Source organism: Rattus norvegicus, chromosome 10 (assembly GCF_036323735.1).
Source record: "Rattus norvegicus strain BN/NHsdMcwi chromosome 10, GRCr8, whole genome shotgun sequence".
NCBI lineage: Eukaryota > Metazoa > Chordata > Mammalia > Rodentia > Muridae > Rattus > Rattus norvegicus.
The window spans coordinates 31,667,834-31,739,922 of NC_086028.1; the positions used below are offsets into that span (position 1 = coordinate 31,667,834).

At 42.5% G+C, this 72,089-nt stretch overlaps 1 protein-coding gene and 1 pseudogene across 2 annotated transcripts; one reads left to right on the forward strand and one right to left on the reverse strand.

The window, feature by feature from the left end:
- Positions 1–8,144: 8,144 nt before the first annotated feature.
- Surf6-ps2 (surfeit 6, pseudogene 2) lies at positions 8,145–10,020 on the reverse strand (annotated as a pseudogene).
- A 9,140-nt stretch (positions 10,021–19,160) lies between these two features.
- Positions 19,161–55,262, forward strand: Timd4 (T-cell immunoglobulin and mucin domain containing 4). 2 transcript variants are annotated; one of them, XM_039087154.2, is made up of 10 exons: positions 19,161–19,234; positions 23,645–23,986; positions 25,701–25,994; positions 28,181–28,264; positions 28,579–28,632; positions 46,413–46,468; positions 49,364–49,454; positions 52,275–52,314; positions 53,202–53,221; positions 54,167–55,262. In XM_039087154.2, exons 1-10 carry the CDS (start codon positions 19,177–19,179, stop codon positions 54,232–54,234), a joined length of 1,107 nt encoding a protein of 368 aa, XP_038943082.1. In that variant the 5' UTR covers positions 19,161–19,176; the 3' UTR covers positions 54,235–55,262. The 2 variants fall into 2 exon arrangements, with proteins under 2 accessions (XP_038943082.1, XP_038943083.1); XM_039087155.2 differs by having other exon boundaries at positions 53,202–55,262.
- The last annotated feature ends 16,827 nt before the right edge of the window (positions 55,263–72,089 follow it).

A 72,089-nucleotide genomic window follows, 5' to 3' on the forward strand; every position in this document is an offset into this window, starting at 1 on the left:
CATCTGCATGTACACACATACATCTTAGATAAACAGACATACAAAGATTTTAAATGAAGAATTGTGGGATGGTGTCATCACGCAGGTGAAGGCAGGTACAAGATAGAGCGAGGCCTGTCAATGGATGAGAAGGAAAGATGGGTGGGAGAAAAGTTTTAGAGAGAAGGGAGGAGACTGAAGCGAAGGGGAGAAGCAGCAGAGAGAGGCAGTCGAGAAAGCATGGAGTCGAATGTTAATACTCCTCTTTGCACATTTACAGGTTGTTATGAATATTCTTAAGGGATGGATGTGTACAGGGATTTGTATGTCTAGGTGGGCAATTATATCTTATTAATTGGATTAGAGGTTATTGTGTTTTGTGTTCTTTCATGTAGTGATTTAAGTTTAAGAGTGTGTGTGGCAGCTAGAGACACTAAGCTGCCACGGAATTGGAATGTGTATTTCTGGCATGGTGGCAACCTGCCTTAGGAACTAGATGGGTAGAGAGATTGTTACCAGGCTCAGAGAGAAGCCATCAGCCGTGGGATATGGGATAGAGCAAAGCGGGTGAGAGGCTTTGCTGACTGAGATGAAGATGACTACCAGATATCTTGAGGTACTACAGTGCCAGACCTAGTGCAGGATAAAAGACAACATTTACTTTTTGTTTTATAATTTTACAACAACAGGGAAGAATTAGGGCTGCAGACACAGTAGGACAGTTAGAGAGCTGGTTGTTCTTCCAGAGGACCTGGGGTCCATTCCCAGTATTTACCATAGTGGCTCACAACTGTCTGTAACTCCAGTCCCAAGTCATCTAACACCATCTGCTCTCTGCCAGCACCAGAAGCTCAAATGGTGCACAGAAATACATGAAGGAAAAATATCTACACACATACAATGAAATAAAGTTAAAGTTAAAAAAAATAATCTAGGGCTGGAGAGATGGTTCAGTGGTTAAGAGCACTGACTGCTCTTCCAGAGGTTCTGAGTTCAATTCCCAGCAACCACATGGTGGCTCACAACCATCTGTAATGGGATGTGATGCCCTCTTCTGGAGTGTCTGAAGACAGCTATAGCGTGCTCATACACATAAAATAAATAAATAAATCCTTAAAAACCATAATAATCTAACTGATCTTTTCAGGCCAGAGACTAAAGGGCATCGAAATGATAATATACTTATCTAGATTTTGTCATTTTAATTTTGGTTGACTATTAAGAGTTTACTAAATTTGATTCCATTTTTCTGCATTATTGAAAAAAGCAAGTGTAGATATTTTTTAGGGACTAGGACACGTATTAAGGTGAAAATTCTTTTTAAAGTGTTTTGTTATGCATCTCTAAAATATTAGAACATATATAACCACTGCCCTTGTATTTCACAGAAAGTAGTCATAAAATGATAATATTCTTCTGTGTTTGGTGCTGGAGATGGAACTCATGACTTTGTGCATGTCCACCGAGCCACACCTCTTTTGATAATTCTTTAATGTAAGTTATTATTATTGCGAGTGTGTGTGTGTGTGTGTGTGTTTATGTGTGACTGTAGACACATGCATTACATGGTAAACATGTGAAAGTAAAAGAGCAACTCTTAGGAGTTGGTCTGGCGATTGAACTCAGGTAAAATTCTAGTGCATCTGCCCATGATGCTATCTCACTAGCCCACAAACAGTTCCTTATTGAAATTTCCTGTGTTCCTTCCCCTCTCCATTTTCCCATCAGACGTCTTTTCACAATTCATTCCTTGACGCAAACAAGGCCTACAGATTGCATTGGGGTGTTCTTTTAAAATGTTTTTTCTTCTTTTTTTTTTAAAGATTTATTTATTTATTATATGAGTACGCTGTAGCTGTCTTCAGACACACCAGAAGAGGACATCAGAGCCCATTACACATGGTTGTGAGCCACCATGTGGTTGCTGGGAATTGAACTCAGGACCTCTGGAAGAGCATTCAGTGCTCTTAACCACTGAGCCATCTCTCCAGCCCCATGTTTCTTCTTATTTATAACAATGACACCCCCACTTTTCCATGCCACTAGCTTTTTGAAGAAACAAGATAAGTTCCTTAAAATGCCTCCCACTGTGGAGTTTTTGGACGGTTTCATTTCCTATAAACTGGAAGTTAGAACTGAATGCTTGATATGATTCTCTTTTAATAATTAGGTGGAGAGTTCTTCACAAATGGTATTATTCAAGTACAACTTCTAATAGTAGAAAAATTGCAGGGAAATCTATCTAGTTGAGCATACTTATTTAAATAAAACATCACACACCAGTAGAGTGTGCAACCAATCAAAAAGACACTCAAGTGTTCAGTAGGGGGAAAAAAAGGTTTAAATTAAAACTCTAGGAATATCAAAAATAGTTGTGGTATAGGAAATGAAAAATATCTGATTAAAAGCAGATGTGTTGACAGGTGTGTCTGCTCACACATGCTACCCCTGCATTTGAAGGGTGGAAGCATGAGGGTCAGGAGATCAAGACCACCCTGGACTGTGCAGTAAATACAAGGCTAGCCTTGTGTTTTCCTCTCCACTAAAACACTAGTCTTTCTTGATCAAGAGGCTACCATACTCCAGTATGACCTCAGCCCATCTAATTAGGTCTGCAATAATCCCACTGCCAAATAAGGTCACATTCTGAGGTCTTAAGGGTAGGGATTGCAGCCTGGTTTTTGAGGTTCACAATCTAATTCAGTTTTAAACTCTACATCTTTGAACACACTAAATATAATGATTGTAGCCTTAGAATCCAGACCAGGCAGGAAGCCTACAGAGCACTTTGTCAGTGAGCTTTTAGTTGACAGACTGCCAGGCCCAAGGACTGCTTACCTGGGGAGTGAGTACTGATACAGAGTAATACCTGCTCTGTACATAGCATTTAGGCTATCTCAAAGCAGGAATCGGTGACTACAAATTCTATTCCTCTCTTATTGCCTGCTAAGAAATTAGTTCCAGACTCACACTGGGGGGAAACACCCTTTTCTGAGAACTGTACTAAGAGATCCCCCAATTCCTGCCTCTTGGGCTCGCATCTGTTTGTCTGTGATGTTAATGGCCCTCTTAATAGATTCGATACCCTCAGCTATGCATCTTAGTGTTTCCCTTGAAGCCATATTCTAGAACTTTCAGTCATTGGTTGCCTAATGGAGGTATTATGTGCAATTGTGACAGTCAGGGGTGATGTCTCACGTGCACTATTGGAACTGAGATCTTGACCTGTGGTCGTCTCTTCTCAGTAGAAATGGAGGAAGGAGAGCAGAGTGATGAACGCTCATTACTTTATGATAATGCTCACAGAGCAAGGGTGGAAGCCATTTGAGAAAGCCACTTACCAGACATCATCAGTGAGGTTGGCCCATGCTTTCAAGGCTTTTAGGTTCTTGCAAACCTTCAGAGTATGCTTGCTAAGAAGGAGGGCTTGGTGACCCATATTTGTTCTCCTTAACCCTCAGGAGGCTGGGGCCAGAGGATTGTTGCAAGTGGGAGGCCAGCATGGCCTACGTAGTAAATTTCAGACCAGCTATGCTATATATAGAAGAAAGACAGAAGCACAAAAACTCCTCCAAACAACAAAACTAACAAAAGTGTGTCGAGTCATACAGTCAGAGATAGTGCAAACCAATGCTCCCTCTCGTTAGAATTAGAAATAGTTGGGGTGGGAAAGATGGCACAGTGGTTAGAGCACTGACTGCTCTTTCAGAGGTCCTGAGTTCAAATCCCAGAGACCACATAGTTACTCAAACTATCTACAGTGGGATCTGACTGCCACTTCTAGCCTGCAGGCGTACACGCAGACAGAGAGAGCACTCATACACATAAAATACATAAACAAATAAATCTTTCGAATTAGAAATAGCACATGAAGCTGGGCAGTAGTGGCACACACTTTTAATCCCAAAACTTGGGAGGCAGAGGCAAGCAGATCTCTGAGTTTGAGGTCAATCCAGTCTATAGAGCATGTCCAGCACATCCAGGGCTATGCAGAGAAACCTGTTTCAGAAGACAAAAAAAAAAAAAAAAAAAAAAAAAAAAAAGCAGGGCTGCTTGCTGCTCCACCCAGCACGGGTCAGATTCAGGAAGCCCCCGGCATTCAGATTTTCTATCTTATGACAGACACACTGGGCCGTCACCCTAGATACAGTCCAGACTATGTCATGTGGCCACCCTCCCCCAGTCTGTGGTGAGGAGGATCCGAAGCCAGCTGGGCAACAGATGGGAAAGGAACCTGGCCTCTGGCACCTTGCCATTTCTCAGGCTTCCTTCTTATGCAGCCGCCATACCTTTACCACTTCTTATTTCTCAAGCACTTCCCCCTTCAGTCTTCTGAAAATCCCACAGGAGCTTTGAACTGTAACACTTTGTACCTTCCGAGTCAGAAGGAGGGTCAGGCCCTGTTGCTTTGTAGCAAAAATCCTCAGGCACAGTGTTCACAATCCCAGTGTTCACTTTATCCAAAATGTCCTTGGTCATGTGAAGGGTAAATCTGAGGGATTTCTAAATATTTGATGGCCGTGTCGCCAGGGCTAAAACTTAAAAAAAAAAAAACCCAAAAATTTCTCTTCCCCTTTTCTATTTTTCAAGGAAATATTTAGCAGAAAAGGGTATAAAAGTAATTTAGAAGATGCATATTCTTCAAGCCTAGAATATGATGCCATATTTAGCATAGCCAAAAGAAGTTAAAGGGACAGGGAATTATTCCAAAGGAGTTCTGGTGTAGCCTGTGTTTTGCACTGGCATGGAATATTGTAGTTAAATATAATACATATTTTCATGGGCAATCCTCTCCTATCCCAGTATTAAGAAAAGGGGTGTTGGTGTGTGTGTGTGTGTGTGTGTGTGTGTGTGTGTGTGTGTGTGTGTGCATCCTTAAAACTTAAATTTCATCTATTTATGTATTCACTTATTTAATTTTTTGACACAGAGTCCTCTGTAGTCCAGACCCACCTTACATTTATCACATAGCTGACGATGACCTTGAACTTTTGATCCCCTTGCCCCCACCTCCAGAGCACTGAGATTACAGATGTGTGCCACTTTGCCTAGCTAATGCAGTGGCTTAAATCATGGCTTGGGAGATAGAGATGTGGCTCCCAGGTTAAGAGCCCTAACTATTCTTACGGAGGACCTGGATTTGTTTCTCAGAACACAGGGATATTCACAACAACCCTTTGTAAATCCATTCCTAGGGGGACCTGATCCTCTCTTCTGTAGCCCCCCAGTACTGCACCCATATAGTTAGTTCAACTACTTGTCTGCAGGGAAAATACTCACACACATAAAGATAAGTAATTCTTTTATTTAAAAAAAAATCCAAGGTTTTGATGCATGGCAGGCCATTAAGCCAGATCCCAAGTTCTAGAATTTTGTGTGAATATATAATAGTATAGTAGTTTTTCCTGTCTGGGTTTTTCATCTGACATGGTATTTTAAAAATATAATTATTTTGACTGACCTATACTATGTGCATATATTAACATGTGTACACGTGTGAAATATTGCTGTGGCATATAACCAGAATTTTGTTTTATTTTGTCACTGAGTGACATATTGTCCTATGGATACTTGTGTCATTTCCAGTTAGGGACTCGCTTTGAATAATGTTGCTATGATCATGAGATAGAGGTCCTAAGTGTCCTGCTTTCATTTCTCTCAAGGAAATACCAAAAAGTACCATTGCTGAGCACTGGGCTATGGTGGGTGTTTTGTGCCAGACTAAGGCACTATTCCTATTTTAAGGATAAACTGGGGCATGAGGAAAATGTGATGATCTACTCAAACTGTCCTACTAATAACCTCTGGACATGCCAAGATTGGGACACAGATCTCCAATGCTCACTTCCCTTTTGGGCTGTCATTTTTCTCTCTTTTAAAACTTTTGTTTCATGCAGGAATGTAAGTGAGTTGTTGCCTCAGGTTGTTTAAGACAGTGTCTTGCTGTGTTGCCCAGAATGGACAACAATGCTCAAGTCATCTTTCGGCCTCAGCTTTCTCACTGGCGGGGCTGCCGGTACATGCTACAGATGTGGATAACTTTACATGGAATGTCCACGCAGGCCTGTGTCTGCGCATACCTGTTCTTCTTACATAAATGGATTAAGATTGTACATAAAGATTGTATCTTGGGGGCTGGGGATTTAGCTCAGTGGTAGAGCGCTTGCCTAGGAAGCACAAGGCCCTGGGTTCGGTCCCCAGCTCCGAAAAAAAGAACCACAAAAAAAAAAAAGATTGTATCTTGGTTGTCATATTTAGCTACAAAGTTCATATTAATAGATGTGCAAGTACAGTGTGTGTATGTGGTTATGAGTGTGTGTGTGTGTGTGTGTGTGTGTGTGTGTGTGTTGCTGTGGATCAATTCAGGCTCGCTTGCTTGTAAGTCAAGTGCTTTGCCATTGAGTTTCATCACAAACATACAACATCCTTTCGAATGGTTGCTGAACCTTTATTTGAAACCTCTGTGACTTCTTCATATTAATGTGCATGCATTTAGGCTGCTTTCTACTTTTTGAAATCAGGATTGTATAGTGTGTGTGTGTGTGTGTGTGTGTGTGTGTGTGTATGTATTTGTATTTTCAGCTATTATAAATATACTGTTTTACATTTTGAGGAAATCACTTGATCTTAAGATTTGCCAATCTTCAGAAACATAAGCAGAGTTTATTGCATTCCCTAGAGATGCTGTTGAAAGCTGTGGACATGCTGTATTGATGGGGGAATGGAACTCATTTAAGTAAGGAGCCATGCCCATTATGCAAGATGTTCAATCGAAAGTTTTAAATTTCACCTCAAACTCAAATGTGTTTTACTTGAACGTGGAAATCCCCTGCCCACCCCCGCCCGGCTTTGTTACAAAGGAGCAAGTGCAAATGACAATTTGGCAGTGAATGGTCCGACGAAGTGAACATCCCTTAGCAACGTGGCCCTGGGGTTTCACTTCTCTTCTCCTTCTAATTGAGAAAACACTTAACATGCACAGAACCTGTTGCAAAAAAGCTTCAGTGTTAGAGTCGGACCTGGAATTATGACCAGAGCCAGTTTAGTATCCTAAAATTCAGTCATGAGCCTGTCTGGTACTGTGATGAAAGAGCTGTGCGCAACCAACTCAGAGCTGGAAACACCCATTTTGCCAAATAACTTCTGATGCTCGCATCAATGGTTGGTTGTCCTTATCTCTTTGGCAGACAGATCTGTGGCAAGGCAGAACATCACAGAGCGGAGTGCAGTGTGGAGGAGAGATACTTACAGTGATTCCCTAGGAAGCAACAGAGTCAGGAAGGGGCCAGAAGGTAATATTCCGTCCAAGAACATGGCCTCAATTATGTAACTTCCTTCTGTGAGGCCCATCTCCTCAAATCTCCACCACCTCCCAGTAGTGCCATAGGCTGACCACCCTGGTCATTGTCACTTTGCCATTGAGAGATATCTCAGATCCAAATCATAACACCCTTTCGGGACTCTTAAATCATGGATGTGCTTGGTGTCTCTTTGTCTGTGGAAATGATAGGAGAGGAATATCATGAGTGGACATCAACCCATGCTTTCGTACTTTTCTATCTCTGCATTTTCCATTTCCATGAAGAATATTTCAGGAAGCTAAGATATCCATCAGGGTAGCCTATCCGTTGTGTAGAAGCAGGAGGAGAACATGCTCTTTAGATCTTTCTCTAATCTCAATTTTCATTTTGCTCTGAACATTCAGTTCCCCAATTCTAAGTCTGTGTGTTTTTGAAAAGGGTTGCTCTCTAGTTCATTCTGAGTTTAAAGCAACTGACAGGGATTTTCACCTGTGAATTGTTCTCTTTGAGATTTAAAATCTCTCAGCTCAAGGAATGGCTTGTCTGTTGTTTCTCATGTAATCTGGTAAATATTTCTCTGTTTTAAAACTTTTTTTTTTAACTTGAGGAAAGGGTTTACTTCATGTTACATTTCCAGGTAACAGTACATCACCAAGGGAAGCCAGGGCAGGAACCTAGACGCAGGAACTGAAGCAAAAGCTACTTAATGGCTTGTCCCCAACAGCTGGCTTGGCCTACTTTCTTTTTTTTTTTTTTTTTTTTTTTTTTCGGAGCTGGGGACTTGGCCTACTTTCTTAAACAACCCAGGACCGTCCGGGGGTGGCACTAGCCACAATGAATCACAATGAACCAGGTCCTACCATATCATTCACCAGGTTTTTTGTTTTTTAAAAAAAAGCACCACAGGCCAATCTAGCGGGGTTCTCAGTTGAGGCACTCTCTTCTCAGACAACTCCAGTTTGTATTAAACTGACATAAAACTAGGCGACATGTAAGTCGCAGCCATTGACTGGCTCACAGGTGAGCAAGCACATCCTGTGACTCAGGAAGGACTCTAGATTTTTGAGCTGGATGCTGGCCTTCAACACAGCTCTCAAGCTCTGGCCCAGAGACATATCTGACTGGATCAGATTCTCCCAAAACTCTTGGGCCCTCTTCTCTGTTCCCAAGACTAGTGGATACAGAACGAGTAGTCAAAACCTTTTGTTCTCATGGCCACTGGATATACCAGGTGGGCAGGGAGGAGTGAGTGGGGTACCTCACCCCAACCTCTATCCCAACTCTGGAGCATTCAGAACACAGACATACACAGACATACAGACACAGTGACACACCCCTCACAAGACACGGGCACAGATCTCCTTCATCCCTCTCAGGAACGGGAAACACGGTCTTCCTTAAGGATGCTGCTGAAACGTCCTGGCACGCAGTCAGATCTCACTTCGGTTGTGGGGTGCAAGAACTGTCAACCTCACAGGAGACCCAGTCTGTCACCACATACCACCTCAACCCTCAAGGATGGAGATGGATGGAAACCAGGTAGGAAGGTGCCCAGCCAGGAACCTGGCAGGTGCAAGCTCTCAGGAGAGGCCTGCACGCTCCAGGTCCTGGGGCAGCACCCGGCCCTTCTTGCGGGCCTTCTGTAGCCGTCGCTCGGCCCGAGCTGCCTTCTTCTTGCGCAGGTTCTGGCGTCGCTTGTCCTGTGGCTGCTGCATCTTCTCCACCACATGCTCCGAACGCTTCTCCCACTTGCGCTGCCGCTGTGCCCGGCGCTTCTCTTTGCGCTTCAGGGCCTCCTGCAGCAGGCGCTCATCGACCCTGATCTTCACACCCTCTGCCTTGTACAGCAAGTTGGTCCACGTCATCTTGGCCTCCAGCTCCTGGGCCTTGCCTGCATCCTAATCGCGAAGCTCCTCCACCCGGCCCTGCCGGGCATGCAGACGGTCCAGCAGCTGCCTATAGTTCCTGCCTGTCAGAGGGGTCAAGTTCCCCTTCACCTGCTGCCGCTTCTCCTTCTTGCGCTGCCTTGCTGGCTGGCTCCTCTCCAGCTACCTCCGCCTTATTAAGGATCAGCCCTGATTCCTGCAGATCCTTGCAGGCCATTTTGGGGGGCGCCTTGACTGGTTCCTCCTTTTTCTCAGCCTCTGCAACCTGCTGCTTTGCTCGGAGCTCCCTCCGCTTCCTCTTCTTCCGTTCCCTCTCCTGCTTTCTCTGCTGTCTTTTTTTCTAGAGTGGCAGCAGACAGCTCCTTGGTGCCACCCTGGCCCCGGGCCATCTGGATCTTCTCATGCAGCCGCTGTCTCAGGAAATCCAGTGCAAAGACAGAATCCGGCGCTGTGCCTCGGCTATCTTCAGGGGACCCCAGGGAGCCGGAGCTCCCTTGTTTGGATAGCCCTGGTTTCTTGGCACTAGAAGAGGTGGGAGACTTCTTGCCCAGGGGTTTAGTCTTGTGCTCCATAGTTTTCTGCTCCTGCTTCCGAGACTTATTTTGTGTTTTCTTCCTTTTCTTTTTTGGGGGTCCAGCAGCTTCTGAGCCTTTTGTTCTGACAGCCCACTGGCTCCTCTGCCGCTCAGGGCCAGGCTGCGCGCAGATCTTCTTGGCCAAGTCCTGCAGACAGGCATCCTTAGCCAGGAGAGAAGCCATGTTAGCAACCAGGGCTGGAGCTACAATCAGAGGGTCCCGCGGCCGAGCCCCGCCGGAAGCACGGCGTACGCAGGTACCACGGGCGGAGCGGCGTGACCCCGCCGGAAGTACCTCGTGCCTTAAAACTTTTTTAGTTCATTTTTTTTTCCTGTTTCAGAGGAAGAAATATCCTACTTCCTTTGTAAATACATCCTTCCCATTTTTCTTTTTATTACAAAGGACAAAATAGTTTTGAAATAGAAGTGTTAGGGCTAGAGAGATAGCTTGGTGGTTAAGAGTGCTTGTTCTTTCAGACAACCTGGATTTGGTTCCCAGCAACCGGATTGTGGCTCACAACCATCTGTAAAACTACTTCAAGAAGAGCTAATGCCCTCTTCTGGCCTCTGACTGCACTGCACACACATGCTCCACAGACCTACATGCAGGCAAAACACTTATACACATTAAATAAAAATAAAACTTTAAAATATTAAAAATATAAGTGTTGTGTTCACTTTATGAACATTGAAGTTTGGAAGAAAGCATTAAAATGTTACAGGGAGTGTTAATCCTACTAGGTGAGAATAAGACCACTATCACAATTTTGAGCCAAATTTGAAGCAAGCTTTAATTAAATACTGGTCAAGATGATGGATTCTTGCAGGTCTATTCCAGGGTTCTCAGACATGTGTCATGTTTTGCAGACATGTACAAAAGCAAACCCATAAGGCTACATATCTCTCATCGGGTCCTATCTGAGGAAACATACATCCTGATGTATTTCCTGCCTATGTACCTCCTGTCTGTATAAGGGCAAGCACATCTGGTTCAGTTGGATCAAACAAACTTGTCTAGGAAGGCAGAAACATGTGGCTTGTTATTTCCCACAAACAATACCCTCTGTCATTTCAGGAAATATCTATCCTTGGACAAAGGGCTTACCAGTTAGAGGCAATTTTGTTGTATGGATTGCTTAGGCACAGTAATTACAACTTAGCATATATTGGGCTCTCATAGGAGCTAACCAGAGATGGCCACTTAGAAATAGTGTATAGCCAACTGACAATCTTTGTTGGGAACATGCCCAAGTGTTCAGGAGTTCTCAGTGTAGCCCAAAGGCAGAGACCTTGTCCAGGCATCTCACTTTGCAGCTTTAGGGTTTCAGGAGGGGAGTAGGCATTTTTTTTTTCTTATTAAGGAAAAAAATTTAATTGGGGCTGACTTATAGTTGCTTTTTTTTTCCTTTTCTTTCAGAGCTGGGGACCGAACCCAGAGCCTTGTGCCTACTACCACTCGGGAGTAGGCATTTTGAAGCAAGCAGCAGGAGCCAAGATAAGAAGTTAACTGAACAGGGTTCCACACAAATGGGCAGTTTTAACAAAAACTAAGATAAGTGAGCTAGGATACCCTGACCTATCTTTCCTAGAATAGATTTGGGTTAGTTTTTCTTGGGACTATCCATCAAGGTGATCAAATTCAAAGTTATATCTGTACTGGCCTCAGCAAGAATGAAAGGTGGAGGAACATTTCCAAAATCTTGCCCAGTCATATTAAAATCTGTGATACTGGCAAAAGAACAAAACATCTGATGTGGCAAGGAGCATAGAGCTCTCAAATTCATGGTTATCTACCTGTCTGACATTCTACATCAAGTAATGGTAAAGAAAGATAGCTCTTTTAGTGGAAAACTAGATAGGAAAAAAACTGAAGTTAGATATGAACCTTAGGTCACAGACAGAAGCAAACAAGAGTGATTAAAAACCAATTTAAAGGGGTTGGGGATTTAGCTCAGTGGTAGAGCGCTTGCCTAGGAAGCGCAAGGCCCTGGGTTCGGTCCCCAGCTCCGAAAAAAAAAAACCCATATAAAAGTAAAGCTATGACATTTGTAGGAAAAAGGCAATATTATAATAATTTTAGAGTGAGAAAGAGTCTCTTAAACAATGCATCCAAAAAATGAGGCATAAGAATAAATCTTGAACTTAAAAAATAATTGCTATGCCAGGAGTCAAACCCAGAGCATTACTCTTGTTGGTCAAGTATTTCCCTACTGAATTACATCCTCAGATCTTCATGGGTTTTAATGTGATAGTATTACAGATTTTAGTTCAATAAAATGTTCAGCGGAAGAAATTGGAAAAGGAATAATGGAGGTGCAGAAATGACTTCTGTCTAGAGAAGATATTATCTATGTATCATCTACATCTGTCCATTGAGCACCTATCAATCATCTAGTTATGTTTCCTCTCTCAGTGAGGAAGAAGAGGAGGAAGACAACGTGTCACTTACTTTTCTTGTAGCTGTGACTACATACCTGACAAGAAGCAACTCAAGAGAAAAATGGTTTATTTGGCTTGTGATTTGGGGGTATAGACTACCAATGGTGGTAAGATCCTTTCTCAGCTGTGATGCCAAGAATGTAAGACTGCTTGCTAAAGTCTGAGTGGGTTATAAAACACAGAGAAGGTAATTCTGGCACTCAACTGTGTTTCTCCTTTTGCAGTTCTGGATTCCATGCAGAAGGATGACACCACTCAAATCCAGAGTAGATCTTCCTTCCTCAGTTAATGAGATTGAAAAATGCTCTCAAGGACACACTCAGAGGTGTACATCCTAGGTTTTTCCAAATCCAGTCACGTTGACAATGAAGATGAATTATCATAAGTAATAACCTGTTGCGTGTAGTTTTAAGCTCTACCCAACCTTTAGCTCTGGGAGGTGACTGTGTTACCCCACCCAGCTTCTCTTGAATCCCCAGCAAAAGATATACACACAGTTTGTTTCTTTTCTTCTTTTGTTTCTTGGCACAATTGCTGGGTGCTACTATCCCTCACCTAGAAAATCATGCCCTTATCAGTTTCTTATCTCAGCCTTTCCCACCTGCTCTAAAATTCAGTTGCTAACTCTGCTAACCACCCATCTGTAGGAGTGGCCTGTGTGGTCACTCTATTTTGAGATCTCATATGGTTGCCTGCTTCTTCTCTCCTCCCTTGTGTCTCTTTTTCCTCTGGGGACCTAGAAGTCCTGCCTGTACCTACCACCCAGCAATTGGCCCATGGCTTTCTTTACTGACAGATCAAGAGCCATTTGGGAAATAGGACCTTAACATCAGAACTTCCCCTTATAATAACCAATAGAAAATTAGGCCCAGATGTGAGAATTCACTGAAGGAGAAACAAGTAGTAAATAGTTGTGGAAAGGTGAGCATGTGACTTCTGAGCAAAGGAATTCAAAGAGATCAACACTGAGGAAGCATATCATATCAATACTCATGGCAGATGTTACAATAAGGGGTAATACCATCAGCACTCTCACCCACATACGATAGGAATGAAACTCTCAGAATGTTCTTGGGGGAGGCTTGGGGATACTTACTAAATTGGTGTGCAAGTTGCTTATGATTTAATCATCCCCTCTCTGGATACATACTTCTAACAAACTCCTTCCCCAGCTCCTTGATGGACACCTATGAGGTTGTTCAATGTCAATGAAAAGTTTATGTTCACCAAACTTTCTTGTTAGTAGGGAATTGTAGGTGACATAAAGATCCATCATTAATCATGTGAGCACGTGTTTCAAGGAATGTTCCCCACATGGTATGGTATAAAGCAATGCAAAGCCACAAGGGAAGACAATTCCTGTGGCAATACAACTAGGTCATGAGTAGAAAAAGAAAACAGAAATATTGCATTCTCTTAAAATACAGCATGAAAAGCTGTACTATGCAACTTTCAAAGACACTTACATATGCAATGACATTTGTCCAAAACATTAAAGTTCAAATATGCTTTGGGATGATTGGGGAAACACAAAGATGCTTAAGAGACTCGTGATGGCATTAGTTATCTTACCAACTCAACTCTGCACTTGTAAAGAAAAAAATACAGATATTTCCTTACATGAAGAAAATCTAGTCATTCTTCAAACACATAATGAGCATTGCTGTGGTGGACACACAGGCTATCCCTCAAGTCCATATAAAACAAAACAAAACAAAACAAAACAAAATAAAAACCAACTTTTGATATTTTGTGCATGTGTGTCCTTTTCTCGACTTTATTTCTGAATTCTTTCTTTAAATGTTCTTTAATTAAATCATCTTTTGAGTGTTTTATATCCCATGTCTTATTTTTAGATGTCCTCGAGATTTTGAGCAAATAAACTATCCTAATCATTTCTCAGTCTAGAATAATTGCCAATTGCTTTTCTCTTTCTTAATTAATGCATTTTCATGGGATGCATGCCTTGCTATGTAGCATGATGTACTGTTCTGTGTCAGGGGCTGAGGGTGTAGAGTAGTTCCGGCACAGTTCCTGCACTCAGGAGAGCATACTCTATTTAGAAAAAAATACAATAAAAGCAGATAATCATTTCAATGATTCTTTATATTTATTATACTTAAGTTGTTACTTCCACACTGCCACACTGTGCTATGTTTTCAACACATAATGTTATATAATATTTGTGGGATGCCCAAAAGAGAACTGAAAAATTCATGAAACACACAGACAGACAGATAGACACAGACAGACACACCCCCACAACCTACCATTAACCTAACTATCACTAATCTACATAAAATCAAATCGAATGTAGTTGCCAAAGGACTACAGTTTCATTTCCATCTGAGGTGTGTCACTATGCTGTAACCTGGAAGAAGTATTTGACTATAATGTATGTACCAAGTAGGAAACTGAATGCCGGACCTTTTCATTCTTACAACTACTCTTCCACTTCCAATTTCTTGAAGTAATGTAGTGTCAGAGTTTGGTTTCTGAGATTTCAGCATTTTCTGTAAACCTTCAAATAGAAACTCTTCAATTCGGGGAGGAAAATAGCTGCAACATTGACTTTTTGAACTATGCAGAACTTGGACCCACCCAGGCTCTGTTTCTCTTTTTCAGCTCTTGGCTCCTGCTCTCTGAAGTTGGTGTCTAAGCCACATGACTCAGCGCAGTTGCCTCCCATCTTGGTTTCCTTTGGTTATAGGTTTCCTAGGCAGGGACTGGGCCTTGTACCATGCCAAAGTAAGCTAGTTTACAATTGACTCGTGCAATGGACCATGAGTAACTTGGGTGGTGTGATAAGAGTCACAAAAACATCGGATAGTCAAATGGAGCAGGTAACTACAGTCAGACTGCTCAAACATGGGGCAGCAGAAGGGTTGGACACTCTTTGCTTCTTTTCATAGAATCAGGGGAGAAAGGATGGTAGGTGAAATTATGAGTGGCCTCTTCCTTCTTTCCGGAAGCACCAAAAGAGAGAGAGACTGCAGGGGAAGTGAGGCCAGATACACAAGGCAGCAGTGTGTGGAAGGTTTGGGATCTGATGCAAAGGCATTTCTTGGTTGAAAAATCCAAATGTCAGAAAATCTAACACAAGTTGGCTTAAGCTCTAAAGAGAATTTATTGGCTCATTGAAGTCCTTATTACAGGAGCCTAAATGAAATCATAGACACAGACCATGTATGCTTTAATCTACTGGGTTTTCTGCTTGATCAGTTCTCCACCCGACAGGTTTTGCTTACCAGAGGCCCAATGACAAAATGTGTGTCTTAGACTCACATCCTCAGAGATCAAAGATCAAGGAGAAAATAAAAAGGATCCAAACCCCTCAGAAAACCCCCAAATTTTCTCATAATTGAGTATTCAGTTTGGGCTACTTGTCCTCCATTGAGACAATCACCATGACTACAATGCACTTGAGCCATGTTTATGAAAATAAGGAAGGCCTTGTTCTCTAGACCAATCTTAGGATATGGAGGAAGAAGGTGCTAAGGGCAGGAAGCACATAGCACAGCCATGAACTGTCAATAATAATAGTGCACTTTAATACAAACTGGCCATGAAATTTTAGGATGCAAATTTCTCAAAGCCTGTCCATCGGACATTCCAGACATCAAATTGCTACTAAAATCAATCTCTCTCTCTCTCTCTCTCTCTCTCTCTCTCTCTCTCTCTCTCTCTCGGTGTGCACGTGCGTGCGCGCGCGCGTGTGTGTGCATGTGTGCGTGCGTACGTGTGTGTGTGTGTGTGTGTGTGTGTGTGTGTGTGTGTGTGTGTGGAGTAGACATGCCATGCCATGAATGTGTAAGTCAACGGATAACTTGCTGAAGATGTTGTTCTTCCTCCACCATGTGCACTCTGGGATTGAACTCAGATCGTCGGGCTTGGCAGCAAACACTCTTGCTCTCTGGCCAACTTATCTGCTTACGTATATAAACATATTAAATAAAGGAATATGTAAAATAAACTTTTCTTAAACTGTGTAAACTACACTAGGTCAGTTTTAGATTTACATAAAACTCACAGTGATAGCAAAAGAGTCCTTGAATACCCACATTCAGCCCTCCCTTTTTGTTGATTTTTTTTTAGTTAGCATACATGTGTGTTTCATTATGGGCTTTTCATATGTGTATTACCCTCCCCTCTCTCATCATTATTCTTCCTCTGTCCAAATAGTCCCCTTTCTTTCAAGTTGTATACATACATTTAAATGTATATTTCAACATATGTATTGAAATATATATTTAACAATATATTTATATATTAGGCAGAATAGATATTCTATATAAAATATGTCTCAAAATAGATATTTAAATCTATATTCCATATATGAGAGGAAAGGAGACATTTGTTGTTCTTTTTGAAAGAAATGTGGCACAATAGTTGTATAGACTTGTTTTTTAAACATTATTTATTTTGTGTGTATAGGTATTTTGCTTGCATGTGTGTCTGCACACCGTGTGTATGTAGTGGTCACAGAGGCCAGAAGAGGGGAATCAGGTCTCCTGGGACTGGAGTTACAGATGGCTGTGAGCTGAATGGTATGGGTACTGGGAATCCAACTCAGATCCTCTGGAAGAGCAGACAGTGCTCTTAAACACCAAGCCCTCTCTCCAGCCCCACTTTTCTTTTTCTTACCCATTGCCCTCACTTGACTCCTTTAAATATCTCTTCATTTTCCTACACAATCCCCATTTTTTTTTTTAGTCAACAGCCGTATACACACACACACACACACACACACACACACACACACACACACACACACACGGATTCTGTGTATTAGAGGAAATATGCAATTTATGCTACAGCTGCTCCCTCCAGGTTTAATATGACTATTGCTTTCATGGTTGTTGTGAGGACCTACAAAAGACCTTGCAGTCATGGCAAAGATATGGAACAGCACAGTGGTAGCCATGTGGGGCCAAAATGGCTGCGAAGCTATCTTCCTCTCAAGGAGGAGGTGAGTAGGGAATGTCACAAGACCCTCACCTGAGGTCCCACTTCTTCCTGTGTGCCCTTGTGGGATGCTGAGGAGAAAAAGGTATAGCTTTAGAGTTCTTACCCATGCTGGTGGGGTTTTTGGGTGATACAACTGCCCACACATCAGACCTATTATCTGGTAAGTATCCCTTATCCCTGCTGGCCCAGGCAACCCCTATAAATTCATTAGTTCACCAAGTTAGACTTGGATGGAGTGATTTCTTTGGTAAGAAGTCACTGTACTCTTTGGGGTAATAAAAGTTTGTTGATGTGTCACCAGTAAAAGTGACAACACAGAGCAGGATCTGACTGCCTGTTCTGCCTTATTTCAGATAACATGATGATCTCCCATTCCATCTATTCTCCTTCAGAGGGTGTATTTCACTTTCCTTTATAGGAAAAAAAAATAAAGCTCTATTGTGCATGAAAGCCACATTTCCTCAGTCCATTCATCTGCTGATGACTGACTGGCTCGTTCCCTATTGTTTTTGTAAGAATAGGTCAGTGCCACTTAGAAAGTGTTTAATTGGGCTTACAGTTTTCGAGGATTAGAGTTTATGGTGGTAGCGGGATGGTTGAGAGCTTTCCTCTTGATCTGCAAACATGAGGCAGAGAGAACATACTGGGAATAGCCAGAGTCTTTGGAACCACAAAACCCACCCCTAGTGGCACAACCTCCTCCAACAAAGCCACAGCCCCTAATCCTTCCCTAACAGCTCCACCAACTGAGCACAAAGCATTCAAACCCATGAGTGTAGGGGCCGTTCTGATTCAGACCACCACACTCACCATGAGTGTTGTAAATAGTGTTGTAATGAACATGGTCATGCAAACCAGAAATACAAAGGGGTGGTTATTATTAACATCATACATTAGGTTATTTATTTATATAGGTATAAATTTATAATATATTTATATATATTTATTATAGCTAATAAATCAATAATGAAAGATCACAATGGATCAAAGTCAAAACTTTATTTAGATTTCTCTTACTAGATTTTTGTTTTCAATTAATGGTCTTTTAAATTTTTTTTTATTTTATGAACATTTGCTTGCGTGCATCCCTGGTACCCAAAGAAGCCAAAAGAGAGTGTTGGTCCCCTAGAGTTAAATTTACAGACAGTTCTGGGATGCCATGTGGCTGCTGAGAACAGAACCTGAGTTCTCTGCAAGAGCAGCAAGTGCTCTTAGTCACTGAGTCCTCTATCAACCTGGTAGTTTTTCCCTGTTTCAGGATTCTACACTGTGTTTGGTCCTAGTTTCAATCTGGTTGGTGAAGATTGGCCTGGTTTCTCCTCTTCCTTATTTGTATAGAGTCGGTTGTCATTGTATTTATAGACTCCTGAAGAACTAGAGAATGATTCTATTCCAGTATTTGGTTTCCAACTTATCCTTTGTGCTTTCTCCCTAGGGTAGTGATGGCTGGGTCTGCTGGTAGGCAGGCCTGTTTTGGAGCCATCATGATAAGCTTCCACTCCTGAGGCTCCTCTCTTTTGTTCTAATAAACTGATGGTGTGGGTAGAGCTTCTTTCGTGATTGATCGCACCTGCTTTCTGTTCTCCAGTGTGAAGGCAAGAAGTTGAGGGCTTCATGGTGAGTACCCAGAATGGTAGTAAAGGCCAGCCTGGTCTATATAATGAGTTTCAGTTTAACTTTGCTTTGGCCACCATGTGGAGAAGCACTGGCTTCTTCACAGTTTACACACAGAGTGTCTGTTCATGTGTATTCATGTATACACAGGGGCTCAGGCACACCCAGGACGACAGACAGAGAATCACATTGGCACACACACTGCCACACTACACAGTTTCACTCATGCACTGGCCACCATGAGAAAAGCGCTCAGCACATTTGATCACACATCCCAAACTGAGGGAGGTCATTCAGGATGAAGGAACGGGAAGATTGTGAGGCAGAAAGGGAAGTGAAAGTCCAGTGTCCCACCCTGTCAGCAGGAATTGTGATATAAGGCATGAGTTTTGACAGACACACAGATCCTGTCAAAATGTCCAAGGGGCTTCTCCTCCTCTGGCTGGTGATGGAACTCTGGTTGCTTTGTCTGAGTAAGTGTTCTAGATGCTTCCATTCTGTACCCTGGGGAGGGTAGATTTTAGGGAAAGGAGGTTCCACTTAAGCCTATCTCCTACTCAACTTGCATTTTTATAGGATCTCTTCCTCACTTTGTTATGAAGGGATTTTTTAAGAGACTGATTTGGGTATTCAGGGATGAAGTAAATGGTTTAATTAACTGCTATTTCTAACCTAATCAAAGACATAGAAACAGGGTATTAAATGAATGGGTGTAAACAATTTCATCTGCAGGCAGCACAAAGCAGAGGCAGGGGGATTTTGTTCTGCTAAGAGCTCTTGTTTTGACTCCTATTGTTCTCTTTGTTTTCAGGAGATTTTATTTGCTTTTTATTTTGTTTTGCTAGGGAAGGGGCTTCAAAATGATTTCTTCTTCTCCTTTTTTTCTGTTGCTGGTTTTTGTTTTTGTTTTGTTTTATTTATTCTGAGACAGGGCCTCTCTGTTATGAAGCTCTGGCTGTTCTGGAACTTACTGTGCAGACCAGGCTGGCCTTGAAACCATGAAGACCCACCTGCCTTTGCCTCCTAAGTGTTGGGAGTAAAGGAATGCCTCACTATGTCCAGCCCTCATTTTTGTTTCTTTGAGGCAAGATCTTACTGTGTAGTGCAGGCTACTTGGAAGTCAACAATCCTCCTGCTTCAGCCTTCTGACAGTTGTTATTACAGGTGTGTGTCATGTGCCCAGCTAAGGGGAGGTTTCTCTTCGAAACATTGATACAGATGAGTCACTTGAATGGACATCCCGAGGCACACACAGCAACCACTCTGCTCCGTGCTGTCGCTCTCCTGGTCACCAATGCTGACACTGTCAGTATGTCCTTCTGCCTCTCCCTCTTTCTCTCATCCTTGAATAGAGGTCAACTCAGGTCTCTGGTAAACTTGAGTTTCTCCTATTCTAGTTTGCAGGCTGCTTTAGGGCTTTCTCCTGATCTCTGAGGTTCCTGTGTCAGAGAGCTTGTTGCCATACAGGGTGCTAACTTCACTGCCTCTGTCCACAGATATTCTGTACGTTACCTTCTAGAAGGTGGGCAAGGACTACTTCATAGATACTCCAGAAGCCATCGATGGAACAAAAGCAGCCGGCCTTGTTCTCAAATCAACTCTCTGAAATTTACCTGTGCGCTTGCTGTCTGTCTGTCTGTTGTCTGTCTGTCTGTGTATCTGTGTGTCTTTCTTTCTTAATATTTATTTATATTTATTTGAGATGGTGTCTATGACTAGCAAGGTAACCCAGATTGGACTTCAACTTGATACTCTTCTCCTGCCTTGCTGCTCTGAGTACTGGAATAACAATGCCTGTTCCAAGTTTTGCCGTTGTTACTGTTACATCCTGAAACTACAACGAAAAAGAAATTGCTGGAGCTTGTGTCCTCATGTCTCATCTGTGGCAGGACAGGGGTTGAATGGGCTTCTCCAACCTTGCTTAAAGGAGTTAGCACCTGGTGAAATGACCTCTCTGTTCACTTATTTGACTGTTGTTTGGCTGTGACATAGAGCCTTGCTAGGTAGTGGGGACTACCTCAAGTTTGCAGGCCTCCTGGCTTTGCCTACTAAGTATAGGGACTATAGGTGTGCACCACTATGCCTGGCTTATTTATTTATTTTTAATGCATCTGTGCTTAAATGGTCAGCTTAGAAGAGAGTAGCTGCCCAGTTTCCGAGGATCAAAAGTAGATGTGTGAGAAGAGACGGTCATGGCATCGTCACTCCACAAAACTGAGGCTTGGCTGAAAGGTCATCAACTGGAGAAGGAACAGGCAGGCAGTGACAGAGAAGTGGCACTCCCACTGGGTCACTGCAGTTGAGAAATTCACCTGGTAGCTGTGATTTCTTTTCTTCCCAGTATTTTGTAGCTGAAGGAATCATTTCTCCTTCTGTTTCTGCATCTCATGGGTATGGTTCCTCCTTCCGAAACGTTTAGGTATCCAGTGAAGTTAATTTCATGGTGCTTCTTGGCATAGGAACTGTGGAACTCCTTTTGTGGCAAATACTGTCCTCTCTGCCTTGTGATAATGAAGACTGTGGCTTGCCCCTAAGAAGCCCACAACACACACTGGCCTCTAGAGTGACGTCTACATTGTCACCCTAACAGGGACTTTTCTACCACACCAAGCTTCTTGCTTCCTTTTTTATAGTAGTTTTTGATTAGGTGAGTAATACTGAAACTTTTGGGTGAAAAGATTAAAAACATTATGAACCTTAAAAATCTCTTTCCCCTCTATGCCCAGTTCCAATCCTGTCCTTTCATCATGGAGGCTTGGGTTACCTGAGATTTCGGTTCCGTCAATAGATGCTTTCTACGCATCTGTTACACCAGAGTCTGTGAGAAGGGGCAATGCTTTCGTTTATTCACTTCACAGAAGAGACACCATCAGAACAACAATGCACATTTCAAACTTCCTGAATCATTGTTAACTACATCTCATCACAAAAATGAAGTGCATTCGTGAGATAGTAAAGCTAACTAAACTAAAATTGACTGCTTGGTTCTGTGATCATAGTGCAAATCCTCATACTGTACCCTATAAATTCACACACACACACACACACACACACACACATACACATACACACACACACACACACACACACACCACACTACACCACACACACACGTCTGGTACCATCTTCTACCTGCCATACCACTGGACACACATGTAGAGTGCTCATGCAAACAGGTAAAATACTCAGATATGAAATAAAGACAAATATTTATGTACTTGACTTCTCAAGACAGGGTTTCTCTGTATAGCCCTGGCTGTCCTAGAACAGACCAGGCTGGCCTCAAATGCATAGAGATCTGCCTGTGTCTGCCTCCTAAGTATTGTTTTTAAAGGTGTACACCACCACTGCTGGGCAAATAAATCTGTTTTTTTTTTAAGAGAGTAAGTTGGATAGAGACTGTAACTACACGCATAAAACCTACACACGCATACGCCAGACAAAACCCTAGCATAAATGGTTGAACCGCTCCTAAAGTCCCACCCCTAGGAAAGAGGTTGTTAGCAATTCAACTGATGGCTGCTAGGAGAGGGACACTCGGTTCTTTCAGGGCTGCGGCCCTGAGAGGCTGCCCATGTGCTAGTAGATGGCTGTAATGGCCCTACATGCATGCACATACTGGCAACACTAAGTGGACATATATTTTTAAACAAGAGAGCACATAAAAGGTGCAAGGCTATGAGCAATGGGGGAGAAACTGGAAGAGAAAGAATGGAAGATAGATCTCATCAAATATTTATTATATGCACGGTGAAATTATTAAACAATCTTGAAAAGAAATGAGTAAGTTAAAGTGAACAAGCTGGCTCAGTGGGTAAAAATACATGCTCTGGAGCAGTGGTTCTCAATCTCCCTAACGCTATGACCCTTTAATATAGTCTCTCATGTTGTGGTAACACCCAACCATAATCATTTCATTGCTACTTCATAACTGTAATTTTGCTACCGTTATGAAGCATAATGTAAACATCTTTATTTTCTTCCTGTCTGTTGGGAGTCACAACCTGCAGGTAGAGAGCCACTACGCTGAAGCCTGAAGACCCCAGTACAGACACGAAGGTGAAAGGAACAAGCCAATTCACTAATGTCCCCTGACCATCATCCACTCACTGTAACATGTATACATCACACACACACACACACACACACACACACACACACACACACACACACACACACACACACACTATTAAAATTTTAAAGGAGAGTCAAGAAGAGCAAATCCACAAACTCCTCCTAACTTTGTGTTACCTAAGTGATCACATGATCCAGAGCGAGCAGTTCCCATCTCTGTTTCTGGATAGAGAGTAGGACAATGGAGTCGACTACCACAGCTGTCTTTCCTGTCAGATGTCTGGCTGGGCTGGACAACCCATTTGAGACATTCAAATTAGCAGTACACAATATCTACTCAGTGAGATGTTGTTGTCGATGTTGTTGTTGTTGATGATGATGGTGGTGGTGGTGGTGGTGGTGGTATGTGTGTGTGTGTGTGTGTGTGTGTGTGTGTATGTGTGTGTGTATGTGTGTGTGTGTATGTGTGTGTAGCACAGGTTTTGGGTGGCTTTAGTGAAACATGTGACCTAGATCACAGGGTCTGGCCTCTATTTGGGAGCTGATTTACAGAATGGTACTCAATATTGGAGTGTTTAAATTGGCAAAAAGATCTTACTATGGAGAGACATTTAGAAGTTTTGGACCACCTCTAATTTGGGATGGAGGCTTGGAGACTTAGGAGTTCAACAGCACAGGCAAGCATTTGTGCTAAAGGAGCTAGGAATGTTCCCTCGTCTTCCTGTACTCTCCCTCTATGTGTACACAAATGGTGGAGCATATTTGAAGAATTTTTGTCTGTGTAACAGCGTTCTCACTTTCTCCCGTAGCACCAGCTGCCTCTGAGGATACAATAATAGGGTTTTTGGGCCAGTCGGTGACTTTACCTTGTCAGTACTCATCCTGGTCCCAGAGCCGCAACAGCATGTGCTGGGGCAGAGGTTCATGTCCCGGTTCGAAGTGCAATGGAGAGCTTCTTCGTACAGACGGAACAAGGACCATCTCCAGGAAGTCAGGAAAATACACACTTTGGGGGAGTATCCGGTTAGGTGATGTGTCCTTGACCATCTCAAACACCAATCAAGATGACAGTGGGGTGTACTGCTGCCGTATAGAGGTGCCTGGCTGGTTCAATGATGTCAAGAAGACAGTGCGCCTGGAGCTGAGGAGAGGTGAGGAAAGAGCGGGGCTCAATGGTTAGAAAGAGGTAACATCCATTCAGTGGGTTCTGGTGATGAAGCCATGCTTATTCGAGTAACGGGTGGAAAGGCTGCCTCTCAAATGGTGAGGCACCTAGTGTAGTTAGGGAAACCCGCATATTAATTATAGCCAGAACAGCCACAGAAATGAAGGAGGGATTCCAGCTAACAAATGAAGAGCAAGACTGAAGATGGAAGGGACTATTTATCTGGGGGCTTTACCCCGCTTTGCAGAAATTTGGCTCCGTGCTTTTGGGCCTCTCGATTTTTATGTGAGCCATAATGATTTCTCTCCCTCCCTCCCTCCCTCCCTCCCTCCCTCCCTCCCTCCCTCCCTCCCTCCCTCCCTCCCTCCCTCCCTCATTTCCTTCCTTCTTTCTTCTCTTTCTCTTTTTCTTTCTCTCTTTCTTTCTCCCTCTCCCTCCCTCTCTCTCCTCTCCTTCCCTCACTCCTTTCCCTCTTTCCTTCCTTTTTTTGCATATTATTTGATTTCCAAATACTAAGAAAAAATTAACTGTGCAGACTGAATACAAGCAAACATTTTTTGATTCCTGGCAGAGGGAGGAGGCATGGCACTGGGTACCACCTCAGGTATCTCTCACACCCCTTTTCCCCCCATTTCTATCCAGTGTTTTGGATAAAATTTGGGGTGTGAAGGGACTCCTAAAGACTGGGGCTGCAAGAACAGAACACATGGAGCTTATGGCTGAAGTATGTGACCAATAGGCACATACACATGTCTAGCCAGAGATTTTTAGATTGGATTGGGCTTTGCCTCTGCATCAGGATCTCCTGTGGGATTCTTGAGTCCTGGGCTGACACAGTGATGCCTTGGAAGGCTCAGTCTGGATGGCTGTGTCCTTAGGCTGCCAGGATGGCCCTCAAGTGTTCCAGAGTTGGAACTAGATGCTTTTAATTAGTGAGCCCCATGCACATTCACACACATTACTCTCACAGCGACTCTGTGATATCAAAGAAGAGGAACGAGAAGTTGGACTAAGTTAACTTCAGTAAACTTTTCTTTCCTGCAGGCGTTCCTTGTGGTCCTGACAGTTTGGCAGGAGAGCCAGACATTAAACAAACAAAGAAATGCGTGGTTACAAAAATATAATAGATGCCGTGGTGAAATCTAGAATTGGGGCAACTTGTTACTGCACAGAAGAGAGCTCCCTTTAGCTGCAATCTGAGACTTAAGTGAGGGCTAGCCTACTGAAGAGGACCAGCAGTAGGAGTACGGATGAGGTCCAGCAAGTGCAGAATTTATTGCAGCTGGAAGGTCATGGCGCAGTGTAAGAAATACAGAAAGAACAATTGACTGACAAAAGGGAGAACGTTCTCTTCCAGCAGTGCATGATTGGAAAGACAGAGGGGCAGATGAGCAGGGGTAGGTTTTTTGTTTGTTTGTTTGTTTTATCTGCTAAACAAGGAGATGGCAGTTGAGTTTTAAGCAGCGTCTGGGCATAATTAGCTTTGTGATTTTTTTTAAGATTTCTGTAGCCAGATTCTGACAAATAGACCAGAAAGGACAGAAATGAAGGCAAGAAACCCAGGTGGAGTAAGCAGTTCAGGTCAATGGGCCAAGAGGGGCCAACAGAAAAAATGGAAAGGAAATGATCTCGGATTTCTTTGTGGTGCTTCCTATCCCTCATATCTACTCGGTGACAGATGCATCTTCTGTTGGTTACAGCCACAACAACCAAAAGACCTACAACAACCACCCGGCTAACCACCCGGCCAACCACCCAGCCAACCACCCGGCCAACCACCACCCCTTACTTGACCACTACCCCAGAGCCGCTTCCGACAACAGTCATGACCACACCTGATCCCACAACCACGGCCCAGCCCCAGACGCTGGCTACCACTGCAGTGGGTACAGCAGTAACCATGTACCCCTCAACAATGCCTGGCTCCTTCTCACAAAAAACCACAAGTTTTTCAACCACAGAGATCTTCACAAAAGGGTCTGCCATCACTGCAGGTGAGGATTGTCCATTCTTTCCCTTCTGGTCAGACATGGTGTGGTTTCCTTGAAACAGGATTCTTCTACAGTGGGCAACCCAGTGACCTGCACGTGCACTCATGTGTGTGCATTTCTTTTCCTTTATGTTTTTGAAAAGTCAGCATTTTGGGTTCTCTACTTGACCTCTCAGGAGTCTTGCAGAATCTGTGTGGTGAAGGTTATTCTAGGTTAAACTCTAGTCAGCGTTGGACCTATTCTCTCAGGAACTTACTATTCTCTGAGTGTTTGAGATTTGTTGAAGTGAAATGGCTAATTAGTGCCCTAAAATTTGTAACAGGAGGGGTTTCATGATTCCCACTTCTTTCCAACTCATGGTTGCTGAGGAAAGACGTTCTTTAGTAGTGCAGCCACTTGTAAGCTGCCCATGCTGCTGTCAATAGCACATCACCTATGCTCCTGTAAGCAACTCTAACTGACTCAGTGGGGCACTCATGCACACACGTAAACACACGTACACACACAGACAGACATACACACACATACACACACAGACATATATACACACACACAGAGACATAAACACACATACACAACACACACTCAAACACACGAGCATGCATATATACACACAAGCACAATCCACATACAGGTACAGACACACACATATGTGCACACATACTTACACAAACACAAACATATACAGGTACACACATGCATACATGTGTACATGCATACACATACTTACACAGACACAGAAATATACACATATACACACATGTGCACACACAGACACAGACATATGTATACATACAAAACACATACACAGAAACAGAGAGAGACAAAGAGATTGAGAAGAGGAAGGGATCAGCAAGGTTGGGAAAGACATAAGCCAAGATAATGGGATGAATATAATGAAAATGCATTATATGCATCAAAATGTAATAAACCTATTATGTATAATTAATATATGGTAATAAAACATTTTAAAGGAATGTAATATATTCCTTGGCAGTAGTTCCATTGTATCCCTGTTTCTTAACATTATTTCTTTCTATTTTGTTCTGAATTTTCCCTGTTTCTGAATCTTGTAATATTAGGTGACCAACTTGGGGCTTGCGGGCTTGTTATAGCTCCCACCATACATGCATCTGATTATTAAGTAAGATTATCTGAAAGTCATTGTGAGGTAGTTTGACTGCTTTTCCAGGCAATCCAAATGCCTTGAAAATGTCTAGATAATTGAATCAGCCTTCTAAAATTGAATTGGTTAATTCTGTAATACTCTGAATAGTCATCAAAGTTCTCGAGTTCTTAATTAATCACATTTTGTGGGTTTTTTGTTGTTCCTTTGGGTTTTTAAAACAATCATCCTCTGTGGTGTGTGTGTGTGTGTGTGTGTGTGTGTGTGTGTGTGTGTGTGTGTGTGTGTGCATGTATACAGAGACCAGAGGTTGAGGTCCAATTCAGTGCCTTTCTCAGTCACTATGCACCTTTCTGACACAGGGTCTGAGCCTGGGGCTCACAGTTCCGGCTGGAATGGAATCAGCTGGAATGGAATCCCTAGGAAGCACGCTCTGGGATCTGCCTGTCTCTGCCTCCTCTGTTGGAGTTACAGGCACATGATATCATAACCATCTTCTTCCATGGATGTCGGGGGTCCAACCTCAGGTCCTCACGCTTGAATGGCAAGCATGTTATACTGCCTAAATGATCTCCCCAGCCTTAAGTAGTCATCTTAAACCAAGAGTATGCTTGGTTATTGTTTTTTGTTTTTGAGATGGGGTTTCTCTGTAGCCCTGGCTGTCCTGGAACTTGCTCTGTGGACAAGGTTGGCCTCAAACTCAGAGAGCTGCGTGTCTCCGCCTTCCCAGTGTATCACCACTGCCTGGCTACAATTTATTGTCTGTCTGTCTTTCTTTCTTTCCTTCCTTCTTTTATTCTCTCTCTCCCTCCCTCTCTCTCTTTCCTTTATCTATCTATCTATCTATCTATCTATCTATCTATCTATCTATCTATCTATCTATCTATCTTTGTTTTTTAAATTCTAAAAATAATCTTTAATTATTGAGGAAAAACCAGAAATGTATCAATTGGAACAAAGATGTTGATAAAACTAGCCCTGACTCTCACCACCCACTGCCCTGTTGATACTGCGATTGTTACTTTTTAGTAGCTTATTACTTTAGTAGCTTTTTTTTTTTCAGAATCGGAAACTCTTTCTGCATTCAACAACTCTCAAAGAAGCGGGATGACCATATCTACAGACACAGCCTTAGTCAGACCCACAGGTATACAGAACTTACTACCCGCGTCTTTCCTTCCACCTTGGGCTAGGGCGATGCAAACACAGAATAAAAGTGATCCAGAGATGAGCCCAGTCCTATGTGCCATGGTGTCCTCCTGGTGCCCATTAATATCACGACAGTGTATGTTATTGGTTCCCTCCTATGGCTTGGAGGGAGGAGAGTGAAGGGAGAGGGAGGAGGGAGAGCACCCTCTTTAATTCACGGAGTTTAGGGGCAGCATGTGGCATCTCTGGTATATTTACCATTACACTTCTGGCTAGAATTGAGGATGACTTTGTTCTCTCTTGTCTTCCAAGGGTCCAAGGCTTGGATTCTCTCATCAACTTCACAGCTGATGACACAGAAAACAAGTAAGGTTGAGACCTGTCAGCCGTGAGGTCAGGGAGTTCTCTCTGCTGCTCGAGTGCTTTGCCTCTGGGCTGGGGAACAGCCTGATGTCTGTCAGTGGGTCTTGGAATCGGCTATTTTGGTTCCACTGTGGCTGCCTCCCACATCCTCCAGCTTGTTGGGAGGAAAGTGAAACATCCTCGCCTTCTGCCTTCCGATTCTCTCTGAGGCCCCTCTCTTGAGGCCTCTCCTTTCCCTCTGCAGCTTCTCACTCAGAGCAAGGGATCGTAGTTAAAGAAAATCACCTTCCATTTTTCAACCTGTTATTTACTTATTTTAAATCATGCAGAACGTATGCCAATGTGCTTTGGTAAAGGAGACACAAAAGAATGGGAAATAAAATTTTCTTATATATATTTTTTCCTAAGTTCCAGCCACGTTTCCTGACCCAATGCAAGTTAGATCTTTGTAGTTACTAATTGGAACATTCTAGATGATTTTGTAATATTGCCTTATGGAAGCGTATATGAGCCTTTTCCCTCCCATTGAGAGTAATCTTATAAAATTCATCTTCAGTATTGATGCTGTAAACTTTAGGGTCTTTGAGATGTGCAGTCTCCTTTTTTGTAACCGGCACAAACCCCACTATCTGAGCTCTCTTCGTTGTTTTCATTATTTCTGTTTCCCGTAAAGCCCTGCTATGTGACCATCCAGTAAACAGAGGTCTAACTTGGGACAAAAGCTGTCCATTCTTATACTCTGTACATTTATGTAAAAATTTATTTATTTGCTATTACAGTGTGTGAATAGTGACCTTTGTGTTGTGATATGCACATGAGGGTCAGAAGGCAACTTTGTGGGGTCGTTTCTCTTCTTCCACCGTTATCTGGGTTCTGGGTGGGTGAACTCACCCACTGAGTCATCCCATTGGCCCATGTGCGGCATTTAACAGGGATTTGTTTACATGTATATACACATGTCTGTGTGAGTGAATGCTATGTGTGTGGGGGTGCTCATGGAGGTATTGAATCCCTTGGAGCTTTAGGGTGTTGTGGGCTCTGGCAACTGAATTTGAGTCCTCTGGGAGACCAGAACATGCTTGCAATTGCTGAACCCTACGAGCTACATTTTTGAAGAGGACCCTCATAAGGCTTCTCCATTGCTGTGAGCATGTGCTGGTTGTTTGATTCATCAGATTCCATCATGGACGCCTTCTCTAACACAGAGCCTCACCAGTTCTGTGATCTGTAAGTCAGATAGCAGTATTTCAGCTTCTTCTTGCCCTGAAGCCTGCAAACAGTGGCCAGGCCTGACAAAACGCCTTACTATTTCTCATCTATTCTTGTTGCTTGTGTATATCTTTAAAAGAAAAAAAATATTGAGTGATACCACACGAAGCTTTTGCATTCGGTTTTATTCACTTTGTTTTTACATCAGGCCACCTCCTTTCTCATGCTGTGAGGAGATCTGCCTTGTCGGGTTAAGCCGCTGCATGTGATTTCATTGCCCGTTGATTGGTGTTTCTGTTGCCCCAATGTTCTCGTATTATAGACGGCATAACTGCACACTTCTTCCTTCAGTCTGTGTGCTTCCTTAAGTAGCTGTACAAGTGTTTCTTTAGGAGAGTTGGTAATGGAGTACAGATGTTATGTTGAAAAATGTGCACTATTAAATTTAATAACTATTACCAAACTGTCCTCAGGAAAGGCTGGGCCAACTTGTTTGTCTGCCCACAGATTATCAGCTTCTCCTTATCCTCCCTGCACTCGATCCCATTTGTTCCCTTTGTTCTTTCAGTCTCTCAAGAACATGTCATCTTGTTCCTCTCCTGTTCTGATTACCAGAGAAGGGAGCATCTTTCTTTGTGATTATTAGAGAAAATGTCTATCTTCTAACCGTGTGGGGGAGGTAATGTGGCATCACTCTCAGAGGCTCAGAAGATAGGATTGAAGGGGACAGACAGGACTGAATAGAGGAGAGATGATGGGTCTTAATATAGGACTATAAATGAAGAGGGGGTGTGTGCAGGTCTGATGTTGAAACCTTTGACTTGTGCCAACTCATGAAGGGGATGGTGAGAAATCGGAATTAGTTCACAACTTGGGGGAGAGTGGCTTTTAAGAATCATCGTTCTTTGTTCATGCAGTAAAGGTGGCTGCTGTTTTCTAGTGAGAGAGGAAGGAAGGAGAAAATTGATAGAGGAAGAGAAGAGTGTTCACAAAACTATTACCTTTTATTCTCTTTGAATCTTAAACTAGTTTATATTGAATTCCTTAGAATTGGATTACCTGATGTTTTCCTTGCTAAGCTATCCCTGATATTTATCAGTTCATTTCTCTGTGGCCAAGTCCAAACAGACAGAATTCCTGCTGCCCTGTTGGTGGGCTATAGTACAAAAGAGGACCATGTTGTAACAAAAATCTGTCTCTATATCACATGTCATTATGGAAGAAACTGGGATTCATTTAGCATATATTAGGTCAAATAAGGAATTTTCATAGACCACTTCATTTAAGATCTGTTTAGTAGATAGAGTCTTGTTTTACCTAAATGTCCTGGGGTCACACAGCTCTCAGGTACCAAGTCCTGGGAGTCTACCTCTGATAGCTAGGTCTTAGCTATTAAACCTTGTTCTATGGTTTGAACGTCAAGTGTTTGGGGCTCTCCAAAAGCTCATGTGTTAGGGAACTGGATCTTCAGCTAGTGATGCTGACTATTTTATTTGTGTGTGTGTGTGTGTGTGTGTGTGTGTGTGTGTGTGTGTGTGTAGACATGACACTTGTATATGGGTTCCCACAGAGGCCACAAAAAGGCATCAGTTGCCCAGGGGCTAGAGTTACAAGGAGTTGTAAGCTGTTCCACTTGAGTTCTGGGAGTTGGACTCCCGTCCTCTGGAAGAGCAGGAAGTAGTCTTAACAGCAAGGCCCTAGTGTTGCTATTTTGGAAGGTTCTGGAATATTAGGGAGATGAAAAGTAGCTAGAAGAAGTAAATCACAGGAATAGGTCTTTGGGAATATACAGCCTCTCACCCCTTTTATTTGTCTGCTTACTGTCTGCAAGAGATGAGTAGCTTCATCTACCAAATACAACTCTTAAAAACTTCTGCAATGCTCCAAGTGGTTAGGAATTATAATTCAATTATAAATACAATGAAAGTAACAACAAAAATGCTGAAGAAGGTTGTACATAGGTTTCCTTTCCTTTTCAGTGCAGACATTGTAGGAGTCTCCAACCCCAATCCTTTGTGCTTCATAGCAGAAACATGTGACACACTTATTAGTTTCCCTCCTGATTATGGGTTCCTCAATCCCTTGTCCTAGTGTTCCTTGAAACCTTCTGCATAGCCTCTGTCTTAGTTAGGGTTTTCCTGCTGTCAACAGATACTATGACCAAGGCAATTTTGATAGACAACATTTAATTGGGGCTGGCTTACAGGTTCAGAGGTTCAGTCCATCATCATCAAGGTGGGAGCATGGCAGCATCTAGCAGGCATGGTGCAGGAGGAGCTGAGAGGTCTGCATCTTTATCTGAAAGCTGCTAGCAGAATACTGGCTTCTAGGCAGCTAGGAGTAGGGTCTTAAAGCCCACACCCACAGTGACGCACCTACTTCAACTAGGCTACACCCTCTAATAGTGCCAGTCCCTGGGCCGAGCATAGATAAACCATCATAGCCTCCAGTAGGGGTTGTTTATAAGGGTTCTTTGGGAGCTTAATGTCCCATGGTTATACCACCATTTTGTAATGATTTCATTTTTTAAAAGATTTATTCATTTATTATATATAAGTACACTGTAGCTGTCTTCAGACATCTTTACAGATGCAGGGCATCAGATCTCTTTACAGATGGTTGTGAGCCACCATGTGGTTGCTGGGATTTGAACTCAGGACCTCTGGAAGAGCAGTCAGTGCTTTTAACTGCTGAGGCATCTCTCCAGCCCCCATAATTTAATTTTTAATAATTTCAAGTGAATTACTTTTCTTTGACCTTTAGTAAATCCCTCAAAGTATAAAATGTAGATGATAGTGGTGCTTCGATCAGAACAGTAGTGCTGTTGAGCAAGAAAATGCACGAGACAGAAACCTAGTCTATAATTATTTACTGGTAAATGATAGTCATCATGAGGGATTCCTTCTGCTTTCATTCCTTACATCCCTGCTGCAGCCACTCACAACCCTTCCTTTTAGGCTAGTGGGGAGGGGTAATAAGAGGCCATTTACGCCAGCTTTTGGCTAGCTCCACGTTCTTGCTAAGAACATAGTACATCGTCTTATATTTTTAAAACTGCTAATCACACTAGGGTAGCAGCAGAGAAGTGACAAATTACAAACTGGTAGGTTTCAGGAGCTTTTAAAATCTCACAGTTGTAATTCTCTACCATTAGAGAGAGTGGGATTTTTGAAAGCTTTCATAGCCTCCTTTCTAGACAGCTTTGTAGACCTTTCAATCATTGCTTTTATTGCTGCTGTGGTGGTGGTGGAGGAGGGGGGATCTTTAGTCCCCTGTTGCCTCTTGGTTGCTTTGTCCTTTTTGTATTTCTCAATCTGTGGAGGTTCTGCTTTATAGCTGAGTTATGGAAATCAAGTCACAGCTTAAAAAAAAAAAAGAGCTTCAGTCCAGTTCTCTATTCAAGGACTTCTAGTTTTATGGAATTTATTATTATAAGGCAATTCTGTATACATATATCTTCTAAGTCAAAGTTCTCTAAGTTCAAAGTGTGTGGTCCTCAGTGGAAGCCTTACATGGGGTAGTAAATTCTCACCTCCTCTGTCTTGCTATGTGAAACAGATTGGTGCCCAAGATCAGACAGATACATCAACAGAGAGCCAGGACTTCCAACCGCATTTCTGGGATCATCATTTTTTATTGGATATTTCTTTATTTACACTTCAAATGTTATTCCTTTTCCTGGTTTCCTGTCCACAAGCCCCCATCCCCTCCCCCTCCCTTTCTTCTATAAGGGTCTTCCCCTCCCCATTCACCCCTCTTTACTCCCCTGCGCTGACAGTCCCCTACACTGGGGGTCCAACCTTGGCAGGACCAAGGGGTTCTCCTTCCATTGGTGCCCAGCAAGGCCATTGTCTGCTACATATGCAGTTAGAACCATGGGTCAGTCCATGTATAGTCTTTGGGTAGTGGTTTAGTCCCTGGAAGTTCTGATTGGTTGGCATTGTTGTTCTTATGGGGTTGCAAGCCCCTTCAGCTCTTCCAATCCTTTCCCTCATTCCTCCATCTTCATTTTAACTGTAGGTCTAAGAACATAAGATTGGGAAACAGCAAAGAGAAATGATATTTGTAGTATAGTGGAAATCTGATTTCAAAAAGGCTTGGCCCCAAAACAAAACAAAACAACATGAACAACAACCACAAACCTTTTAAATGTGTGTTTAACGTGTGTGTGTGTGTGTGTGTGTGTGTGTGTGTGTGTATACATGAGCACACATATGTGTGTATATGGGTGGGGTGGGGGATATGCCTGTGAATGAGAAAGCCAGATGACAGCCTCAGCTCAGAGTCATCTTCAAATCTACCATCCTCCTCTTTTTGAGACAGAGTCTTTCATTGGCTTGGAGATCGCCAAGTTGACTAGACTGTTGGTTAATGAGCCCGAGGGATCCTCCTGTCTCTGCCTTTCAGTCCTGGGACTGTAAACACATGCCGTCATAATGTACCTTTACACAGGTGCTGGGGATGGAAGGTCCTTGCTCTTGGAAGACAAGTATTTTCAAGACACTGACCTTTTGCTCCAGTTCTGACTGCCATCGTCTCTCAACAGCTTCTTAGAGGGCAGGATCTTGTATTCATTTCTAATGTTTAAGTTTATTATTCTCTCAGCCCGTAAATGAATCATTGTACTCCTGTTAGTGTACTATGTCAGAATATATATGGATAGCAGCTTTCTGCAATGTCAGAATTTACTGAATATCAGATTCACAAGACACATTGGTTTTGTTGGCTGTAATTTGCCAAGGGCTCCTGAATTTCCATCATGGCCTGCTGGTTGTAAGTTCTTTTGTTTAAATCTTAAATACTAGTATTAACTCCCAGATCACACAGCAAACACATCTACACATTTGTATATGTGAATATTACAGCATGGTTATAAAAGGGTTAAAAGTCTTGGGGATGGGGTGAACAGCAGCAACAGCTGTTACAGCGACAGCATTCACAGATTTCGAAAGGCGTTATTGGTGATAGAGGCAAAAGACTGCTAGGAATAGTAAGAACATTTTTGTAGAAACAGGATAATGAGCCCCCCTAGAGGTCTCCTGGAGGTCTGCACAAGTTCAAGTCCTGCTACAGGACTGAGTTGAGCTACAGAAGGAGGGTGTGGGATCATGGAGGTCATAGAAATATAGGGCAGCACCAGGAATGATAAATGGACAGACAGATAGACAGACAGACAGACAGCAATGTGAATAAGCTGTGCCAACAATAGGGACCATGCTGACATCATGACCATGCCTATGCAGTGGGCAGTCAGATGGCTGTCCTTGCCATTCTTGTGGTAACTGTCCTGTGGGTGGATGGGCTCTGGGTGTGTTACATTTGCCATGTCAGGTGTGTTAAGTTTTCAAGCCTGCTTTTGGCTAGTATGATTTTAATAATGTCCTTGTGCTCATATGCGCCTACTCTGCTTTGGTAGCAGTACGTCAGCCTTTAGTTGTTTACCAGTCTGGGCCTCGTGAGCTGTGCTGAACAACAACTGCTGCTCACAGGCACCAGTAGATACAGAATTAGTTTAGAAGATCGAGTCAAATGCTCCTTGTACAGTGTAATCCCTCAGGGCACGGCACAGCCCCCCAAAGCACTGGTTTACACAATACAGAATAACTTAAACAGGTAACAGCATGATCTCAACGTATACCCATCTCCAGGTAAAGTCAAAGTGCTGTGTGCTCAGAGTCAGTGAGAACCGTGACATCAGTCCAGTGTGGCTGGCAACAGCAAATGCTTTGTGTAATACAACATTTGTCTTTGCTCATGATTCCCAGATTCCTTATCTTGGCTCTAGAGGCCAAATATTGGCAAAGTATGGTGAGGGTATTTGGGGAAATGTTTCTTCTTTTCCATTCTATTACTGTAACTTTCTCTGCAAAGCCAGCCCAAGCTTCACTTTTCAAAGCAAGCTTGTTTATTCATTAGGTCAGAGGAGTCTCAGAGGAAGGTATGGCTATGAGTAAAATTTCTTATATTTCTATATTTGGTTTAGGCACATGAAAACAGGTAATATTTTCTTTAGTTGCTACTCTGTAAATGACAAAGGGTGTGTAAGAATGAATAAGGAGGGGCTAAGATTGCAGCGTAATTGGTAGAGTGTTCAAATACAAGCACTACCATATAATGCTACATTGAGCATTAAAATCTCAACACTTAGGAGGCAGGAGGAAGTTCAGGTAATCCTCGGCTACATAGGGAGCTCAAAGCCAGCCTGAAAGTTATGGAACAAACAAGCAAGCAAACAAACGACAACAAAATTAGTAAGTCATGGCCATGTTAGTCAAAGGTGTTCTACACTTTGGGAGTGTAGACACGCTTATGTATCTACAGGCATCATCTGTCGTGTTCTATTTTTTATTTTGTTGTTTTTCTGGAAAGAGTGGAAAAAGATACACTGGGGGCTCCAAGGACGCAAGAAGTGGGTTCTATCTGGGAAAAGAGAGCCAAAGTCTGGGTGACTGCCAAAGGTCATCCAACATCCAGGTAACTGAGGCAGGCAGGGAGGTATAGTGTCGTACCTCAGTGACTGGGACCAAAAGCTCATGACTTTTGACAATTTAACTCTCTCTTGCTACTCTGGGACCAAAAGCTGATGACTTCTGGCTGCTTAACTCCCACTGATGGCAGCATGGAATTAAGAAAAGAAACTCAGTTACTTGGGTTCTTTTCTCTTTGACTCAGGGGCCCCTCTCTGGCTAGGCAAGAGGCTCAGAGTTCCTTAACTCTTTGTGAGCCAGAGAGAAAAGAAAAAAACAGTAAAGAGAAGGGAAGGGAAGGGAGGGGAGGAGAGAAGAAGAGAAGAGGTGAAAACAAAACAAAAAAACAAAAAAGTCAGACATAAACATGTACACCGGGTGAAGCAGAAAAGGGCTGCCCCAAACCTTTATTATTGCTCTCATCCTTTTATAGCTTTTTAGACAAACGGTTCTCTGTATAAGACAAAATTACTTCACAGATAAAATGTTATACAAAGGGGAGTTACAGAAGGACGTGGACAGTAAGTTCAAAACAACAAGTGTTTCATTCTATAAGCTCATAAGTTCAAAGTAACAGTTCCACATGGCCTTCTAGTTCATACCTGTGGATTCATCCTTGGATCTGACCTAGAATGAATGATTTTCCTTCATCATAAATCTGTCCCAAGACTATTTGTCTTAATGTAATTCAGGAAAATTCATTGTATTTTTTATTATGCAGCCTTTACTTACTAGTCTAGGGAGCACATTCTATTCTTGACTCTAAACTTTATTACATCTTTCTGGCAGAACAACTTACACCATCTCCTTAAACTTTCTTCCTAAAATTATTTTAATCAAATCAGGAATTCTATAAAGTCATTAATCCATCTAAACAACATTAATTCATGAAAGTTCACCCAGGAAGTAACCACAAAAAGGTATAGGCAGTGAGGGTCTCCCAGTGTCTACTCACATCAAGCCACATAAATGAGGAGTGTGGCAATGGCAAATCTGAGAAAGTATATCAATAGCAAGAAGCAACCCTGGGAAGAAGGTTTGTGGCCATGTCTCTCCTGAGTGTGTCTATCGTAGCTGGATGGTGGGCCGCCTCTGGGGAGATCACTTGTGCACTGCAGCTTTTCCTGTGTGGTGTCCTCCAGATGACTTAACCTAACTCCTATGGACAGACTCAATTCTGAATAAGTTTACTGATGGGAAAAGAGTAGGCAGATGGGAGCCCAGCATGGACAAAAATAGGCAAACACAATAGAACATGAAATTGAAATTGGTAGAGATAGTTTAGCAATCTAACCTAATGGAGGCACAAAGCTCGGAAAGGGCTAGGTCCTTCCTTCCTTCCTTCCTTCCTTCCTTCCTTCCTTCCTTCCTTCCTTCCTTCCTTCCTTCCTTTTCATCAGAGTCAGCTTCTGTTCCTACAGGTAGGAGTCCTGCATGAAGACCAAACTACACATCTTTACCTATGTGTAGAGGGCCTAGGTATGTCCCGTACATGCTATCTGTTTGGTGATTCAGTCTCTGTGGGGCCCAATGGGCCCAGACTAGTTGATTCTGTAGGCTTTCTTGTGGCGTCCTTGACCCCTCTGACTCCTATAATCCTTCTCCCCCATCTTCCACAGGATTCCTCAAACTTCACCTACTGTCTGGTTGTGGGCCTCTGCCCCTGTTTCCATCAGTTGCTGCATGAAACCTCTCTGATGGCAGTTATCCTAGGCTCTTGTCTTCAAGTAAAGCAGAGTGTCATTAGCAGTGTTAGGGGTGGGTTCCCTCTCAAGGTGCGGGTCTCATCTGGACCAGTCACTGGTTGGCCACTCTCTAAATCTCTGCTCCATCTTTACTCTGTACATCTTGTAGACAGAACAAATTGTAGGTTAAAGGTTTTGTGGCTGGGTTGATGTCCTTATCTCTCAATTGGAAGTCTTGCCTGCTTATGGGACATGGCTGGTTTGGGCTCCATATCCCCCAATGCTAGGGTTACCTTCATAGATTCCTGAGAGTTTCCATTGCCCTTAATTTCTAGCTCATCCCAGAAATGCCCCTACCTCATTCCAGTTGTTTCTTCCAATCTTCTCTCCCTCTGTTGTGTTGCCATTTCCACCTACTTCCTTGTTCCCATCCAGTTCCATGCTCTCCACCCTCAACCCTAACCCATCCACCTGCACTGTCTATTCCATTTCAAGAGCTAGGTTCTTAAGCAGGCTTGAATCATAGGCGAAACTATTTAGTTTGTCTACTAAGCACTAGGAACCATTTGTATCTTCTGAGTAGGGAATGACATTTTCACTTGTGCCTGAAGGGAAATTTTTCTTGAAAAGTGTGGAGGGTTTATTACATGGGAGCAAGTCTGGAGGCAGGCAGGCAAGCAGGCTATGCTGTCAGCCCTTACAATGCTTGAAGTAAGAGAACAGCTAGGTTAGAATGGTTAGCATTGTTGGTAGAGAGGCGGGGGGAGGGGGTCAGAGTCATTTAGGAGTCTGAATTCAGTACGTGTCTGGTGATCAAAACAAGACACAGGTAACTAATTCTCCATACCTAGAAGACCAGATCAATGGCAAATATTAACTAGTAAAGGAACCCACATGGAGAAGAATGCAATTTGGTAGAGTTTGAATTTGAAGTGCTTCTGAACAATGTCTGATTGTCAGCTATGTGTCAGGGATGATTTGGCTGTGGGACTGGGATGTATGACTTTAATCATTGACTCTTCTTTCTGACCAAAATAATTACTCACAGGGTAAGTGCTGAGGAAGAGCTTGCTGGAATGCCAGTCCTTTCTTGTTTATTATATCTTAAGGAGTAGTTCAAGGCCAGAGATGCAATTTTGGAAGTTGGTGCTAATAAATGACACTTATCAAGTACTTATTAAAGGCCAGAGCTGGGTTCAGGACTTTCATCCATTGTTCATTGTAAGGTCTACAGGGAAGAACTGATTATTCTGTTCATCATATAGAAGAAATGGGTTTGGAAAGGCTAAGAAACTTGCCAGAGTTTAAGCATAGGTCTTTTTGATTCTTTGAACGTGTACTTTTAAATATTTTATTATATTGCAAATGATACATGTGGGGGACTAAATGAAGTTCCTGTTGGGTCACTTACAGATGTTTCGAGATGATAGCTGGATGATGAGAGGGATGAAGAAAGGCAAAAGTAAGACTTCCTCTCCCTCTCTCACATTAAAGGAATAACATTTGGGAGAGAAGAAAAGCCAAGGGGACAGAGGAAATTGCAAAAACTAGGGTGGACTCCAGAGAACAGAAGATCAGAGTCAGTGTAACTGAACGTGTGGGTTACAACCTCTGTCCCAACACATCAGGGTCAGTTCTTCCACTTTTCCTCCTAAGCCTATTTCAAGAGCTAAATTAAAGGCAAGAAGCAGAAAAAGATTTATTAAGTAAGGCTACATTGGGAAAAGGGACAAGGAGATCTGGTGCCTCCTACTGGTCCAAGTCCAACCTCAGGGTCCTAGAGTGATGCTTTTAATCCAAGGCAAGAAGTATGTATGACTAAGTCTAGGTGAGGTCACTTGCCCGTCATTGTCTCAACTCCAAGGTAACCAACCTTGTAAGGTCATCTGACAAGTTGTAGTCTTCCTCTAGAAGACAACTTTCCCCTCTGGCTACTGTTAGGGCTTCATTCATTTCTTCTTCAGGCAGGAGATTCCTGGGGATGGGGTAAGCAGTATAATTTCTTAGGCTGTGTTGTTTCACTAGTCTGATAGCCAAAGAGAAGAGACTACTTTGAAATGCTCAATTAGTTGTTATCTATTAGAATTATTTTGTTGCTAGATATTGTGGCAAAAAAAACTTTAGAATTTATTCCTCTTATCCAACTACATCTAACTTGTCTCTTCCACTCTTCAACACCTTTCCAGTCTTGGACAGCCACAACTATACTCTTAAGTTCTATGCAATCAGATATTAAGCTTCCATACACAAACAGAAACACACGATGTTTGATTCGTGTGTCTGTCTGTCTATACTTCACTTAATACAAAGTCTTCTAATCTCAATCATGTTACAAATGAAAGACTTTTATTTTTTAAAGATTTCTTTATTCGTGTGTGTGTGTGTGTGTGTGTGTGTGTGTGTGTGTGTGTTTACTTGTATGTGTATATGCTCTGTCTTTGTCTGAGTTGATGCTGTGTGGGGGGGGAAGGTGTGGGTGTGGGGATGTGTGTATGTGAAGTATATGTGCCTGAAGAATCCAGAAGAGTGTTTATCTCCTGGAATTGAAGTTACAAGCAACTGGGAACCTTTCAGTCTAGGTTGTAGTACCCAAACTTGGGACCTCTGGAAGAGCAGCAAATGTTCTTAATGACTGAACCATCTCCATTTTCAGTTTTCTGCTCATGAACATGTTGGTTGAGTCTGTTTCTTGCCTATTATGGGGATGTAGATAACGCTTGGAAACACTGTGTTTTCTTGGGTGTATAGCCAATCAGAGCCCTGGATCACATGCTAGTTCTATTTCTAGTCTTAAGGAATTGATATCATTTTCCATAATAGATGCGGATTTACAGACCCTTTCAACAGTGTGTTAGAGTTCTTCCCTCCTGAGTTCTCACAGTTCTCTTTCCCCCGCCTCTGGTTCTTGCTGGAATGAGGTAAGATTTCACTGGGGTCTGGATCTGTGTTTCCTTGATTAGTGATGACCATTTTCCCATACTTATAGAAATGTCTTGCTCTTCCTCTAAGAAGTGCATACACAGGTAATAGTATTTTTGCTATTAAGCTATTTGAGTTTATTTTATTTTAGACACCAATCCACAGTCATATAATATTGGGATGAAGTTTTTTCCCATTTGTTTTCTTTGTTGAACAGAAAATTTTTAGTTTGGTGGGGTTTTTTGTCTTTTTGTTGTTTTCATTTGTTTGATTTCTTTTTTGTTTTGTTGTTTGTTTGTTTTATTTTTTGTTTTTGCTTTTTTAACATGCACACTGAGGGTCAAAATAACTTTATCCTAAATTATTTCCTGTCTTTTCTTCTAGTAATTTCATATCTTACATTTTGATCTTTGGTACAATACCAGTTGGTTTTTATGTACAGTAAGAGATAGGTAGGAAAGGTGCATCTTGTGAAAATCATACAGTGAGATTCTAGTGAATATTTTCCTGGAGATGAAGTGGGCACTATTCAACCCACTACCATTTCTCTCTTGCAGAATTAACTTACTAGCAGGTTCTGGGAGTCTCTGTTCTGCAATACCTGTATGGAACTCAGGGCCTTCAGGATCTAAGGGTCTGAGAGCAGATCACACACAAAGCAGCAGTCTTGGTGGGTCCAACTGTAGAAACTGACAAGGTGACTCCTCTGTGGTTGAAGGGGAAGTTTCTGTTGTAGATATGAGAAAGAGAACAGTCAGAGGCATCTGGAATCATTCAAAGTAAGGAGAGAAAGAAGTAGGCTGAACATGGTCAGCAGACTGGATCTGTTCATGAGAGAAGCAGGAGCAGAGTAGAGAGGGGATGGGAAGAGAGAGACAGACAGATAGACACAAAGAGACAAAGAGGGAGAGGGAGAGGGGGAGAGAGAGAGAGAGACAAAAGGGACACACACGTACACACACACACACACACACACAGAGAGAGAGAGAGAGAGAGAGAGAGAGAGAGAGAGAGAGAGCGAGAGAGAGAGAGAGAGAGAATGCACACAGGAATATTAGCAGAATGAGTAGCTGGAGTGGAGGAAGCCTGTGAGCAGGGAAGAGAGTTTAGGATAAGGGAGGAGGTGAGAAGGGTTTGGATGCTAGCACAGATTGAAATGTGTAACTGGTACTTGTGATATGGAGGGAGGCTGGAGGCCAGCATGTGCTTTGGTATGTTAATAGGCACCATAGATGGCCATTTTTCCTCCCGCCTTTTGGAATTTGGGGAAATGGAGTTTCGTTTGAACATGGCATTTGTCCCATCTCAGATGGCGGGCATGGCCGTATTTCACAGTGAAGAAAGAAACCACTGGCCTGTACCCTCTTGCTGTTTCATGCCCAGCACCGTGGCCTTTGGAGTATGTCCCCTGGCCTCTCACATTTATGAAGGTGTGTGAGGGGTGGTGCTGTTTGCTATCATATCACAGCGCTGGTGTTTGCAAAATGTCTCTTATGTTAGCCCATTCCAATTTAAAACAGATTAGCTCTGATAACAAACTGACCCAGGCTGGCTTTGTGTGATGGCCTCAATTTCAAGCTGATCCATCATGGATGATTACAGTCCAGTGGGATTTGGCAGAACAAAGGTAGGACTTTTGAATCCCTACCTGCAGTTTCCAGCAGTGAAGAATAGCAGAAAGCAAACAGCAACAATAGCTCAGTGGCTACTGGAGGGAGCTTCCCTCCTTGCATTTTCATGCTCCCAGGAATTCAACAACCCCATCTCTTCGAAGAACAAATAAGCTCTCTGGTACCAATTATGCTCTGTCACCTCCTCTTTCTGTCTCAAGCGGTAGAAAGCTGGGGAGGAAAATCCATGTGATTGAATCCAGTGGTTATTAGGCTGAATATTTTAACATTTGGTCTCCCCCTCTGTGTCCTTTTTGTGTATATGTGTGAGGTACATGTGTGAATACATGGGTACAAGTACCTGTGCATTTATGTATGTGTGTGTGGGGGGGTCAAAGCAGGATGGTGGCTGTCACCTGTTGCTTCCCACATTATTGGCTTGAGATAGGGTTCCTCACTGAACAGGAAGCCCACTGGTTCTGCCAGTGTCTTAGGTTTTTATTGCTACCATGAAACACCATGACCATAAAGAAAGTTGGGGAGAAAAAGATTTTTTTCCATTTCCATTTCCAGATCACAGTCCATCGCTGGAGGAAGTTAGGAGAGGAACTCACACAAGGCTAGAAACTAGGAGCTGAGGCCATGGGGAGGTGCTGCCTCCTGGCTTGCTTCAAAGAGCTTGCTCAGCCTGTTTTCTCATAGAACCTAGGACTACCAGTTGAGGGATGGCACCACACACCATAGGCTAGGACTTCTCCCCATTGATCACTAATTGAGAAAATGCTTTATAGCTGAATCTCACGGAGGCATTTCCTCAACTGAGGCTCCTTCCTCTCTGATGACTCCAGCTTGTGTCAAGTTGATACACAAAACCAGTCAGTACAGCTGAGTTAGCTGGCCAGCTAGCTCTCAGACCTGACTGTCTCTACTTCCTTCCTGGGGTTACAGCCGTGACCTGGAGATTTGAACGCAGGTTCTCGTGCTTACAGAGTAAGCCTTTGAACCCACCTTGCCATCTCGACAGCTCTTTTTTTTTTTTTTTTTTTTGGTTCTTTTTTTCGGAGCTAGGGACCAAACCCAGGGCCTTGTGCTTCCTAGGCAAGCGCTCTACCACTGAGCTAAATCCCCAACCCCGACAGCTCTTTTTTATGTGACATTTTTATTATAGGGTCTTATTGTAAATGTAACATGTTCTTGGATGCTTTTTCTCTGCTCTGGATTCTAGCATTGCTTTTACTTTTTGGCCTCCCTGATGGTCTCTTCTGGTTTTTTGTTTGTTTGTTCCCTCTTCTGCCTCCCCAGTCTACTTCCCAATCCTGATATTTGTCAGGATTTCCCCCTTTCTCATGGGATATACATTCTGAAGACTTGAACTGCTGACTGGGTACTGACAATTCCCAAAGAGTACAGTACCTATGGGTGTACTTTTCTTACAAAATTGATTCAGATTCAAATAGATCAGCTGTTTAATGGCACATACAGTGTGTGTGTGTGTGTGTGTGTGTGTGTGTGCGTGTGTGTGCGTGTGTGTGCGTGTGTGTGCGTGTGTGTGTGTGTGTGTCCCACTGGTGTAGTAAACACAGTACCTCTGACTGTGGCTCATAACCTGTCTCTCTCAGGAACCTACCTCTGTTCTCTCTTCTCTGTCTTTGTCAATAGTTGTTGCTCTTGTGTCTTTGGTGTGACCTTGGAGATAAGGAAGGCTCTCATTTCTCTGTAGCCCACATTTAATGTCTATATTCTGTTGCTTCTATCCCCTGTCAAACATTTCTGTAATTTTACCCCTGCTCTCTCCCAGCCCTGGACTTCAGACCCCAAATTAGATGAGACCTCTATTGTTACTAAATATAATGTGGCAAGGAGTACCTGGTAGGTTCATGCCAAGGTGGCCCCCTGAGAAATTATGCCATGTGATAAGCCTGGTATAAAGGGGTTTTATTTGGGGGAACCAAGGAGTATGAGGACCTGGAGAAGAGACAGAGGCAGACAGACAGGAGCAGAGCCATGAGGACAGAAAAGGACTGAAAAAAGGAAAGAGAGGATGGCTGTGGGAACAGAGAGGGAGGGAGGGAGAGAAGGAGAGAGAGGCCAGGCAGTCCTTTTATACACTACCTGCACCCCGCACTAGGTAAGGTTGGCAAGCGATAATGTAATCAATTGCTCGGTCTCTGGGAGGAGCCTAGTGGAATGGCCTATAAGCAAACGCCTCTGGGCTATTCCCTTGTCCTCCTGTAGGCTCCTATGCAGCATAAAATTCCTAGTAATGGCCTGAAAGCCCAGTGGAGTCTTATCATGTTAAAATAAATCTCTCCACAGCTAGATCCTACATGCTAGTCCTGGGCTATTCCTGTCTCCAAAGTTCCATCTTCACAGTTGCTTGTATGTCAGCAATTTATGTGACACATAAATTATATCTATATATCTATATATATTTACACACATATAATATACACACATATATAAATAATGCAGACACACACACGCACACAAAGAGAAACAAATACACACACTACACATAGTGCAATCCATGAGAAAGGAAAGAGGATACCAAATCAAACCCATTAGGAGAAAGTGATGCGATCAAGAGACACGGTGAGCACAAGATGTATGAATCTGCTGCTGGAGAGACGGGGTGTGTTGTATTACAGTTAGCGTATTTCTCTATGTAGATAGCCTATGTTCTAAAGCAACACTAAAAGGCATAGGGCAGTGGATGACCCCACGGCAGTCATGCACTCAGTAGTGCATTAGGTTTACAGCAGCGGCGACAGATGTGTGAACAGGGACATTGTGCCTGCCAAGACATATTAGACGATAGAATCTTTTGACTCCATAATGACTCATGGTACCATTGTTGGGTATGGAGTTCATCACTTACTGAAATGTTGCTATGTTATTGTTTAAGACTGATTTTTTTTAAACGTTATACGGTAAATTCCCAGAGGTCTAGAGTATAGCTAGCAGGATGGCTAATCAGAAGTTCTCAAAAGGTATTTGTTAACTGAATGATCGGTAGTTTTCTTTGCTGGATAAGAATCTGCAACGCATTGCTGAGGCTTCTAGAAAAAAATCAGAGCCAGGTTTGTTGAGATGGCTTAGCGGGTAAAAGCACTTACTACTAACCCGGAGAACCTGAGCTGGATCCTCAGGACCAACATGGTGAAGGGAGAGAAGTGAGTCCCATATGTTGTCCTCTAACCTTCACATGCACCTGGGTACTCAAGCAAGCAGGTTCGCATGTGTGCATGTGTGCAAGCATACCTCCCTTCCTCCCAGGCGCACACACTAAATAAGGTGTGAGTTTTAAAAAGTTTTAGGGTTTGAAGAGATGACCCAGTGGTTAAAACCACTTGATGCTCTTGCAGAGGACCCAGGTTTGGTCCCCAGCACCCACATCAGGGAGCTCAAAACTGCCTGGACTCCAGTTTATAGGGGATCTGGCACCTTCTTCTGGTCTCTGTGGGATCCAGACACAGATGCTGCACACATACATATAGGCAGGCATTCATACATGCACATAAGATAAAAATAAATATTTTTTTAAAGTTGTGATAATGTTTGAAAATAGGAGACAGAGAGAGAGAAAGAGAGAGAGAGAGAGAGAGAGAGAGAGAGAGAGAGAGAGAGAGAGCGCTCAAAGTCAAATGCTTGTTCTCTGGGTGTCTTTCACCCATGTGTAAAGTGGAGATGCTCTGTTGCTATGGAGTCGTGCTGGAGAGGAGCAGTAGAAGGATATGGAAGCAACTTTGCATAAATCACATATATGAAGAGAAAGATGGTGTTACACAATTAAATACATTATCTGGTGAGCAGGTGGCTTTGGATACCTGTTTCAGGGGGTGCTTCTAATCTTCTTACAGGAAAGCTAACTTTTCCCATCTTTACCTTCCCAGCATTAACAGCAACGACGAGGAGAGAGTCTTCTAAGAAGACAGGTGAATTATATAAGGTAAAAAATCTGAGATGTATTGGAAGCGTTTGGCTTTGGATTAAAAAAAAATCCCTAATCAGAGAAAGAACTGGAAGAGCTTGAAGGGGCTTGAGACCCCATATGAACAACAATGCCAACCAACCAGAGCTTCCAGGGACTAAGCCACTACCCAAAGACTATACATGGAGTGACCCTGGGCTCCAACCGCATAGGTAGCAATGAGTAGCAGTAAGAGCACCAGTGGAAGGGGAAACCCTTGGTCCTGCCAAGACTGAACCCCCAGTGAACATGATTGCTGGGGGGAGGGCGGTAATGGGGGGAGGATGGAGAGGGGAACACCCATAAAGAAGGGGAGGGGGAGGGTTAGGGGGATGTTGGCCCGGAAACCGGGAAAGGGAATAAATGTAAATAAGAATTACTCAAGTTAATAAAAAAAAAGTGTAAAATCCACAGTGAAGATACAGAGCTAGAGAATATTTACTCTAACTTTAAAAATTCATTCAGGAGTATAGAGCTTGGGACAAAGTGTTTGGGTGGCTTTGCTAATCTAGATATGTTATACCTTTATCTGTGAGCTCCTTATACCAGAATGGCATTTTTATATATATATACATATATATATACATATATATTATATACATATTTTTATATATAAAAATATATTTTTATATATAAAAAAAGATGTAATAGGAGCCAAAAAAATAATCCCTAGTAGAAGTTTTCACAGATGCACTTGGGGGGATGGCACATTGCTAAGTGACAAAATGCATGGTAAGTATTATGTAGTGGTCAAAGTCTTGTGAATCTGTACTCTTGGCAGAAGTACTATTGATTGTTGCTTTGACATACACAGCATAGATGTTTTGAAAGAAGAAGAAAAATATTTACTCATACATAACAAAATCATCATGTGTGCCTTGTGTGAAGTCCAGCATCATTGATGTGACTTCGGTGCCGACGCCTGCTTCCGCCATTGCCCTTGTATTTTGAGGTTTCCTTTTATTTATGTTTATTGCAAAAAGGATTAAAGTAGCTCCAAGGAAAAACATTAGGCACGACAGATGTCTGTGAAAGCAGTCTTTCCTTGGAGACAGTCATGTCCTTGGTTCCGCTTCCACCAGATTCTGGGTTTCTGTGTGCTACAGAATGATACAGGAAGAAAGAAAGGAAACAGCTTGGCTGCCCCAGAGGAAGTGGGAATGGCCTCATAGGATACCCAAGTGCCTGGCTCAGTGCACTAAGCATTGTGATGTCAATTGCCCTTTAAATTCCTTAAACTTAACATTGAGAATATTTTACTTTAAAAGAAAGTATTAATTTTATAACCAAAGATAGCAAACTCCTGACATAGTCGCACAAATAGCGTATGTTTTCATAAAAACTCACAATTTCTTTCCAAATGAAAATAAAATTAGTGGGAAGAATGGCACTGACACTTTGGCAAATCTCATTTGTACTTGCTTGATGGTAGTGTTTGGTTACCGTGATGCTTCTAGAGAATTGTCAACTTGACAAAATCCAGGATTGCCTGTGAGGCAAGTTTCTGGTTATACCTGTTGAGGATGATCTTGATCGAGTGGGAGACCCACCCACTGTGGCATCATTTCCTGTCATAGCCTGGGGCTGTGTAAGGGGAGAAAGGGAGCAGAGGGGCAGCATGCACGCTCTGCTCTCTGCTTCCTGAGTATAGATGTTATGTGAGCAGCTGCTTCAGGCTCCTGCCACCCTGACTCCACCATTGTGATGGACAGTACCCTGAACTGTGCGCCACAATAAACCCTTTCCCCCTTAAGACGCTTTTGTCAATATATATATATATTAGAGGGACAAGAGAAGAAACTAAGACAGTTAGGTTTTTGTTGTTGGTGGTGCTCTGACAGACAGAATGCAAAAAAGAAAGAACGTACAGGATGAAAGGATTATTTTGCTCAAGGTTTAGTTGGTTTCTTTCATCATCCCATGGAGGGTGTGGTGGAGCTGAGCAGCTCATATCTTTCTCAGCCAGGAGACAGAGAAAAAAGAAGGGAGAAGGAAAGGGAGCTAATAAGAAGAGCGAGTGTCTGTGTTCTTGGCTTTTTCCCCCTTCCGTTTCATCTAGCTCCCCAACCTACTGATGGTGCAGTCCACAGTCAGAACAGGTTTGCTCGACTTAGTTAATCTGCTTGGAAACATTTTTGTGGACTTGCCCCGAGGTGTGCTTCTCCAATCTCCCAAATGCTCTTCACTGTGGTGAAGCTGGCAAGATGAACCATCACAAGGAGACAGGGATGGATCTCATCCCTGCTCTCGTGTTCTGTGTGGTGAACCACGAGTGAGGATGCCTGGTGCTACCACGTATTTGTTCCCCCTGGGAAACTGCACTGTTGTGTTCATGAGAGAACACTGAAAAGGACAAATCAAGTCTCCCGCATACTTCGATGTACTGGGCTTCCAAGCTGTACCTTCAGGACTACCCTGATAGAAAATTCGAAATTCAGCTTCTTCTTCCTCTTTACTCGTTTTCTCTGGAAACTGAAGTCAGCTGTGGAAAGAAATACTCAGGTCTAAGGAGAGCCCAAAGGTGTCGGGCTGTGCCCAGCAAAGAGACTGGGCAGTGGAAATCACAGCTCACAGCGTGGTTATTAGTTTTTAGTCATTTGATCTCTTAGTGTAATAGCCAAACATACCTGATGTCTGAGACTTGGATGATCTAGGGATGTGGGCAAAATGCTTTGGGCTTTTAGGGGAAAAATTAAACCTGATTTAGAACTCTGTTTGTTTTGACTTGGAGATACATCAGGCAGAATAGCATGAGATAAAACGACATTGTGGTGATTGTCAGGCATTCGTGAGATGAGATGTGTCCCAAGTTACCTTTCAGAAATGATAGTACTGAGCAGCCAGAGGTCAGTCACTTTGTCCGTGTCTTGGCAGATTGAGGACAGACAGACCAACATCTTGATCATCGCCTGCTGTGTGGGGTTTGTGCTGATGGTGTTATTGTTTCTGGCGTTTCTCCTTCGAGGTAAGGTGGGCAGGGCCAGATATAACTGGCCTGCAGGGATGGCATTTGTGGGTGGATGACAGAGCTGAGGTGACTCCAGGAGTGTCCTGGGAGGAGGGTATTTCTGTTTCCCCCTCTTTCCTTTTGTCTCCCAAAGGATCAGTTCTCTCACTGTCCTCACCTGAGCTGTGGGGGCAACAGGTAAGCTCATCACCACCAAATGGCTTTGTGTGTTTTCCTCCTGGTAAGGCTGACACCTTGATGATGAAAAATGAGACCTAGAGGACATTCACTGATAGGGCACAGATGCTTGCACAAGTTGTGCCTGATTTGTTTTGTCTTTGTTACTGCCTTGTGTAAAAGGGCCTGTTGTTACCTGTTCCCTTTTCTTTTCTTTGTCTACTTTTTCCCCCCAAGACAGGGTTTCTCTGTGGAGCCCTGGCTGTCCTGGAACTCACTTTGTGGATCAAGCTGGCCTCAAATTCAGAAATCCACCTGCCTCTGCCTCTGGAGTGCTGGGATTGAAAGTGCATGTCACCATGGCTGTATACTCACTTTTAAAAATTATTTATTTATTTATTTATTTGTTGGTTTGTTTTTCTGTGTGTGTATGTATGTATGTATTTATCTGTGTGTGAGTGTTTTGCCTTCATATATGTCTGCGCATCACATGTGTGCCTGGTATCCTTGGAAACCAGAAAAAGGCATAAGATCTGTAACTGGAGTGACTGACAGATAGGAACTATCATGTGGTGCTAGGAACTGAACCTGGATCTGCTGGAAGAACATCCTGTGCTCCTAACCACTGAGCAATCTCTCCTGCCCTGTTACTCCTTTCTTACAGTTAGAAGCACCCATAGGTCCCTATCTTATATTTTCAAGAAGTGTTACAGGAGTAAAACCACGAGCAATCTTGCTGGCATATGTACTTTTAAAGCAGGCTTGCTTAGGGACCGCAGATGGCCTTCAGGTGAGAGAATCCTGAGAACTGGTTTGCCAACGCGTCACGCATCCATGCCTGTACTTTTCAGGGGACAGGGCCTAAAGTTTTTTACGAAAATTCTGAAGTTGACCTATGATTTACACTTTCTCAACTTCAAAACACAAACAGAAAACTATAACCACTGCAAAATGGAGCTATAAAATAAGCATTATGGTTTTCTTATAAAACCCAGGCACACGGCAGGTACCCACGGCTGTTGTAAAACAGAGGGAAATTGATGCTTTATGGCAGCCAGCCATGAGATGAGATTATTCTCTATTGAACCTGTCCTTGGAGAGTGCTGCAAACGCTATCTAGAACTTTCTAGAGGCTTGCTGTTAGCACTCATGTGAAGTCATCCATGCTGTTTTGAATGATTCTGGGTACATATCACAAAACGTGCTTTAAAACTTGAATGAGGTGCTAGGGAGGTAAGTTAATCAGTAAAGTGCTTGTCACTGAAGCATGAGGACTCGAATTTGAGTCTCAGAACCCATGCATTGTGGCGTTTGCTTGTAATCTCAGTGCTGGGGAGCCAGGGGCTGGTGGTGGATCTCTAGGGCCTTCCAACCAGCCAGCCTAGCTCATTAGCAAGTTCTAGGCCAGTAACAGATTCCTTCTCACAGAACATGGTAGGCAGAGCCTGAGGAACAATGCTCAAAGTTAACTTCAGGCTTCCACATGCTTGTACATAGATATGTCCAGATACCTGCACACACATAAAGGTCAGTACAAATATGAATATTCACAGAGATGCATGCGTACACACAAAGTCCGATAACTTGAATCTGTGCTACTAAGTAACTCAAAGCGTTGTTCAACCCACATCAGAGAGGCTCTTCTTGTAGCAAATGGTAAATAACAAGGAGACCCACAACTGGACAATGTGCAAAGTGAGACTCTGGAGCATTCAGTCTTCAATGGGATTTTATCCAACCCCTCCCCTCAGGGCTCAGGGATCTATTGGGAAGGAAAGGTTATAAGAGCCAGAGGAAGTGGGTAACTCCAAGGAAACAGAGTATTTCAGACACAACAGGCCTAACACCCTATGAAATCACAGAGACCATGACAGACTGCACAGAGCCTGTACACTGCATGCTCAAGGCCTGGACAAATTCAAGCTGCACAACATCCCTACCCTGAGAAGGGCAATACACACAGAGTCCCACTCCTAACCCAGAAGCTATTGCAACTGATACGTGCTGGGCAAATCTGTTTTCTCCAATGGAGTGTCACTGGATAGAGCAACCATGCTCTAAGGCAGGCCCCATGCCTGGGGAATAGTTGGCCAACACAAAAGTGTTTTGCTTGTTTGTGTGTATGGTGTGTGCGTGTGTGCGTGTGTGTACATGTGTATGTGTGCATGTGTGCATACTCTTTGTTTTGTTTATATTTTTTGTCTTATTGCTTTTTGATTTTCTCTTTTTAGTGTTTGTCTGTTTTGATTTTTATTTTTGTTATTGTTTTCTGTGTTTTTTAAAGAGATGGGAGAAGGAGGGAGGGAGGGAGAGAGAGATGAGAGAGAAAAGAGAGAGAAGATGAAGTTGGGTGGTTGGGGGTTAGGGAAAATCTGGTAGGATTTGGGAGATAGAAAGAAAATGATCAAAATACTTTTTATGGGAAAACATTTAAAAATAAAAGTGTATTAAAATTTTAACAGCTTTACACCACAATCAATAACATGGGAGCAGCTTTGACATGAACTGGTTGGATTGAGGGCCAAAAGCAGCAAATATCAACCAGGGGAAAGAGAGACTGTCTTTGCCCATGCTAGTTTACTTTATGTGTAAGGGGATGGGCTTCTCCCTGCAGTTCACAAAGCAGCTCTGCTCACTCACATCAAGGCCTTGTCTTTTCAGGAAAAGTCGCAGAAGCCAATTGTTTGCGGAGACACAGGAGGTAATTCATCTTGCACAACCGATTGTTGTGTTGATTATACAGCCTGTTACACAGGATTAGATACTACTCAGTGGTTTAATGACTTGTGCTTGTGTTCTGATTAAACACCGGGTTGGAGAGACATGGCACTACAGGCAGAAAAAGAGATTTAACTCCCATTAACCTCTGTCTCAGTTAACACTACATATGTGTACTGAGGAAGGCAGGGAGCACTAGTGGAAGTATAGCATGTAGAAGAAGATGAGGCTCGCCGTTGCATTCTGTGCTTAAAGCTGGTTCAGCACTGAGTGGCTCATTTTAACAGCACATTGTTTATGTGGAGTCCCTGAGAAAAGCTATAAAGCTGGAAACTAAATAAAGTGTTTGCAATATTATTCCTGGGGTTTGGTTCCTTTGCCTCATAGACGAGCATGTTTCATGGCTTGCTTTGATTTTGCAAGAGTCTATGAAGAATGTCTGGAATTAGATTTTGAATATCTGTTCTGTTTATAGCTTTTAGGGGAAAGAAATGAAAAGACTTGGTAAAAAGTCTCTGTAATAATTAATTGCATCGATACCACATTGTTTATTAACCAGGAACCAATATTAGGTGGGGAATCTGAGGCCCTACCAAGTGATCCTGAGTTCAAAGCTGGGGATGATGTCTCAGTTTATCAATGGATTTAGATCTTGATTTCATGCTTTCAAACCAGGTGCAATCTCTTTATTGTAAAGGTTGGCAAAGCCCTATGTGCTCTATAGCCTCAGTTTCCCCACTTATAGAATAGGAGGCTTGGGCAGGATGAAGTCTGTGTGTTTAGCCTAGGTTAGTGGTGGTATAGCTTACCAGGTCCAGTGATCTTGCTTTTTTTGTTTTTTTTTTAATCTGCCTTCTTTTCATTTTACAGGCCAGACAACACCGAAGATAGTAAGAGTGTCCTCAATGACATGTCACAAGGGAGGGATGATGAAGACGGGATCTTCACTCTCTGACTTGACACATTTACTTAGGATTAAGCATAAGGGACAGCACTTGAATTGTCAAAATAAGTTTGGGGAACTGTAACTTTCTTTTAAAGTCTCACTCTGTTTACCGATGCTGTGGGTCCTGCCTCGTTGTATCTTCTCACATGAAGGTGCTCTAGAGACACATCTTCCCTGCCTAGTGCTTTAGTCATCTCTGTAGTTTTCTGGCTAGATGACCTTTCACACTGGGCTTGAACACTGTCAGTGATGGTGAACCCTTTGCCACAGCCCTGGGAGCCCCTTTAGTCTCCCAGCAGTAGAAGGAGTTAGAAATAGCCAATGTAAAAATCTCTTTTCAGCCAGCATCCGTTTTGTTGGTGGTAGCTGAACCCAATTTACACAGAGCTCATTTAACCTGTCTGTCTTCTTGGTATCTAAGTTTTTTTGTTTGTTTGTTTTGTTATGATATTAACTTCTCATTATATTCAAGTATCTTTAAAGCTGACCATAGTGCTGTCTGAACTCTTGCCAGAGAGATTGGGTTTTAGAAGCAGTCAAGTGTCCATCAGAGCAAGGGTGTCAATGACAAGGATTGTGCACACTGAAGCTATCCAAGTAAATTCCTCTAAGTATAATTCATTTTCCTGCAGTGTAGGAAGAACACATTTGTTTTAAAACTTTAATAATTACTAGTACCATGAACCCTGAGAGAGATGGCTGTTGAATAAATGAATGTAAGAAAGCATATGTCTGAGCAAGGATACTCTGACTGCTTGCTATGGGAAGCTAACTAGATCTGAAAGACATTCTCAGACATTATCCTTATGCTCAGGGCAACAGTATCATTAAAGGAATAAGCCTCCAGTCCCATAGCTAACTCACTTTTGTATTTCCACTCCCTTAACAGCACCTTTAAGAGGCAACAGAGACTGTGAGATGGATCAGCTGGAAAACGGAACTTGCTGCCAAACTTGATGACTTTAAGTTTAATCTCTCGGACCCCCATAGTGGAAGGAGAGGTCCTGTTCTTGCAAGTTTTCCAAATATGTGCCATAGCGTGTACCTTCTCATATTATATACATGTACACAACGTAATAAAATAAAACATATAGACACAAAAAAGGCAAACAAAATAGCCCCCATGGTATAGCCTAGAGATCTATTACCCTGTTAGTTGACATGGCATGATTTGATTGGGAAGAACCCACTCCCAGCCCTCTCACAGACATAGAGGAGCGCAGTTCATCCTATTGTATGGAGCAGGAAGGATGGGAACCATTAGCTACAGAGCAGCAGCTACTTCTCTTCTCTTTTACTCATCCTGAGGCTAGTGTAAGCTGCGGAAGTCTTGTCATTTAGAAACTAAGGCGTACTAGAGTCAAGTTCAGGAACATAGTATTGTCACTTGGAAAAGTAGAGGTTGACCAGATGTCTTAATAGGTAATCAGTTGTAGTACCATATGAGCCTATGGAAGCCCTCTTCCCATCTTAGCTCCCACTCCCACTCCCTGTCCATCTTCTAAGCCACTCCCACCAGCAGTTAACAACTTAAGTCTGACTAGAAGAAAGACAGGAGGAAGGTTCTAAACAGTATTTAATTTTGCTCAATGACTATTGTCAATCATTCTCCAATATTGCTCTCAAGATTCCTGGGTCAGACTGAGCAATACTTTTATGAACATCCATTGCGTTTTACATGTAGTTATGACCTCCAGAAGTCTTGACTGGAGGAACCCCCAACCTTAGGAGAATTCTGCAGTCAAATGAGGACTTTTAAAAATAGGAATCTCTGGGTTCTAGTCCTATAGAGATTCTTTTGTGGTTAGTCCCGGGTATGAGTTGAGCATCTGAATATTTTTTTAAGGACCCAAAGGAGTGCAACCAGAGCTATTTCCAGAATTTTGGAATGATCCCCTAGAGTTGCCACATGTTGCTGGGAAAATTGGAGTCTTAGAGTTCTTAGTGTGCTTAATAAAAGAATTTTTAAAAATGGACTCAAAAGGAAGCATGAAAACAATTTCATTGGAGGTTTTTTGTTGTTGTTGTTGTTGTTTTAATAATAAAAACTTACTAGACCTGGTAATCCCAGACATGAGCAAGCAAAAGCAGGTGGGTCTTTGTGAATCAGAGGCCAGCCTGGTCTATATAGTAAGTTTGAGGGCAGCCAGAACTACATAGTGAGAGTTTGTCTCAAAACAAACAAACAAACAAACAAACAAGCAAGCAAACAAGCTCTCAAATTCTAAAGCAGGAGAGTTATAAATCTCCATGGCTGCCTGTAGGAAGAAGAGAGTGAGGATGAAGAGACAAAGCAAAGACCTTTGAGTTAGGCCTGTGTGCAAGTCAGCCACGTGATGGGCAAACAGCCACGTGGGGAGATGGACCACCTTGTCTGGTCTCAATTGGAGAGAATGTACCTAGTCCTTCAGTGACTTGTGCCAGGGTTGGCTGATTCCCAGGGAGGGCCTCCCCCTTCTCAGAGGAGATGGGGAGAGGGGAAGGGGGTAGGGACTGTGTGTGTGTGTGTGTGTGTGTGTGTGTGTGTGTGTAAAGGGGAACCAAGAGGACAGGGGGATGGACTGCAATCAAGATATAAAGTGAATAAATAAACAAATTAATGAAAAAAAGAAAGAAAGAGAGAGGAAAAAAGAAAGAAACCTAAAGCAGTAGGGAAATGGGGTTAAGGACAGAGATAGAAAGACACAAAGACAATGTTACGCTTTTTGAGTAATTCAGATAAGTGAGCAGACTTAGGGAGCTACCTGGCTGCATCTTTATAAGTGACAGAGGGCAGGGGAATTCTGGGAAGGAGAAAAAAAAAGCTCATCCAAAAGGTTACTTTTCTTCATTTCTCCTTAGGGAGGCTTAAGACAAACCTGCCTTCCTAAAGGGTGGTCTCTCTGACAGGTGATTGACTAACCTAACAGGACCAGCTGTCCTGGGAGAAGGCAAAAGCTTGTCTCCACCAGAGGTGGATTCCATTCTTTAAGGAGAGAGTAGCATCTACCCCTGTGCCAGCCTGACTAATTTTGTCTAAGTACTTCAGACCAGCAGTCACTACTTCTGCTGAGCTTGTTAGACCTGTGAATTCTTGTCCTCATTCTGTACCTGCTGAACCAGAAACTGTAAGGGAAAGCCTGGGACCTGTGGGTTAGCAAGTTCTTACACAGTAATAGTGCCCATCAGGTGGGGTCTCCCTCTTTCAGAGGGGTGGCAACCTAGGATGAACAGAGGTTAGGGGCTTCCTGAATCAGCAGTCATGGGGAGTCCCCTCTCAGATGATCCACCTGGCTTTTGAAGTAGTTTGCTACCAGGACCCCACGAGCTATCCCCTTTTCCCTGCTGTTTTCTCCAGGATGTTTCTCCTCAGTACCAGCCAAAGGTTCCTGGCTCCTGACTTTCAGCTCTTAAATCCACATAGAAGAAGTTCTTCCTGGGGTAGATGACAAACTGATGACTTTAGCAGCTAGGCATTAGAGTAGAGGAATTTAAGGCAATGGTAAACAAGTATGTGCGTATGTCTGATTAAAAATATAAAAATTCATTTAGTTAAATAGGCCTCATGCGAGCAAACACATGGCTGTGGGTTAAGACGAGGAAGCCATCTTTAGACTGGGTTTATTAAATGGTGAGTTACTTTATAAACAAGCTGGGGATGTAGCTCAGTGGTAGAACGTGTGACTAGCCTGGACAAGGCTCTGGGTTACATATCCATATCTAGTGTTGCTTAAGTATACTAGAAGGCCTGGATTAGAGGGGGCTGTTGGTGTTGGTATTCTGTCTAAGCTCCACCCCCACAGCTACCCGGAAATAGGAAACAGCCAGGTATGCTTCGCCCCATGGTTGCCTGGCAACAGCCAGCTGTGCCTGACACTATATAAAGGGCTGCTTGTCCCCTCCTCCCCCTCTTACTCCTCTCTTCCTCCCCTCTTAACCCCCTCTTGCTCTTGTTCTTAGATGCTTTTGCCCCCTTCCCCACCCCCACTCCCCCCACGTGCCCATGGCTGGCCACCTTTCCACTCTTCTACTCTTCTCTCATTAAACCTCTCCCCGTGAAACCATGATGGCTTGGTGTTTTCTGTCCTGGCACAGGCTGAGATTTAAAACCTAACATTGGTGCCGAAACCCGGGATCGAACCAGGAACCCTAACAGTTGGTACAGTTTGTTTCATTCTCTTTGGGATGAACCGGTAACTGTGTGCAATCAATCTTCTAGTAGCTAGTTTGTGCTAGAACACACACACACACACACACACACACACACACTCTCTCTCTCTCTCTCACACACACACACACAGAGAGAGAGAGAGAGAGAGAGAGAGAGAGAGAGAGAGAGAGAGAGAGAGGAGATATTATTAAGGTGTTTAAAGTCTGAATGAGACAACAGACTGGAATGCTGTTGCTTCCCATTTCCACAAGGAAAGACTTTGATTCGAGGTGGCTCTTACCGTTGATGTGTATAGGGGAAGGCCACAATATAGCCATAAGATCTATAGCAACCTAGTTTTTCAACCTTGACCTTGGAATGAAATAGGTAACACAATTGTTAGATATCTGAACTGCATTCCAGACACTCAGCTAAGGATTTCAAAGCAGTCATTGAATCTGGAAGCAGTTTAGGGTGGCAGGCTTGTTATCCTGAGATGGGCTGACTCTATGTCAGGCTTCAAATTGGCAGTTCAGGAGAGTAGGCCTAAATCTCTGATTCCAAGAACTGGGCAAGTTCAGTCTAGTACAGGCCTCAGAAGCTGCCTTACCACCTGGTCTGAGGCAAGGATAATAGGTCAACAGCAGTTTCCAGACTTGTCCAGCAACAGCTTCCAGCCCTGCCCAGGCCTCAGCCTGGGCAGTTCTGGAAAGTCCTTAGAGATAGAAAGAACAGATTAAAACAGAAGTCACCTACCCCTCCCTGGACTTCCCCAATGTGCTTTAAATTGGTGTTTAAAAGATTTAAATACCATCCTTGTGGATGGTAGACCCCAGCATGTTGGATTTCTGCAGAATCAAACACTTTGTGTTTACATACTATTTGAGTCCAGGTTATCATTTCTCGATGAATCTTGGACCCTTACATTCCCTCATTCTGAGCTCAGAAAACTGGAGCATAGACGTGAAAGAACTCGGTAAAGGTCACATAGTCCAACCTCCAGCAGCAGAGCCAGGCCTTGAACCAAGCCTGGAGGACCCCATTGTCTTTTTGTTTTGCTTTGCTTTTTCTAGATAGGTTCTAGTGTGTTCCATGTTGGCTTTGAACTTGTTATGTAGGGAAGATGTTTTTGGAGCTCTGACTTTCCTGCCTCCATTTCTCAAGTGCTGGGTTTACCCAGTCCTCAAGCTTCCCAGTGAAGACTTTAGTTTATGGCTTCATGCACTGCCTCCCCAGCCTTGACCCTCATTGGACCCAAATGGACTTTAGTTTACTGGGGTCACTTGCAGTTTGAATGTATTGACTGCGTCTCACCCTGTTTGCGGCTCAGTCTTCCTTGTCCCCGTGTTATTGACTCAGAACCGAATTTGCATTTACAGAGAAAGCAGAGGAGAACCCGGCAGGAGCCTTAATGAAGCCAGGTGGGACACATTTAAATAGCAATGTGAGGAAGTAACTTACAAAGAGCTGAAGCCAGCTGTCAGCAGGCTTAATGAAGGGTTAACAGGAATTCTGCAACGGCTGGCTGGGGAGACTCTCTAAGTTGAGAAGTGGGCTCCCTGGGTGGACACAAGAGCAGAAGGAGGAAACCACTTGAAACCGTAGGACAGAATCTGTAAATAGAGTTTCATTTAGCTTTGTAAACCTGCTACAGTCTTTAAAAGGGGGCGGGGGGATGTCTGGAGTTCTCATTGCTCTGAGCATCAGAGGACAGCAGGGGGAACTGTTCTCAAGTAAAAGGAATGCTAGTGCTGTATTGAAGAAGCCTGGAGAGCACAGACAATTACTCATGGAACAGAAGGTTGGTGCAAGCGAAAAGGCTCTGTTCTGGACTGGTGCACATTATCCATATTGGAAATATAGTAGCTGGGCCAGGGACCCTTATACTGCTTTCCCTTCAAACCTTCATTCTCAGCTAGAGAAACCGAGGCCAATAAAGGGGGAGATGCATTGCTCTGGGCCAGACAAAAAGCAGGCTGATGCTGAACATTGATTTGAACTTTGTCCTCTAAACTCGAGTCTGGAAGTGTCATTAACTTTATTCTTAAACATTTTTCAAGTTATAAGATCTGCCTTGCAATTGCCAGCCTCCTCACCCCCATCCCATGTCCACCTAAACCCACTAGTCCATTATGCTCTTATTATGTGGTCACCCACCGCAATAATTCCTTTCCTAACTATACATACCATGCCATCTCTCTCAGCACTTTCTGACCCATGATGCACTGCTGCTTCCAGAGAGAACTGGAGTGTGAAAATGCATGGCCAGGGTGCTCTGTGACTCTCTTAGCCTCCTAACTTTGGGACTAATGTGTCTAGGTTTACCTAGGTTTTCCAGTTTCAAAATTCCTAAACCCAGTATGCTGGGAAAGCATCCTCTGACTTGTCCTGGGCAAACATTGATGACTGTTTAGTCTATGACTACACTAGAGGTCAGAGACAAGCACCCCTGATTCTTCTGTTCTGACTGACCATGTTGGGTCTGAGGGGTGTTTTCAGGTAAACAGATTTGGGAACTCTGGGTACAAGGGATTGAATTCCCTCTGATGAAAATTTGGGAACCCTCTGGCTGCCATTGTAATTTAGGGAACAGCAGGCAGAGGACTGGGGTTCATCAGATGGAGGGAATTGGGTTTGTAGGGTGGAATGACTCTGAAGTTGCTGTGATTCAGTGGAATAGACTACTATCAGATCTAAATTCTAGAACCTTCCTGTCAACAAAATGTGGGGCTCAAATCATCTCCTTGGAAGGCAGAATCATAAGCCTTACTCTAATCTCATTGGATCACAAACCTTTATTGTCACTTGTAAGATCTTTAGTATTCCAGTTCTAGAAATCCTGGTTGAAGGTATTGATTTTCATAGTTGGTTACAATCATCTGGGGGACTTAAAAGAGTACCATTGTGTGGCTTTTCCTCTGAGGTTCAAATCTAATTGACATGGGGAGCCCTGGCCATCAGGAGTTCTGAAAGCATCAGTGCTTGCAAACCAGTGTTCTGACAAAGGTAGCTTTGCCCTAGACAGTAATGTTGATTAATCAGGTTACGGCTTGGCCTGAAGTTGCAAGGTTTTGTGTTCTTAGTGCTCCCAAATGATTTTGCTCAAAGAAATGATCGATAAAATGCTAAGAAAAATCTGAGAGATGAGATAATGACCACTTATTATGAAAGACTCCCATTAAAGTAAGTAAAAGCTGGGCTGGGAGATGGCCTAGTGCATCATCCTGCTGTCTGCACAGGCATGAAGAGCAGAGTTCAGAGCCCCAGCAACCACAGAAAGGCTGCCTACAATATCAGTGCTTGGTAGGCAGGAAGAGGGATACTGGGGCCAAACCCAAGAGCTAGATAAAATGGATCAGTGATCTCTGGGTTCAGGCAGAGACCCTGCTGCTTCCAAAAATAAGGTACAGAAAGATGAGAAAGAGACTCAACATTAACCTTTGACCTTCACACATATAGGTACACATGTGCCCACCCACATAAACATTCATGCACACATGCATACACACACAGGTAAAAACCAGGATCTAATATATATATATATATATATATATATATATATATATATATATATACACACACACATATATATGTATATATATATTCTAATAAGATCTACCCATTTTTATATAACATAATGGAAGACCCTTATTAATGAGTAAAATGTTCATTGTCTTCATGTGATTGTATTCAGCTGCAAGGAAGACGATACAAAATTAGTAGCAAGTTAGTTAAGACTGGATTGATTCCATGTAACTAGAAGATTGGGAATAAAGCCGTTCCAGATTTGGTTTATTAGCTTCAATGGGTTGAGCCATGATTTTATGACTTTCTTGGCTTTTGCTTCATGGTTGCAAAATGGCTGCCACAGCTCAGCTGGGCATTCACACAATGCATCACAGGCAAGGAAGGGGCGGGTGGCTAAAGGGGATTTCTCCCAGATATAACCTTGTACAAAAGTGAACTATCTCACCAAAGCTAGTAGAAAGTTGCCCTTATGTCTCATTGTCCAGAACTGGGTAATGGGCTTGGTCCTTGGCAAAGGGGTTGACACTGAAAGGGCTCATTTCCATCTAGCAGGACCTATACATACATGGCTACTCAAAGCTCAGGCTGGTAAGTATGAGTGGAACTAGGAAGCTGGTAGATAGCTTTGACTTGACTAAATATACTCATCCATCAAGGCCTGTCAGTTGGCTCCTATGTGCCAAAAAGCCATGTAGGGTTCTGGGATGTAACAAGAGCAAGAGAGCTCTAGGCCTTCCTTGTTCCTAGGCAGACTGAAGTCAGCATGACCAGTCCTTTTCTTTTTTTTTTAAATCTAATATTTATTCCATACTTTATGACTGCAAGTGGTTGGAACATTTGTGATGTCCCCAAGGCACAATAAAAGAAAGAAATAGAAGCTCAGAAATTCTGTGTTTATCGTTTCATAAAACTTTGTGATATGGAAACATTGGGGGTGTTTTGAGAATGGATCTTTTCTTAGGGAGCTAAGAATTCCAGAAACTCAATGGCCTCCAAAGCTGCTCAGACTCAGCTTTCAAATTCTTATCTCATGGATTCCAAACAATGAAATTCATGGACTGCAAAGGATGTATTAAGAGGCAAGTAAAAAGGATGGGCGAGGGGGGGTGCACAAATACAGGTACATAGGGCTCTTGTATATCAGGAGTGGTCCCAGGAAATAGGGTATCATCAAGCTGCTAGTCTGGGGATGTTTAAAGCACTTATGATAGAACATAATGTGAGGAATGGGAAGGCCAATGAGCTGCTCAGTCCCATTGGCCACATCAAGGTGTCCAAGTTCTTCCCTGGGCTTTTCAACGTAGGCAGAAGGACTCACTTAGGAGTGACAGAGAAACAGGAAGAGAACTCTTCTGCCATCTCTAGTCTTCAACAAGGACATTCATGGGACAGCTACTATGGCGTCTCCTTCTTCTCTTGTTACTTTGAAACCCTCCTTTTGATGTGCCAGATGTCATTGCCTGAGGTGGCTGAAAGTTTAGATCTAGGAGCTGGAGAAAAATTCCAGCAAGAATTTTTTGCTCTGGTGAAACATTAGAAGCGAACTCAGGGCCTTGCACCCATGAGACAAGGTATCACACACTCCATCAATGAACTACATTTTCAGTCCATGAGTTTACTTACTCTTTTGAAGTGGTTGTTAGTTTCTCTTTATTCATTTGGTAAATGAACTGGAAGCTGAGATAGATGCCTAGCTGGCCCATAGCCAAGCTAGAATTCAAACTCTGGTGCTATGCCCCTCATGTTATGTAAAGGTACCTATCTCAGCTGTGCGTCGGCAGACAGTGCTCTTGGCAAGGCTGAGAGAGGAGGCTCACAAGCTTTAGACCAGCCGGGAAAACCTGGTAGACATGGTCTCACACCAAAATTCAAAGGAATATGGGTATATAGCCCAATAGTACAATAATTATGAAAGAGAGAGGCCCCAGGGTTAACCTCCAGTTAAAAGGAGAAGGGGAGAGAGAGAGAGAGAGAGAGAGAGAGAGAGAGAGAGAGAGAGAGAGAGAGAGAAGAGAGAGAGAGAGAAGAGAGAGAGACCTTGATAATCTCTTAGTGATTCCATTCTTGTCCTGTGAAAGGCAGGAAGGGTCACTCAACCATGAGTTTTAGGTGATCTTCCACTCCTCTTTAGCAACCTTAGTACGATGACTTGGCTTTCTTCATCCATAGTTTTTCTGAATATTTCCAACCTAGGGGCTGAGGGACTGGTGAAGGTTAAGCTACTAGAAGGATCCAGGGGCTCCTGGGTCTTGCACTCTTGAGGAGAGTCAAACTTTCACTTACACTTATCTCCAAGTGAGGCATAGATGTGGGTACAGAGAAGGGATGATGAAACTGAACATTTGAATTCTGAGGCAAGCTTAACCTCCTTCACCTTTAAAATTATACCCTCTAAGGTACCTTTCAAGACTTCACAGGAACGGAAAAAGAGGCCCTGGAGATGGTGTAGTTGGTAAAGCACTTCTGTGTAAGCAGGAGGACACCAGTTCTATGCCCAGTACTCACCCCCCAGCTTGGCAAGTAGGCCAGCATTTGTAATCTCCATGCTGGCCTGAGGGTTGGGAAGAGGGGTGGAGGCAATAGGCAGGTTCCAACCTTTGCTGCCCACAAGCATTTGTGAGCTCTCGTGAGATCCTTTCACAACACAACAAAACAACAAAGCAAAGAAAAACAAAAACATATTAGGGTAGGTAGCAACTGAAGAAAACCCCAGAGACTGACCTTTGATCTCCACGTGTATGCAAATACACATGTGCACATATACACAACATGCTAAAGGTAGAGCACGAGGTGATAGCCTGGGACCTTTTGTTCTGAGGAATCTCTCAGCTAGCCATCCTCCCGGCTGGCCTTGCCTTTATTCTGACTCTTATCTCTGTTTTTACCTCTTGTATCTCAGCTCCCTCCTCTCCTCCCTCAGACATGAGTAATGTTTTATCTCCACTCCACAGCCCCATCCACAGCTTCCCTCTTTATTTGTCTTCTGACTCATGCTTCCTCATCCTTTTCATCTGCTCTTCTGCGCTTTGGTTTTCAATCTCCTCTGAGACTTAATTTCAGGCAACTTGTTCCCTGAGGTGAGAGGAGATGCCTGAAGGGAGACTACAGAGGCTGCAGACACCTTCTGGGTTGAGGATCAAAATGATTAGAAAAGACAGTCGAGTCTAGCCTCGCCACAATTCTCCTGGTTTTCCAGAGTGAAAGAAATTTCTTAATTTCTAATTCAACATCAACTATTGGTACAGCCACCATGACCCTTTTAAAGCCTGCTAGTGAAAATCGGGCAGCCATGTTGAGGCCAGACACCTGGGAAGGGGCCACCCACCATGAACTCATCCCAACTCAGGCCTCTTCACCTGTTCACAGGGCTTTCCTACCTGCTGAATCACCCCTCTTTCGACTCTTCCCTATGTCCCTTAAGCCACCCCACTGGACTTCCAATCTAGAGGAAAATCTCAGAAGAGGGCCAAGCATGCCATTTTGAACCAAATAATGGTCACAAAGCACCAGGTATATAGAGTGTAGACAATATGTTGAGAGTTCATTATCTCTATGACATAAGTCACTACTATAAAGATATATTTATTTTAACTTTATGTCATTATTAATTAGCATTAATAAACACTAACCAATTTTAATTAATTACCATTACATTTGATATTATTGTTGGTTTTAATTAATTTAAACTAATTACTATTAATTTTTTGCCTAAGTATATGTAAATGTGCCATGTTTCTGCTTTCTGCCAGAGGAGGGTGCTGGATCACCTGGAACTGGATTCACAGCCATTTGTGAGCTGTTTCATGGGTACTGGAAACAGACTATGCTTTCTGCAACAAGTGATTTTTAGCTGCCAGACCTCCCCAGGCCCTAGAAGTTAGCCTTTATATTTCACTATTTTAGCATAAAGTAAAATACTATTTTATTTTATATGTATGAGTGTTTTTCTGCATGCATGTTTGTTTATGCTAGATATCCATAGAGGTCAGAAGAGGATGTCAGATTCTCTGGAACTGGAGTTACGCATGGTTGTGAACTACCATATGCTTGGTGAGGACCAAACCTGAAACCTCTGTAAAAGCAATACGTTCTCTCAACTACCGGGCCATCTCTCTGGCTCTATATTTCAATTTTAAATCCATCTGGCAGCTCAGTTCACGGTGGCGTTTTCCATTCCCACTAAAGGATGGATGGAGACTGGAAGATAAATGTTCTGGGTTCTGTCTAGAGTCTGGTTGCTTTACGTTTTATTGTGTGTTGAATCAGATATCATGCCATTATTTAACCTGACATTTCCTTGGGTTCCTGAACAGTGGAAAATAGCACAGGAAAAAGCAAATGAAAATCACAATCAAATCCCACTTCAGACAGACAGACAGACAGACAAGTTGGACATGGTGGGGCGTGGTTTCCATCCAGTACTGGGGAAAGAGAGACCAGCCTGGTCTACCTAGTAAGTTCCAGGACAGGTAAAACTCCATAAAGAGACTCTATCTTAAAAACCAACAAGCAGGCAAATAAACAAACAACAACAAAAAAACATAAAGCATATAATTACAAGCACTACAAGGGTTGGGAATAGTCAGAACCCACACTCAGTTGACAAGAGTATAAGGTGGTACACAACTCGAGTGCCTGTCTAAAACTTGTATCACTATTTTATAACCACCATCAAGTAGAAATAAGCAGTAGTCTGTGAACTGATGATTAAATGATTATGTGTGTGTGTGTGTGTGTGTGTGTGTGTGTAATAGATCTGTGTAAGAAAATTCCATTCAGTATTAAAAAGATATGAAGCAATTGATTCAGTCTATGAAAAGGTTGCTGAAGAAGCTAGATGACCTATGACCTAGCTACAGCATGGCTTCATTCACATGAAAGACCTGCTTATGTAAATCTTTAGCGGGATGCTTTAATGGCTATGCTGGGGGTGAGTGTGGGAGGTAGGAATGTTTACCAATGGCCTTTTTTTGGATGGGGGAGAAACAAAATTGTTCTAAAATTAGCTTACTGTGAGGCTTACATAATTCTACAAACCTGAGAAAACCATTGGTTATATTCTTAAAAAGAGAATTTATAGTATGTACCCTGTAGCTCATGGTGTTGGCTGAATATGGTTGAATATTGGTTGAAGTGAATGTGGGAACCTGCCTTCCCTAGAACAAGGCCACTATATTTACATGTTCACAACTGAAGACCATGATAATTTAAAATGGCAATGTCTTACAGTTGTTTCATACTGAATTTGTGCTCATTCAAGTTTTTCTGATGTATTCTTCTGGAATATTGCTGTAAATATGACTATGAAAATTCTGAAAGTACCTGGAGGAGGCAGCCTTCTGTGTATGATGTGTGTGCATTGTGTGTGTGTGTGTGTGTGTGTGTGTGTGTGTGGTGTATGTGTGTCTGTGTGTATGTGTATGTATGTGTATGTGGTATGTGTATGTATGTGTGTGTATATATGTGTATGTGGTATGTGTATGTATGTGTGTGTATATATGTGTATGTGGTATGTGTATGTATGTGTGTGTAGTGTGTGTGTATGTGTGTGTAAGTGTGTGTATGTATGTGTATGTATGGTGTGTGTGTATGTGTGTGTATGCATGTGTATGTATGGGGTGTGTGTGTGTGTGTGTGTGTTTGTGTGTGTGTGTGTGTGTGTGTGTGTGTGTTTGTGTGTGTGCGCCCATGCTACTCAGGGAGGAAAGAGAAAGAGCAAAGAAGGATTGCTGTGAGTTTGAAGCCAGCCTAAGTGAGTTCCAGACCAAGAAGCGCTACGTAGTGAAGCCCTGTTTCAAAACAACCACCACTTCTCTCAAACCAAACCAAACCAAACCAAAATAAACCAAAAAGAAATTAAATAAATAGAAAACTTAAAAATTAGCATTAGTTGACTTTTATATAAAAACCAAACACAAGACTTTGGTAGGAAGATGCTGATCTCTGAGACATCGTCTCTGTTTGGAGATCTAGGCTTTTGTGCGGCTAGTGTGTTGTACAGCAATTTCCTTTGGATTAAAACATCCCCACTGGAAAGAGAGGGATGTCTTGTGAGACACAGGAAATAAACAAATGCATGTCTGGGAAGGCTGAAACAGAGATTCAAGAGGGGCCCCTCCCTAAGGTGACAGAGGCAGCAAGGAACTAATGGTTCACACAGAGCATCTAAGCTCCTGAAAGGAGACTCTCCCACCTGGTGAGCTGCCTGCAAGTCTTACAGAGAGCTATGGGCTCGCAGCCTTTGAGAATCATCCTCATGCTGGCTTTTGGCTGGATTTGAGTCATCTCATCCCCTTGAAAAGTTGAACTTTGATAGAATTATTACTTTGGCCACTCATCGGTTCCCTGTCTGGGGTGAGTAGAGACATATCTTGTCTCTCAAGAAAATATTCCAACAGTAGTGCATCTGCTGAGTTCCAGGTAACAGGAGCCTAGGGACCAAGCCTCGTGAGATCAAGAGAGAGGATACCCTGACCTGGGCCAAGAGAGCTGTTCACCCACAGCAAGGAGAAAGACTCAAATCATCATGGCCAAATTAATTAAAACAAACTTTTAAATTTGTATGTGGACTGTCTCTCCCTCAAGGCAGAGTTCAAGAGATCAGTGGACTTGGGGAAGATAACGGTTTTTATAGTTTAGGAGTAGCGGGTTTCCAAGTGATTTAGCAGACAAATAGGCAGGGTTACAGAGCAGAACATAAACATAACAAGTTGGTCATAACAATGGCCTAAAACAATGGTTCAAAGGTAGTTATGACAAGGTAGTTAGTTATGGCAAGGTAGTTAATTATGGCAAGGTAGTTAGTTATGACAAGGTAGTTAGTTATGGCAAGGTAGTTATAAAAGGTAGTTAGTTATAACAAGGTAGTTATGACAAGGTAGTTATGGCAAGGTATTAGTTATGGCAAGGTAGTTATAAAAGGTAGTTATAACAAGGTAGTTATGACAAGGTAGTTATGGCAAGGTAGTTAGTTATGACAAGGTAGTTAATTATGACAAGGTAGTTAGTCATGACAAGGTAGTTAGTTATGACAAGGTAGTTAGTTATGACAAGGTAGTTAGTTATGACAAGGTAGTTATAACAAGGCAGTCAAAATAAGATGGTCATAACAACATGGTCATAATAACCTTTCGAAACAGGTATAGTTGCTATTTTCTGGAACCAGCAGTATAGAACCATTTGTATTTAAGGTTATAGGTGTGTGTGTGTGTGTGTGTGTGTGTGTGTGTGTGTGTGTGTGTGTGTTTGGGAGGGGCATAGCAAATCCTTGAGAAACAGATTTATTCATAAACAGAAATGAATCTAGTTTGTCTTTACTATAAATTGGCTCTCATACCTAAGACGGAGGCAGGCTGGTTTATTAGATCTACCTCTATCTTCTTCTGAGAAGCACAAAAACCTTCACCTTGCACTTTCTTGCTAAATCAAATTAGGAGACCGAAAGTCTGTGTGTTTTGTTTTAACTGCAATGACTTCTTATCACTTGATGTCTCTGATAAAGGAAGATTTAATTTCCAGAATTTGGGTTATTTAAATGTTAAAAACAATAAAACATTTAAATTCGGAACTTCAAATATTTTTAATATTTTACCCTTTTCTTTCCTCCTGTGGAGAGAAAAATATCTCTGCCTTTTGGGGAATGTGTGCATTTAGTTTAGTTCCCAAACAAGCAGACTGTGTATGCTAATTTTCCTGTTATTCACAAAGGGTCACACTGTACAAATTGCTGGGTATCTTGTTTTATTCTCTAATATGATGTATATTGGAGATCTAGCTATCTATTAATCAATCATCATCTATTTAATTCTATCTATCAACTATCTATAATCTATCTAATTTTAAGATTAAGAAGCATTTTATTGGCATTTTATTGTTTGAGAGGACAAACAAGAAGGCGATCTGTAATTACAACAGTTGCTGAGAAGAGGGAGCTGGATAAGAGCCAGAAAGATAGCTCTGCCTTTAAAGTTATATTTATAGGTGATCTTTGAAGATCAGCACATAAAATGTCTTTAATTCATTTATTATCATTAAAAATGTGTTACTATATATATTACTAACATTTAGCCATTGAACTATTGGTAGTTAACCAGGATAAGTTTTTTGATGTTATAAATGATTAATATTTTAATGCAGGTATCATTTTTAGTGTGTGTGTGTGTGTGTGTGTGTGTGTGTGTGTGTGTGTGTGCATGCGCGCATGTGTGTGCATGTGTGTGTACAAGCCATGAAATGCATCTGGAGGTCAGAAGACAACATGTGATACATGGGGAGTCAATTCTCTCTTTCTACCGTATGAGTCAGGCTTGCTAACAAGTGCCTTTGACTTCTGTGACTTCTTGTTGGCCCCAGTATCTTTTTAAAAGAAAATCATTTATTATATGTGTGCGGGCATGTCGGTGGGGGCAACATGCCACAACGTGCATGTGCAGATCAAAGAATGACTCACAGCAATAAGTTTTCTCCTTCTGTCATGTGGGTCCCACGGATTGACCTCAAGTTGTGGGCCTTGGAAGAGAGCAGCTTTCTGGTTGAGCCACGTCACTGGCCCTCTATATAGGTACATGGAAGGGGAATACAACTGTGTGGGTAAATTCTCTGGCTCAGAGTGTATGTCTGCTTAAAAATCTTGGTAGAATATTATTATGATTATATAGATTATTATAATATTGACTCTTGTCTTAGTTTGTATTTGACAGTCATTTACTAAAGTCTCTCACTGATGATCTTGGATATTACCACTTTTCTTTTTTTCTTTTTTTTTTTTTTTCTTTTTGGTTCTTTTTTTCGGAGCTGGGGACCGAACCCAGGGCCTTGCGCTTCCTAGGCAAGCGCTCTACCACTGAGCTAAATCCCCAGGCCCATTACCACTTTTCTAACAGCTCCATAAGACAGTTTGATTGTGTAGTCATCCAGCTGAGACAGTTCAACTGTGTAAATCTCTCTTCCAGACTCGAAAACACTTACAAAATAAGTGTTTGGAGTTCTAGACTTAACTTTGTGGTTTAGCTTTTTTTTTTTTTTTTTTTTTTTTTTTTAGTTCTGGGCATAGTAATTTTTGAATTATTGTGTTAACCCTGTGGTTTGTTAAATGATTTCTTGCTTATAAGTTCCAGAGGACCTGGAGGATTATGACAAAACCAGGTCTTCTGGACACAACTAGGATGCTACCCTCCTGAGCATCACCAGCTGTGGTTGCCTGTACAAGACCTGGGCACCATCACACAGTCAGCATTTAAGCATGGATGGAAAAAATGCCCCAAAGCCCTGCCCCTAAGTGAGGAGCTACAAGCAGTGGATGGTTGTGGAAGGAGGGAGAGTCAGGTTTGTTCAGGAATGAGCTTTCTAGTAGGTTCTCCACAGTCCAGTGGTCAGCTCAACACCCATGAGCATTTGGGTGACACTAATTAGACTCACTGTGGGTTATATGATGATGATGATGATGATGATGATGATGGTGGTGGTGGTGGTGGTGGTGGTGATGATAATGATGATAGTAATAATAATAGCAAATGTAATAGAAGAAGAGGACATGAGTTTGAGATGGAGACTTAAGGGCCATATGAGAGGAGCAGAAGAAGGGAGGAAGGGGTGGAGATGATGAAATGCACTGTACTCATGTATAAAATCCTCAAAAAAAAATTCTGGTGCTTTGTTTTAGCAATAGGCTGGTTGGCCTGGACTACCTAGTTGGCATTAACAGAACTGACTGCCTTTGAAAATACCTGTTTCTTAAGGAGCATTGTTAATGATAATTCTTTTTTTTTTTGGTGTCTTTTTTTTTTCATTTTAGTTGTCTTTTTATTCAAAACACATTTCAATAAAGGGACAATATCTGTAATAAATAACCCTAAATATATAATCAGAATAATATTCGATGAGAGATTAAATTTTGATTAATGATATATTAATTACATTGTAAAATAATTGGAATTAAACCTGTTGATTGATATAATTGCATACTAATAACTGACACCATATCTTCCAGTTAATGATAATTCTTATCAAATTTATTAAACACTTGTTTTCAAAGTAGAGATAAGCAGAAAGGACAGCGATGTGATACCTTAGTCCCTCATTATTTATGGGGAGGGATTTCAGTATCCCCAAGGACACTGGGATTGGCGGATTCTCAAGCCCCTTATAGGAAATGGGGTTGTATTTGTATATAACATACGCATATTCTCAACATATATTTTAAACTTTCTTTAGATCATATGGAAGACAGTATCCAGCCTGTAGACTAGGTAAGGAGAGGAAGGGAGGTTGTCTGAAGGTCGTAAGTACATCCCAATGTATATTTTTTGCTTCCTTGAAGCTCTTAAACTGTATTAAATTGGGTATGATACCCAAAGCCATGAGGTACCCAGAACCTTAAACATGCTACCAAAGTCCTTTGCCACTTACCTATAACCTATTCCCTCTAAGTTTCTTTATTTTGCTTGGATCTATTCACCTCCAGAGTCAAAGCATAACACACCAGGCAAAGTACTTTATGAACTGGAGAGAAATCCACGCATGTTACTCGGCCCACACCAGTGAATCCGGTAACTTCAAAGGGACTGTCATCACACAAGATTGGCTATCCTTCAGGATCAAGTCAGACAGAAGTGATTCATACGCAGGCAGGGGCTACTGCTTTAATGTAGACATTCATAATGTTTAATCTTGGATTGAACTACTTATAGAAAGTGGGGTTATTCACTGAATTAAGTTATCTCATTTACAGAAAACAAGACTCCCTGACAAGATGGGCGCCATAGCTGGAGTTGATTAGTGAGTCTCTTTGTCGGGATGAATTATCGATTAGACCTTTGTATCATCCGCTAGGAGATGACAGAGAGCGACTTGATTTAAACAATTTTTAAGTATTCAGACATCTACATAAAGGAAGTTTTGAGTACTGTGCTTTTGGCTCTCCATAGTCCATCATCCTGTGGATATTTATGAAAACTCGAGCTGAGTTTATATCACGGTGTTGAGCTATTTTTAGGTCAAAATAAGTAATAGTCTCCATCTGTGGATTGAAGTGGTTTTCTCCTTTGATAGTTATAATTATACGTGGTTTAGGTTCAGATGTTTTACTTTTTTTTAAAATAGGAAAATTTCCTTTCAAATCAACTGAAATGCCAAGTACTTAACTAGGATGGCTTAC

Coding starts and splice junctions, on each gene's coding strand:
- Timd4 (XM_039087154.2), top strand. CDS start 19,177: ATGTCCAAGGGGCTTCTCCTCCTCTGGCTGGTGATGGAACTCTGGTTG. Junction 19,235..23,644: donor ACTCTGGTTGCTTTGTCTGA/GTAAGTGTTCTA, acceptor TTTCTCCCGTAG/CACCAGCTGCCTCTGAGGAT. Junction 25,995..28,180: donor AGGGTCTGCCATCACTGCAG/GTGAGGATTGTC, acceptor TTTTTTTTTCAG/AATCGGAAACTCTTTCTGCA.